Source organism: Melospiza melodia, chromosome 4 (assembly GCF_035770615.1).
Source record: "Melospiza melodia melodia isolate bMelMel2 chromosome 4, bMelMel2.pri, whole genome shotgun sequence".
Classification (NCBI taxonomy): Eukaryota; Metazoa; Chordata; class Aves; order Passeriformes; family Passerellidae; genus Melospiza; species Melospiza melodia.
Genome location: NC_086197.1, coordinates 55,636,949 through 55,689,901, shown reverse-complemented (window position 1 = coordinate 55,689,901; position 52,953 = coordinate 55,636,949). Strand labels below are relative to the sequence as shown.

The 52,953-nt window shown below is 51.6% G+C and overlaps 4 protein-coding genes across 6 annotated transcripts; 2 read left to right on the top strand and 2 right to left on the bottom strand.

Annotated features, from left to right (window-relative positions):
* Nucleotides 1-1,475: 1,475 nt before the first annotated feature.
* SEPTIN3 (septin 3) lies at nucleotides 1,476-14,271 on the bottom strand. Of its 3 annotated transcripts, none has more exons than XM_063154647.1 (10): nucleotides 14,251-14,271; nucleotides 7,467-7,658; nucleotides 7,086-7,214; nucleotides 6,277-6,358; nucleotides 5,759-5,896; nucleotides 5,288-5,405; nucleotides 4,749-4,844; nucleotides 3,810-3,906; nucleotides 3,295-3,346; nucleotides 1,476-2,084 (listed from the first exon to the last, which is right to left on the bottom strand). In XM_063154647.1, the coding sequence occupies exons 2-10, from the start codon at nucleotides 7,627-7,629 to the stop codon at nucleotides 1,949-1,951; spliced, it is 1,011 nt and encodes a 336-aa protein (XP_063010717.1). In that variant the 5' UTR covers nucleotides 7,630-7,658; nucleotides 14,251-14,271; the 3' UTR covers nucleotides 1,476-1,948. The 3 variants fall into 3 exon arrangements, with proteins under 3 accessions (XP_063010717.1, XP_063010718.1, XP_063010719.1); XM_063154648.1 differs by lacking the exon at nucleotides 14,251-14,271 and adding an exon at nucleotides 12,667-12,922 and having other exon boundaries at nucleotides 3,810-3,909; XM_063154649.1 differs by lacking the exon at nucleotides 14,251-14,271 and adding an exon at nucleotides 12,789-12,918 and having other exon boundaries at nucleotides 3,810-3,909.
* A 3,586-nt stretch (nucleotides 14,272-17,857) lies between these two features.
* On the bottom strand, nucleotides 17,858-22,219 carry SMIM45 (small integral membrane protein 45). Its single transcript, XM_063154645.1, has 3 exons — nucleotides 21,847-22,219; nucleotides 19,301-19,373; nucleotides 17,858-18,744 (listed from the first exon to the last, which is right to left on the bottom strand). The coding sequence occupies exon 3, from the start codon at nucleotides 18,740-18,742 to the stop codon at nucleotides 18,536-18,538; it is 207 nt and encodes a 68-aa protein (XP_063010715.1). The 5' UTR covers nucleotides 18,743-18,744; nucleotides 19,301-19,373; nucleotides 21,847-22,219; the 3' UTR covers nucleotides 17,858-18,535.
* A 6,188-nt stretch (nucleotides 22,220-28,407) lies between these two features.
* Nucleotides 28,408-36,617, top strand: CENPM (centromere protein M). Its single transcript, XM_063155903.1, has 6 exons — nucleotides 28,408-28,487; nucleotides 28,654-28,733; nucleotides 31,301-31,399; nucleotides 32,432-32,511; nucleotides 33,521-33,612; nucleotides 34,354-36,617. Exons 1-6 carry the CDS (start codon nucleotides 28,431-28,433, stop codon nucleotides 34,477-34,479), a joined length of 534 nt encoding a protein of 177 aa, XP_063011973.1. The 5' UTR covers nucleotides 28,408-28,430; the 3' UTR covers nucleotides 34,480-36,617.
* Nucleotides 36,618-47,253: 10,636 nt separating this feature from the next.
* LOC134418055 (tumor necrosis factor receptor superfamily member 13C-like) lies at nucleotides 47,254-52,414 on the top strand. The gene is made up of 3 exons (XM_063155902.1): nucleotides 47,254-47,432; nucleotides 47,845-48,006; nucleotides 49,588-52,414. Exons 1-3 carry the CDS (start codon nucleotides 47,288-47,290, stop codon nucleotides 49,899-49,901), a joined length of 621 nt encoding a protein of 206 aa, XP_063011972.1. The 5' UTR covers nucleotides 47,254-47,287; the 3' UTR covers nucleotides 49,902-52,414.
* The last annotated feature ends 539 nt before the right edge of the window (nucleotides 52,415-52,953 follow it).

Genomic DNA, 52,953 nt, shown 5'->3' with positions numbered 1-52,953 from the left:
ACCAGGAGCTGTGAACGTGGGTGGGGAAAGGACGTGGAAGTGCTGGAATGGCCCTCACGTCCCAGTGCTGCTGAGAATGGCTGATTGGTGTGGACAGGTGGGAGTGAGAGTGAAGAGAACCTTTGCTTTGCAGTGGCAGCACCAGCGAAAGCCACACGATGGACACGTGCTCCTGACAGTTTTGCTAAGGCTTGGAGAACCCCATTGCCAGCCCCGGCCCCCACACAGCTCCATCAACCAACATCAAGTTTGACTTGAGTCTTCCTCTGCTGCTCATTTGCTGTTTTCTTCCTCCTCCCTCCAGTGCCAGCCTTTCCAACCCCCATCCCAAGCCCTGCTCTTCCCCTTGCTGGGTGCCAGGCCATGGCATTCCAAGTTGGCTGGCAACTCTCCTGGAGGGGACAGTCCCTGCCAGCCATGTGACATGCAGAGACAGGCAGACACTGCCAGCCTCAGGACATCTCTGGTCTTTTCCCCTCCTTCCTTCTGCCCAGACAGCCCTGACACTTTTGACCTCGCTCAGGGACACCCAGACTGTGCCTCTTTCTGCTCACAGGTCTTTACCTTCCCTCCCCATCCCCTCCAGGGAAAGGTAAAACAAAAGCTTCTCAACAGGACGCAAAAGCACATTGTTAAGAAGATGTGAGAGCTTGGGAGAGGGAGAAAACAGCCTGAAGAAGAGAAATATTCAAGTACTTGGAGAAATGAAGGAGAGACTTAAAGGATAAAAAACAGAAAAGAAAAGAAGGAAGAAAGCTATGGAGGGCTAAAAGGGAATGAGGACAAAAGCACAGGAGTGGAGGAGGACATGGCACAGTAGGAGAGCAGAGGAGCAGCACTGCTACAGTAGCAAATGCAGCCATTTCAATGAGGAGAATGGGGAAGAGGTGTCTCTTGTGCCCCACCCTGGCCCAGTGCTGTTTGCACTCTTCCAAGATCCCCAAGGTGCTATGCTGAGTGGAGCTGTCCCTGGGGGAGGTCCCAGCAGGGACGCCCTGTGGCACTGTCCTCCCTGTGCTCATACAGCAGAGGGGCCATCTGTGGGGAAGGGTGTGGCCAGGACCTGCTCGGTGCTGCTGGAGAAAGACCACTGCAGCAGGGGCATGGGGTGACCCCAGCACAGCTTGGTCTGATCTGCACAGAGTCCAATGCCTGTGACACAAGCATGGCTTTTGACCTTCTTGCTGGGCAGGGCAAATGCACCCTCTGCAGCAGGAACACGTTCTTTCCCCCTGGGTTTTGCGTCTTTTGGAAAATATATCCATTTTCCCCAAGTACTTTGATGCTTCTCAAACAGATGCTACAGGCCAAGAACTAATTCTGTCTCCTCCCACCAGTCACTTGCTCTGAACCACAAAACAGTGCCAGTCTTCTCTCATCTACCCTGTTCCAAGCTGCCATTTCCCCTTGGGAAGCCACAGCAAGAAAAGGGGATTAATTGCCAGGCCACCATGCCCTCAGACCAACCAGCTGCCTTTACACCCATGGAAGATCCAAGAGAAATCTCTGCTGACATTTCTTGAAACATGCATGCATTGACTCCACCATCTCTCCCAGAGTCTCTCCTTGCCTTGTGTCCAAGTGATAAAAACAGGACTACAGCATGCCCCACACCTCCCCCCTCCAAAATCCACACCCCTAGAAATCCTTCCCCCCCCCACCACTATTTCCCCCAGACAAGATACACAGCTGAGACACAGGAAGGAGAGCAGGGAAGCTGGGGGACAGTGCACTGTGCACAAACAGACCAAGGATGGGAACGCTCTGGGAGGGCCGGGGGGATGCCCTGTCCCTATCTGGCACACAGGGAGGCACACGCACGCCGCACGCTCACACTCGCACCCTCTCACTCCCACGTGCTGCAGAGACAGGCCCGTGGCTGAGTCAGGGGTAGCAGGGGTGGGTTGTCTGGCCAGAGTCACCAGTGACCATGGAGGGGGAGGCTCTTTCACAGGTTACTTTCGTGGTTTTCCTCTGTCTCCACAGTCATGGGGGGCAGCCCTCCGTTGTCATTCAGCCGTTTGGCCCTGTAGGTCTCATAGTGGATGTTGTGGGTCACTTCTTTTAGGTCCTGAAGGTGGGTCCTGCAGGGGACAAAGTGGGTTGGGAAAGAGGATATGATAGCCAATATCAGAACAGTAAGTATTATTCTTCTGATGATAATTTTATTCCCCAAATAGATGGCAGATTTTTTCAGTCAGTCAGTTTAGCTAATTATTGTTACCCCTCTTTCTGCATGGATAGCATGGGTGTCATCATACACAACTGAGAGCTAGAGCATCAGCATTTGAGAACACACAGGCAGGATGCAGGACATGGGCTGAAGTTCCTGGCTGTGCTTGCCAGTGCTCTGCCCTTCTCTCACCCGTGCAACTGGCCCAGCCACTGGCCCTCCTGGTGTCAGAGCAGACTGGGGCTTATCTGAAGCAGTGGTGAGGCAAGGAAGCAACAGGAGGTGTATCAGGTTCACTGCAGATCATAAGCTGCAGAACACTGCTGTGAGCATCATCCCTGACCTCCACTCACAGCCTGGGGGCTTGGATTGTTACAGGCTTTGTGATGATCATTTGGGTAGGATGTTTTTACTGAAAGACTTTGGAAAAGCAGCTCTGCTGCAGAAGGTATTACAAAACAAAAAGAGGAAAGTAGGGTGATGTCAAAGCATTGTACCTGGCCAAATGTCTCAATTGCACCATACACACAAGTGGAATTAGCCACAGGGCTTTGATTTTGAACTGTGTTTCTCTTTTTATAGGGAAGAGAGGTCACCCTGAATCTACAGCTTTCCTGCAGAATTTGTGCTGAGGCAGCTTCATGAAACAGACTAGAAATAAGACAGGACAATGAAAGCTATTGAAATATGAAGATTTTCACTTCCAGCTCAGATGTTCCAGCACATCCTTCAACCTGGAAGGAAACACAGTCTAGGATGTGGTAATGACCTCTTTATTACTGACCTGTTTGTCAGCAGCAAATAAAAGTTTTTGCAACCAGAAGGGATTTTGTTTTAACTCCCTTAATGGGAGTTTTTGCAACCTTGAGAGGGGTAGTAGTATCCTGCTTTTTTCCAAGCATCCAGCTCATACATGAAAACTAGCACCTACCTGACACAGTGTCACTAAGAGAGGCACTAGAATATCTACCCCTTAACTCAATCCAACCCTATACCACATAAGCTTTCACTGCCTGAAATTTACTTTATTTCCCTTTTAGTAGGGGCTATTTAATTCTGACTGGATCTCAGGAAGACTCCCAGCTCGTCAAGAGCAAACTGGTGCGTGACCATGACCTTACCTGATGACAAAATCTCGAAGTAGGGCAAATTCACAGTGATTGAGGTTTTCCACTGAAAAGAAAGCAAGCAATTGTTAAATTTGATTTTTTCAACAGCCCCTTTGTGGACACAGAGTCACTTCCATGGGGACAGGTTCCAAGTGGGTAGAGCTTGCATACTTCAGAAAGGACAGACAGTTGTCTGAACGCCACACTGTCGAGCATTGGGGAGACACACTAAGAGCAGTCACACATGAATTTTCATTTGAAAACCAAGACAACCTCAGGAGCTTAGCTTCACACATCATGGTGTTCAGAGTGGCTCCAGCTTCTGCCAGGTGGTGACAGTGGCACCATATTGACCATGGCAGTTCCCTCCTGGCACAGGTATTTGAGAATTCCCCTTTTGGCTGGTTTCAAGCAGTTTGTCACAAATGGGATGGGAAGGTAGCCACAAGACATGCTATCTGGCCCCTTGTCTATTACTGTGATCTGCAGACAGTACTTTCAGCTCCCATAAGCAAGAGGTTTTTTACCTTCAATGATTCCCCAAGGTGTTTTCCTGCCCAGGACTCTTTTGCCATTCACTTGGTACTCCTTGTCACTGCCCACTACTGCAAAGGGCATGCTTTCCTGCTGGGGAGAGACACGTGGAAAGATCCATTGAACCCATTCCAGAGACCAGTACCACCATGGCTCCCCATCCACCTTTCCACCTCTCAGCTCAACAAACACAAGGCCTTCTCCAAGGGAAGAGATTCTCCAGAGCAAAACTTCACTGGCTGTCCTTTTCACCACTCAGTGCTATCCCTAGAATTCTGGACTCTTGCTTTCCAGGTGTTCTTGCACCCCAACAAGCTGTGTGGATAGCTTGGAGCAGTGCCAAGGGCTCCGGAGTTGGGGCAGAGCTTTTCTGCACCTATCTCCAGCATTTCTGAGGAGGGGGATGACCAGAGAAGTACCTTGGCATAACCAACAGGGGGTCTGTCAGCCCAGAGATGCTCATATGGATAGTTCAAGGTAAGTATTTCTTGACAGATTTGTAGTTCTTTACAATAGAAAGATGGGACTCAAATAATCCTTCCCCATAAGCCCCATGAACATTCATCAAGTTTAATGGCTGAAATATACCGAGGAAAGCCAGAAATGGAGTAAGTATACAGCTTTCCAGGGAAGTAGGACAGTAGGTGAAGCTATTGGGGACCCAGATATCTCTAAGCGCAGGGAGAAATTATCTGTTTCCAGAGCACAGAATGCAGGAGACTCTGCAATCCATTGGGTTGTGCAGCTGTTCACTGCTGCTTTACTCTGCTTTACATTACAGATATCCCTGCAAAGAGACTGCAATTACCACAGAAATGGAGATTAAAAAGCTGTTTATTTCTTATGTGTGAGGGCAATAATGCTGAAGTGCAGAACAAAATGTGGTGCCCTCCTCATCCACCCTTCCCCTCCCACAATAAAATGTTTCCTACCCTGATTTTGTCGTTCTCTGTTTTATCCTCCAAGTCCTCATCAAATTCTTTCTGGGGATAAAACTCGATCCCATTTACTTCTAGTTCCTTGCGCACCTAATCAGAAAGACATTTTGGAGCACAAAGCAGCACAAACCTGAAGGGAAGGCAGTTGGCAAGGCCAGGCAAACACATCTGGAACATCCTTCCAGGGGGCAGAAGCTGGAGGGATTGTCCCAAGGAAGTGCACAGTAAAGCGAGAACACAAGGCAGCAATGATGAGTCTGTTTCCCAACCTCAGTTACTTGTCTGGCTGTCCAGTTCCCATGACAGAACATATCACAAGACATCACAAGGATACACACATTTCTTCCTTCTCTAACAGATGCCCTCAGAGATATAAACAGCAGCATCTTTAGGACTTAACCCAGCAACCCAGCGCTGGACTCTGTGCACACTCTGGGGACTGCACTGCAATCCCAGGAAGAAGGATACCACTCATTTCTCCCACCTCCAAGCCAGGGCAGGGAAGAATCCTATCCAGAAGAGGAGATACTCACTCTTTGTTTGAATTCAGTCTTCTCCTCCAAGGTCATGGTGTCAGCCTTAGCAATAACTGGGATGATGTTCACTACCTTGCTGAGATGTTTCATGAACTCCAGGTCCAAAGGCCGCAAGCTGCAGCCCAAGAAGGAACAAGATGGAAGGGGTCACTTTTTACCCTCCAAGCCTTTCATCCTAATGACTGTCCAAGCACCAGGGCACAAGTGAACCCTCCCTTGTACATACCCTGCTTGCTGCCACCATGTTCTCATCTCCTTCTTCCCATCCATTCTGCCCTCTCCCAAAAACCACAGTGGCATTTCTCCTGCTCTTGTAAGCTTAGACCCTTTCAAGCCCCACAGCTCCCAAAGTTAGGCTAAACAGTGCCCAGTCCTGCTGGATCCATGTCTGAGGTGCAGCAGTGTAGGGTGTATATCTGCCACAGAGGTACCAAGGGCTGGAGGAAGGACAAGGGGCAGTGTACGTACGAGTGCCCTGTAGGGGAGATGAAGTAGAGGCAGCAGTGCACACGCGTGTCTGGAATTCGTTTCTTTCTTGCAATATTCACCTCCTCTTTCAAAAACTTTTCATATTGCTCGTTGATGTATTTCTCAATAGGCTCCCAGCTGTTAAAGTGGGAAAGAGAGATGAATAGACTGGTACAAATCTCCTCGCGTTCCTGCCCACAGTGTTCCCACCTCTGACAGCAGCAAAGCAGTCTCAGGCATTAAAAAAAAAAAAATCCACCTGAAGCATCTCACCATCAGCACAGATGATTAAGAGTTTCTGTAACTGGCCACAGAAATAAGCACTCACCATGTAATATGTGCATACCCCCAGTCACACACACAGACCCATGGTTTCACAGTTCCACAGCCCTATTATTAGTCCCCAAGTGCAATAGGTGCCCAGATGCTTTCAAGGGCCAAGCACATAACAGTCACTCATATATCATCTTAACTTCAGCCCTTTCTGGGACACAAGGCCTTGACCTTGTAAAACTCACCAGTTCTCATTGTTGATCTGGTCTCCAAATCCTGGTGTGTCAATCACTGTCAGCTTCATTTTGACACCACCTTCTTCAATGACTGGGGGAAAAATTGCAAACAATCATACTCCTCCCTGGGGACCTGCTCTGTCATGAAACATGTCTTTGTGTCCCACAAGGGAACAAGAGAGCTGTGTCCTCGTCCCTGCCCAGTAAGCATATCCAGACCAGCTTGTGTCATGCCTCAACAGTTGTGACCCTCATTTCCATGTCTGACCCCAAATTTTGGTAATATCTACACAAAAGCCACCTTACACCACTCTGTCACAAGAAAATGGATTTGTGCTCAGTCTGTGGCCCAAAGGTAGTACCTGCCCTAACACAACTTCTCCCCTCTAATGCATCATCCTGAATCTGAGATGATGCTCATTACCCTGCACCACCACAGGAGTTGTGCTGATGCTTTGTGAGGAGCTGTGCACTACCAGGCTTGGGATGGGACCCGACAATGCAACTTGTGTAGCTTATCAAATGTTACTGCAGGTGAACATGACTTACAGCAAGGCTTAATCCACAACTGCAGACTAATGTCTTAGGTGATGAAGTCTCTCTATTTGTCTACCCCTCACTTTTGGCTGTGGCATCAGGGGCTTTTCAGTTTAAGAAAAGCCTTTTCTGTCTCTGAGGCCATCTAAAACTGTCCTTTAGCTTCCTATGGAGAAAGAGCTGCCTAATACCAAAGAACTCTTTGCATAGACTGCTGGGATCTTCTGCAAGACTATGCTGAGGCATCAGTATTGCTTCCACCCCAGCAGCCTGGCTCTTACCGTGCCCAATGGCTTTGATCTCCACTGTCTTGGGGATCTTCTCCTCCCGGTTCCAGCCTGAAGATTTGCGGCTCACCTGGGATTTGAAGAGGGTGTTTACCAGCGTTGACTTTCCCAGTCCACTCTGACCTGAGGATTGCAGAGAGGAAGCTTGTGACATTTGCCACAGCATGGTGATGACAGCAGGCCCAAGGAACCCAGCCAGGCTGGCAGGGGAAAGGGCTGGAGGTCTCCTTGTCTTGTGCAGGCTCTGTTTTCCCTCAGAGCAACTTCTGCCTGCTCCCTCATGCCCTCCCAGCAGGGCTTGCTCTCCCACCTGGCCTCAGTCCCTGGGACAGTCCCTGGCCATGGTTCCCAGCTCCTCAGCTGGTCTCTGCCTACCTACAACCATGATGTTGAAGTCGAAACCTGTCTTCATGGTTTTCTTGCGCATCTGCTCAATGATGGTGTCGATACCGATGTAGCCCAGCAAGCTGGTGTTGATGCCCATGGGCTTCATTGGTACGACTGGTTTTTGTCGTGGCTCTGGCACCAGCTCAGACATGGCTGCTTCGTTTTTGCTGTCCACTGGTCCTACATGGGGACAAAGATTGAAAAATCATCATGGAGGTGTAACAACAGCCTCCTTGCTGACCTGTCACAGGGGCTGAGGGCAGCACTGAGCAGCCTTTTCAAGGGCTACTGAGGATAACTGAATGTCAAGATTTTAGTGGTAAGGCTCATCATGGAGAAACATCTACTTGAGTTTCCAGCACACTCTTCTGTGTCCCACTCCAGATGAGGAGGTGAAGGGGGTTTCACTGAGAATGTAGTGTATTGATGGCTCCCTTCAAACAGCAAGAGCAGGGGCAGCAAGGATGGCTGGGCTGATAATCAGGTGCTCAAAGTTCCAGGTGTGTCTCCTTATTTTTGTCTCCTGGTTCTCAACAGGATCATCAGTGTTTTGGCCCTCCAAGTTCACCATAAAATTTGTGATGGAACAGACTTAAAAAAATTATGTGTGAAGTCTTGGCATTGAAACAGAGTTTGTTTGGGATGTGCCATGAGGACTTGCATGCTTGGCCCTTGCCAGGGGTGGCCGCATTACTGGTTGTGGTGCACGGGCTGAATTCCTCAGAGGAAGACAGTGGTGGAAGTGAAAGCCTGGCCATAATCTCTGTGCTTGCCTCCCATCCATCAACCAATAGTTTTTGTCATACTCAAGAAACTAATCATCATGATCAGAAAATTAATTATCCTCATCTCTGCTTCCTCCATGTAAAACAATCGGGTGAAAAGAAAACCCTGAGGGCTTTCCAGCCTCCCTGACCCTTTTTTGGGTGATGGCACACATTGCTAGGGGCAGGCCTCACCCATTTATCTCTGTCTCATTAATGAGTAGCTCCCACCCGCTGGGAGGAAGCGGAGGTTGGGAGAGGACAGGGCATGGAAAAAAAGCTCTAATTGGTGGGGAAGGCAGGCGTGAGGGATGAATCTGGAAAGGAAGATGAAGGGGATAGGAATCAAATACCTTTCATATACAAGCCAGCTGCAAACTAGAGGTTCTCCCACTCTAATTACTTGACTCCCCCATGCTTTGTCTCATTAGAGGGTTATTTTTCCAGGATAGAGACAGAATGCATTTTTGCTTGGTAAGTACTTCATTTGTTTTGGATGCCACTTCAGTTCAAGTATCTCACACTAAATTATCCCCTTCCATCATGTTGGCAGAGGTTTTTTTCTCCACTTATCAGAATCCACTGGCAGCAGAAAAAAACATGAGCGGCTAGGCAGGCAACTGCCATTTGGTGGTGACACATGCCCCTCTTCACAAGGAAAATGACTCAGAAGTCACTGGACTGGTGAAAGTGATGGCACCAATCTGGGGTTCCTGTCACAGCTTAGTCAAGCCAGGCAGAGACAGACTGAGAAGAGGTCAGAGAGATTTTGTTCAAGGACAGGGTTAGGCTGGAGCAGGCTCCATGGCTGAATGGGGACCCTGCCTGGCACTCCCACATAAAAGCTCCAGTGCTGACACAAGGGCTGCTCTACACAGTGAAGATTTTACATTTTTATAAGCTGTAATATTCCACTGTCCCATGCTAAGGAAAGACACTGTGGAAGGGTCACCCTTGACAGGGGGAAGGGTGCCTCCACCCAGCTCCTTTTCACCGCTTGGGAAGTCTTTTATATTAAACTGGGAGAAGGAGTTTTCCCCTGTGTGAGATGATGGTAGCACAGCCACTCATGTACAGCACTGTGGGTAACATCTGAAGGCTCTTGTGCCACCTCTGTTCCACCTTGCTCACAGGAGAGGTCAGTGGCAGGATGGCAGGCCCTCCTGCTTTTCCCTACCGAGTGAAGGCATCCTGAACTATCATCAGCCTCTCCTGAAGCAGCGAGCAGCACCCTGGGGCAACCAGAGCACAAGATGGACCATTGGCTTGAGTCAGACTGGCAATTTGGAGCACCTCACGCTGCCAGGCAGCTGCTGGAGGAGGCAGCCTGCCACACCAAGTGCTTCTCAGCTGCAATCCTCTCTCACACCCATCACAACTAGTATGTGCCTTTTCTGCTGACGAAGCATCCCTTGAGGCTCCCTTTGTCTTTTTTCAGACTTATCAAAGCTGATGTGAGCCAGGAAAGCCCATCTCTCAGGTACAGCACAGGGGGCCAGGCCAGCCAGTTCTCCTGCACCCTACCCTTTACTCTCTCTCTGCCAGGCTGCCCACATCACCTACATCCTGTATCATGGTTGTGTGGCTGTGCTGTGTCCCTTTTGCTGCTGCAGCATTCTCCACATACACCCCACACAGCCCTGCTGGGCTCCTACCTAGCCCTAAGAGTGGGAGAAGAGAGAGAAACAGAACAATGAGGGAATTAGGGACAGGGGGCTGTGGCCCCAGTGAGGCACTTGGCTACTGGTAGAAATGGGGGTACTCCAAAGGTAGAAGGGAACAGGTCAAGATGGGAAGAAAGCCCAGCTGAGCAGCTGCATGGGATGGGTGCAGAACAGGGGCCATGTGGGCTGTGACCCTTTCATTGCCTGGGTGGTATCTTGTCCTCAGGGAATCTGATGCCTTCTCCTTTATTCCTTCAACCCTTGTTCTTAGACAGGGAAGTGGAAGGAGGGAATTTGCTGTCAGCTTCAAGGCTCACTAAGAGGTTCATAATTCATCCCTCAATCTCACCAAGGAAAGCCTTGCCCAGAGCCAGGAGATGTTGCTAACTGCTGTGGACATCATAATACAAGCTTCAGTGTTGGAGGCAGGAGCTTGCAGTGACTAGGGCAGATATTTCAGATTCAGGTTCTTGGGCAGCTATAGAAAACCCTGAGACCAGGAGAAAGCCACCTACTCTTCTCCTCTAGGTCACTTGCCTTCTTCTCTGTGTGGAGTTCCTTCCCATACAGCCTCAGGCAGGGAAGCCCCCATTTTGCAGAAATTTGCCCAGGGTTCATCTTTCTGCACATGACTTTTCACCTTTTGCCTCCCACGGATGAATTCAAGGAGCCAGCTGAGGAACAGCCTGCTGGGCTGTGCAAAACCAGGACCAGAGCTGTCCCTGAGACATGAAACATGCCTGCCTGCTCTCCTGGGAGTGGCTCTGTTTTATGTGCACTAAAGCTAATGGTTCTAGCCCCCTGAGCACACTGAGTGGCTGATCAAGGGGTGGCATTCCGTGTCCTGGGCTCATCCCGTAGCCCTTGCAGCTGTCCCCTGTAATGACTCAGTGAGAGGGCACTACAGTCAGTACAGCTGATAATGAATAGAGGGCTAGCCAAGGTTAACCACTTACATATGCTGTTTACAAGGCTCCCTTTTTCCCTGCTGCTTTGTTCTGTGTGCTAAGAGAAGCTCATTTAAGAGGGCTGTAGCTGGTGATGCCCCCCTGCTGCCCAAATCCGGTAGGAGGTGGCCCTGGGCTGGGCTGTTAGGGAATATTATCTGGCTCACAGGAGATGCTCCATGTGACTGGATCAAGGGATGGCACAGCTTTTGAGGCAGGGACAGGCAGAACCACAATGAGTGCCCAGAGAGGTCCCCATGGTCCCAGCTAGCTCCTGCTTCTGATACCCACTGATCCACCGCAGAACCTCCTCCTGGAAGGCCAGCATATGTGGCCAGCAGCAGACACCACCACTGATCTACCACCCTTCGTGCTCTGAGGTTCACAGGACCTGTGTGGGGACAGAGGTGGCCCTGCAGATCCCTTGGGGGCTCAGGTAGTGGGGACCAACATCTATTATGTCCTGATAACCCAGATACAGTCGCATCCCCTCCCCCTGCCTTCCCATCCTTTGTCTGGCAAGAGGGAGGGAGAGCTGCAAACAGTGCTCACCACAAACCAGCTTCCAGCAAGGAAAAGCTATTTAACCCCCACGTAACACATGGATGGCCTCGCTGCAGCTTTCCTCTGGTGCAGCACAAGGTTGTCCCTCTGCAGCTGGAGGCAGCGGTCCTCACTCACATCTCACCCCAGCCCCTTCCACCCATTTGGTTCTGGACGTCCTCCCTGTTCCATGTAGACAAGGAACAGGGAGGAGGAATGGGTTCAAAACCTGAAGGTGGCTGGCAGAAGCAGGCCCTCAAATGGTGATGCCAGGTTCCTAGGAAAGAAAGCAAGCAGCTGCTTCAGCAGTACAGCCTCCCTGGAGCTCATGGCCATCAGGACCTGCTCCTTGCTTTGCTTCAGTTCCGCAGAGGTGCTGCACTGAGCATCTCTCCACTGGAAAAATACCTTTCCCTCCTCAGTTCCTATGATGACCCCAGGGCATTTCTTTCAGCTGTGCAGTGCAATGGCTGAGCCCTGCCGGATGTACTGGCTGACCTCAGAGTATAGAACAGAACCATTCTCCTTACCAGATCTTTTTGCCTGGCTTGAAGATCACCCCAATCCTCTGGGCTGCTGCAGCCTTCCTGACAGCAGCCTTTCTTCCTCTCAGCACTCTGCAAAGGGCTTGGGCAAGAGCCCGGCTGCAGTGAAATCTAGGGCAGAGTGTGCTGAAGCCTCTCTGGAGATGCAGAAGCTGGAGGTGAAGGAGCTGGGCACAGCCCAGCCCAGCCACCACAGCCCCAGCCATGCCCTTGGTGCCGCTCTCCAGCCGTACAATCCTTGTCCCATGTCCCAGCTCACCCCCTGGGTGGCACAGCTGTATCACACGGCGAGAGGATGCTGAGCACCCCCGGACCATGGCAGCCACACCACCACAGCTGCCTGTGCCCCTGCCTGCAAGCCTGCTGGCTCCTGTGCAGATGCTCAGGGAGAGGCACAGCACATCCCCACTGCCTGTCACTGGCAAGGGACAAGCCAGGTGCCTGTGGCACTCCCCAGCTGGATTATCCCTTCCTTTCAAAGCAGTGCCTGGCACTACCTATTCCCCATCAGCACCACGACCAGCCCTGCTCCTTCTCCTTCATACAAGGAGAACAAACAGAGGAAAGACAAAGCCGAGACCGATTTCCCCCACTGCCCTCCGGGGTTATCCCTCCCCCATGCCCAGAGCTGGGCAGCGTGGGGGCACACAGAGGATGCCTGCGCAAAAAGCCCCAGCGGTGTCCCTCTGGCGTTGCCCAGCCCTGCCAAGCCCGGAGCATCCTACCTTTGAACATGAAGCTTCCTTTGTCTCCGACTCCTCTCCCAAGGGGGTGGGTCTCCCCCCACTTTTCTAGCCTGACGCTGATGAAGCAGCACGGTGGGCTACAAAGCTCCACTTGCTTTTACCTTTGTCTTTCTTCCCTGTGTCCTCTTCTCCCCCCTCTCTCCTTCCCTTCCTTCTCCAGTGGCTATTTCAGCAGAGCGGGGATGCTGGTGCTGCTCCTGCTGCCATCGTCATGTGACCTGAATATTAAACATCTCCGCAAAATCTCCCCCCGCGCACCCTCCCCCGGCTCCATCCCAGGCCCCCGGCAGCCTCCCTGACTTGCGGGGGGGGGCATGGCCTCGGGCACGGAGGGGCCGCTGCCGATGGGGCCCCCGTGTCCTGGAGGGGCCCTCACTGCACACCCACACCCCCCAGGCCTTTTCTTGCCCTTTTCCCTCCCAATTCCCCAGTCTTTTCAGCATCTCTGCTTGTTTAGGGAGGGGCATATTTAACCCTTCACAGCTTAGTTCCGGCGGGGCTGAGAAAAGGCGCTCTTTGCCCTAGGTATTTCGTAGGATCAGGGGATTGCAAAATCTCCTTCTGCTTTCCCAGAGGGAGGAAATTGAGAATATTTTGGTTCATCGAAAGCGATTTGCCCTTCAGCTTTGCTGTGAAGGTGAGAGAAACCTTTTCTCCTCCAGCACCGTGATTGCTGGCTGTCAGCCCAAGGCGCAGAGGCAGAGCCAGCGCTGCCCCCTCTGCGTGCGTGTGTGTGCAAACCTGTGTGTGCCTGTGTGCGGTGAGCAGGGACAGGTCCTCCCACTTGGACCATGTTGCGGTACACAGGTCACATCCCCCTGTGCTCTGGCAGGCACCTCCATGCGCCTCCTGTGGATGTGCCTGTGCCTGGAGAGCCGTGTGGCTGCCTCTGGCTGCTGGTATCTTTGGAGGGGGATGCCCTTTCCCTGCTTTGCATGTCCTCCTACATCTGTGAGCCCTGGCCCCGACAGGCCCTGTGTACCTGTCATGCTGTGCTGGGGCACCGATATCTGGGAATGCTGTGACCCTCCAGTCAGTGGGATGACAGGAGCACCACGTGTTCCTCCACCACAAATCAACCCCCCTGGGTGGGGGCCAGGCTGTGGGATGCCTGGCAGACTTGGCAAGGGTTTGGGGTTCCTCTTTTTGCAGTGCTCTGGGACAAAAAGAAAACTGCACCCACTTCAGGTTTTGGGAACATTTAGAATTGTCAGCAGTTACCCCGAGCTAGGCTGAGCAGTGGACAGACTGGCTTTGGACAGACAGACAGACAGACAGACAGACAGGCAGGCATTCCAGCACCCAGAAAATCTGACACAGTGACCATCGTGTTGGCTATCTTCCTGCTGGGTGCCAGGCTCACAAGCACACGGGCTGTCCCCGCACCAACTGCTGCCCACCCCTGATTCCTGCGTGGGTCAAGAGGAAATCACTCCAAAGGGGAGGAAGCCCCGTCCTCCCTCTCATCACCCTGAAGGGTCCTGCCCCATGCTGGGCTCATGTCATCGCCAAGGGACCGCTTGGTGCCTCCCTCCCTCCCTCTGCCCGTCAGCGGAGACCCACCGGAGCGTGGTGGGGCGTAGGACAGCCCCATCTTCGCCACCGAGGTGGCCTCGGTCCCGTCAGAACTGCGGTGTGGCTGGGGCCCCTCGGTCGCCACGGGCCGGGGCCGCGGGGGGATCGCGGTGACCGGGGCCGGGCCCCGCAGCCGCTCCCAGGGCAGCCCCCCGGGCCCGGCCGCCCGGCGCAGCGTGACCGAGAGGCAGCTCCGCTTCGTGGGGGCGGCCACGGCCAGGGGCCCGTCCCGCCGCCGTGAGGGGCCCGGGATGCGGCTGGGGCCGCTGGGGCTGCCGGGGGCGGACAGGCAGCTGCGAGGGAGGGCGATCTCCTCCTCCATGGTCGGCTGCGGGCTGGAAGCGGAGGTGCGAGGGCTGGGCCCAGGCCGTCCCTGCTGTCAGGGCTGTGGTGTCTCGGGGTGCAGAGCTCCCTGGGGCTGCTGTCACCCACATGCTTGAGCCCCCACCTCCAGCCCTGTCCGGCCAGCCCGCCTCCAGCCGGACAATGGGGCTCTTGTGGCCGGCATGGCTCGCTCCCACGCTGGGCGCCATGGCCACTCCTGCCCCTGCCCAGCACCTTCCTGACCTCCGCCTCCAGCAGCCCCACAGCGCGGGCAGCTCCACAACACGAACCCCCCGCCCTGCTCCCGTGGCAGGAGGTGCAGGAGTGATGCAGAGGTCAGATCAGGCCTGTGCTGTCTGCTTCCAAGGACACTGGGTGTGATTAAAAAAAAAATTAAAAATATTTGAATTTTTGAAATGTCTTCTTCTCTTAGTTTTTCCCCCTCAAATGGCATATTCCAGTGCAACAATTTATATCCCACTGCACAAGTTCAGTGGTCACTTTTTGGATGTTTGTCCAAGTTGTTGCTTCATTCTCTTACTCTGATTTTCTTTTGCTCCTTCATTATCATAATTATTATGAATGTTTCTTAATTTTGCCAGCTTTGTGGCATTTTCAGGGTCAAGAGGGATTCAGCTTGCTACTTTACACCTTCCTTACTGTAAGAGGCTTTGAAGGGCAACACAATAAACAAGGAGGAAAGGAGAAAGGTGTTTTGATGGGATGGGATGAGAATATGAATGGTTTGGTGGGCAAGGGGGAGCAAAAAAAAAGGAGAGACAGGCACCCACAGCACCTACAGTGTGGCAGGGACAATGATTGCATGATCTTGGGTGACCAAGGCTGAGGAAGTAGAAGAGGAACACCATCCAATGACCCACATCAAGTAATTCGGAATGCTGGTGGAAGGCAGAGCTCAGGACAGTGTGAGTTCTCTGCTTCTTTAAGGGCAAAGAGACAGAAAACATGAAAAAAACTAACCTGATACTGTGTAGTATTTCCAGCAATAAGTATCTTCTCCGATTCTTTATGCAGTTTAATTCAGTATCTGTGACTATTTCTTTCTCCCTGAGGCCTTTCTGGCTGCACAGATCCACAGAGGAAAAACAATCTCAGTTTTCAGGCAGCATTTGCTTTTAATTATTCCAGGATAGCCCGGCAGTGTAGCTGGCACAGGAGCCAGGTGGATGGAGACCTACCCTGTTGTAAAGGAAACCTCACTGCAGACTGCTCCTTGCTGCCTGCCCAGAGCTGGAGGGGGGCAGCTCCCAGGGGGAACAACAGGAAAACAAAGCATCAACCAAGCAGTTTGTCACACACTTCCACTGCGGAAGCCTTTGACACTGCTGACAAAATAGTCCTTCATAGCCATGGAAAATACCTGGCTTAATGCTGATTGTGTCAGGGCTAAACAGCACAAGAAGTAAGCCAGAGGAGATGAACAATTAGTTTTTCTCTAATCCAGCCCTCACCCAGTTGCTGTCTTCTTTTGCTCAGTTTCTGCATTGAGTCATGGGCAGTGGAGCTCAACACAATTACAGCAGCATGCAGAGGAGAACACAGAGCAGGGGAGAGCTCTGGGACCCCTGTGAGTGCAGGCTCCCCTTCCTCCAGTTTGACTTCTTCCTGACTGCTCCAAGCCCCTCAGCTCCAGCGGAGAGGTTTTTATGCTACCCCACAGCTCAGTTGTGTTTGTTTACAGAGCAATCCCACCCATCAGGGAGTTGAGGAGAGGAAGCAGGTTTCCAAGCTGGTGTTTGGAGATATGGCTGTGATGTGCCAGAGGGCAGGGAATGTGAGCCATGCAGCTGAGGGTGGCACATCATGCCATGCAACCCAGCCCCTTGTCATTTCCATTTACAGTCCCAAGTCATGAAAATGTATCTGTTTCAGACTACACCTGCTCTTTTGAGTCTTTGCTTGCCAGGGCAAGTACAACTTTGGGCACAGCAGTAATCCTATTCACTGCATTTCCCTGCTGAGTGAGACTCCCCCGTTAGGGTACTTGCATCACAGTCTCTGTCACTTGGCTGATCCAAAGGACTCTTGACTTGTCCTCTGTCTGAAACAGAGCCAGAAAGCTCCTGCCAATGTGCCTAGTTTTGGTGTAGAAAAGAATGGTAATGCAATTGCAGTCTGGCAGATGAAATGTCCCAGGAATACCCAGGACATTTGCAGGATGTCCTGATCCATTCCTTAGAACTAAAAATTAACTTGGATCCCCAGAGAATTACCAACTTTCAGGCTGCACCTGTGCTTTGAGCTTTTCCTTGCCAGGGCAAGTAAAACTTTGGTCACAGGGGTAATCCCACTCACTGCATTTCCCTGCATAAACCACTCACAGCAGCCCAGTGAACTCTCCTTCTTTCTTTGGGGATGGAGGAGAAAACTTCCTGCTCCCAGGTTCACAGGTGAGGCTGAGTGACACAAGCCAGGAGCTGTGGCAGATTTTCACAGCTGGCCTGAGGAGCCCTGCTGCTGAAAGGAGCCATTGGGGACTGGAGCACAGAGCCATAACAATGGAAGGACACTGGAGATGTGTTTGCCAATATCCTGGCTGGCCCAGGTGATGGCACAGGATGCACAGACATGTGCACATAGGATGGTGGCACCAGCTAACATACCTGGGAAATGCAGGAGAGGGGCACACAGGATCCCTCTGTGTCCAGAGCATTCACAGGTTGCACCATTGCACCTACATGCATGCAAAGGGTGGATGTTGGGGTGGGAGGAGAGGAGACACAACCTCCTGCCACAGGCTCCTTGCTCTCTCAGGCCTTCCTGTACACACTGGGCATTGCACTGGGCTGTTAGGGAGAGAGAGGATGGGGATATCCCTCTCAGCCCAGTGTCACAGCTTCATACAGCACTTCGATGGCTGGTCATCCCCATGACAGTGCAGGAAGCCTATAAACATGGGATTTTGTGCCAGACCCACATTATACGGCTTGGGTCCAGAAAGCAAGGGTGGTACAATGGGCCCATTTATCTGGCAGGCTCAATGTTCCTTCTCAGAGACATGCAGGGGGGAAAAGGGCTGAGGGATACTTCACAGCTCTCATTGGGAAACAGTTGAGAAAAAGAGCCTGTCCAAGGGCTCTGCAGTGCAGTGAACAAGTGCAAGTAGCTTCACAGACTATCCCATCTCCCTCCATGACAGAGGAGCAGGAGATCAGGCAGATCAGGAGTGGCTGATGTGGTAAGTCTGGCAGCACCCCTGCATGCAGAGCTGCAGAATGTTCTAGCTTGACACAGGACTTAAACCAACCTCTTTAATAAAGACCTTTAATTTCAGTGTGGTGCATCTGGAATGGATGTAGGGATGGATGTTCTCCATCTCCCAAACAGACACAGAAGGGGTGTGCATTTAGCAACGATAAAGACGTTCAGTCTCTGAGGCTCACTGAGCCCTAGGTCCCTCTGCACAGAGCTTCAGCAAGCTCACCTCTTAGCATCAAGAGTGGGTGCTGGGAAGAGCTCAGCTGAAGCAACTATTTGTATGGAAACCCCATTTATTTTTCCCAAAAACCCCCTTGGACTTAGACAGACTGTGTTAGATTTAACCTAGGGAACGGGAGTACAAGGTTCTGTATCCCTTTGCAAAACCTGGTACCTTTCCTACTGAAGATCCTGTCAAGGCGCCAGGCAGCTCAAACTCAAGTGATTAACAAGGGGTATTTCATTTGAGTGGTTAGTCAGTCTTGGCCACAGGAAGGAGCAAAGTCCTTGGCTGGCTGAAGAGCTGTGAGCACATGGGAAGCCCAGCCAAACAAATCTTGACTAAGAAGCAAAGGGGCAGAATGGTGAGTGAGGAGTACGAGACCCAGATCAGCAGAGAGCAAAGTGAAGACCAGCCCCACTTTTACCAGGGCAGGACTGCCATCCCTAGTGAGGCTTGTGGTCTGCTGCCCACCCAGGAGAGATTCCTCTGGCTGCAATGGGCAGCTTGTCAGACCTCAGGCACCCCAAAGGCCAGGTTGTCCCGAATCATCAGCGTCTTCCGAAGGTCTCGCTCCATGATTGGCCTCTGTGTTCGCCACTTATGGGCTTCCTGGAGTCCTGGTTCAAAGTAGTAAATGCAAGCTCCAAAGCCCACCAGGATGAGAATGGAGATCATCAGATACACGGGCACAAACCAATCCAAGAAGTGGGGCATGGCTGCCAGAGAAAAGGAGAGAAAGCTCATGCAGTGGGAGCACCTAAAACACACCTTCACCACCAAAAACCACCTCCTCCACCAAGACTGATCATAAGACATCTGCCTCATCAGCAGTGCCCAGTCCCTCCTCACAGCCCTGCTGCACCTGGCTTATGCTTGGTTGCACATGAAGACACCTCATCCACTGGGAGAGGTCAATGCTTTTGGGGTCATTGCTGGGAGCCCTCCACAGAGTGTCAATCCCACTCCCTCCCCACAGAGAGGGTTGAGCTTGCTTGCCCCCAGCCCGGCTGCCAGTGATTAAAAGTAGGCGGTGGGTAAATACAGCTGCTTCTCACCTCTTGCTTGAGGGAAAAAATCTGCTTCCCCTGACACCCCATCACCCTTTTGAGTTCCCAGTCTGAGCTGGTCTGGCTCAGGATTAAGCCCTCCCTTACTGCACCTCTATTTCAGGTCCTGCTTTGCCAGGGCTCAGGGTCCTTGGTTCAGCACCAGTCTGTGAGCAGGCCTGAGATCCCTCCAGCACATCAGCCACTGTGCAGTGGGGGCACTCACCGAGAGCAGCCGATCTGCCTTGCCAAGAGCCCGTGGCCAGCCGGGTGCGAGGTGTGTCCGGAGCAGCGTTGCCCTGGGGAGCACAAAACAACACCACACTGTGTGATTGCTGCTGGGCCAGCACTGAACATGGGAGAGCAGGAAGGAGCAATCATCTCCTTGTCCAGAGGTCAGGTCTGAATGTTTCTGGAGGGGTGAACAAACAGGGTCTCAGCCCCATAACCTGCTGGTGCCCTGGCACATTCTCTGCCCACCATTACAGCCCTGCTGATGCCATGCTTAGGGCAAGCACCCTAACTTAGGGCCATTTAAATCTGTAATGGCATCATATTTGATCCCATCCCTTATCCCCATCCTTTGGGAGGGAGACAGCCACCCACATTGCAACCTGCAAAAGTACTCAGCTTGTTCAGCTCTGCTGCTTGCTCTGCACCAAAATGACAGGCAAGGTGCGGATCATACAGGGACAGAAAAGGGGATCAAAAAGCATCCCACACAAAAAGCACAGCTACAACTTCACCAGGAACCAGATCTTCTGGGTTTTCACTGCGAATGTGTTGCTTGTTAAAGGCTTTGGTGGATTAAACCTGGCACCCTCACGCTTGGGAGAGCACAGTGATGCCAGACTCAGGCACAAAAATGCAGTTCTGAAAGGGGGCTTTCTGTAACCCTCACCCCTTGGTGGGAATGATTAAATGCCCATTGACTTCTGTGGGGACACACTGAAGTGCACCCACATCAAACTCCTGGTTTTCCAGACAGATGAAAGCTGTCATGTCTGACCATGGCCCAAGTCATCCCTCTGCAGTAACAAACTATCCCCCTATCCCCAAATTCTTTGCACAGGGCTGCTTAAAAGGAGGCTGGAGAGAACTCTGAGCATTTCCATCCTCTTCCCTGCTCCTGGCCTATAAGGTTGGTGCCTTTTTTCACACCAGGGGCTGGGCTTTTTTTTTTTTTTTTTTTTTTTTTTTTTTTTTTTAATAACACAGCCATCAGTTGTTTCCAATGTGCCCAGCAGCATTTATCTTCTGGACACCTCTTGTCCCAGGAGGACCTGTAACAGTAACTTTTTTGTCAAAGGGTAAAATCTGAAACAAGCTGCAGTTCTTATTACCACAAAAAGAAACTGCAGAAAATGCCTGATTTCCTCCCACTTATTGGCATGGATCTGATCTGGGCACTGCTGCTGCCTCTTCATGGCTGCCTGTGCCTTCCTAAGGTGAACAACTGCTGAGGAAAGCTCCCACCATAACTTCCAACAACATCACAGAGGGGTTGTGAGGAGCTAAGGGGCCTCCCTTAAAGCACCTAAGGGGACCATGTAAGGAATTAGGCACAAACTCCTTCCACAAACCCCTCCCCTCAGCAGCTGAGACTGAACTCTGGGCCAGAAACCCCTCAGCACAGCTTTCTTACACGCTCTGCAAAAGTAGCTCATTTGCACCCCCTGCACCCCCCAGTTGCATCTGCAGACATCCTGGAGATCTCAGGCTGCTGCTGCATCCCCCTTTTTCAGGTGTCTCAGCAGCTGCTATCTGTCCCTGGCTGGCAACAGCAATGGGCAGGATTAGGGACACTGTGAAGGTGAGTTCAGCTTGGATCTCCTGGGCTGATGGGAGGAAAGCCAATAACCTCATTCGCTTCCCTGATCATCCACTTTCCAAATGTGTGAGTGAAGCTGCCATCCAAAAAAGCACTGCAATAAAAAGCAGCCCTACACACTTCCCAATTCATCCTTCCTCCATCACTAGTAGAGCCAGCATTTCCTAGCTCCTCGCCAGCCACCTATTCTTCATCCTACTTGCTATGCAGCCCTGTCCTGCTGTGTCCTCACGCTGCTCACCATCCCCACCCCCTCAATGAAGGGTCCTCATCATGGCCATGCCAAGTGCTGGATGAGGTGTCAGAGCCGGCTTTTGTCAGGCAGGTGAGCAGATTTTGGCTGCAAATACTGAAAAGAGGGAGTTTCATTTAAAGATGTCAGCTTTCCGGAGCAGTTCTGCGGATATTAAATGTGCCTTAACCTTGCCAGAGCACTTGATCTTCAGCACCTCATTTTGCAGTGGGACATCCATGTTCCCCCAAAGACACAAAAGAGTCCTTGGTCCTCCATCCAAAACCATGTCTTATATAGACAAGCTGTCTGACCCTTTTAAACCTGCGCTACACCTCACTCCCGCTTCTTGCCTTCAATGTCACCCGTGGATCCCCTATGCCGCCTCCCACCGCCCCCGAGGTGCTGTGGGCACACTGTGACAGGAGCCCCGGGGGCCACGTTGTTGGTGGCAGGGCACAAAGTGCCTGGGGGAGGCTGGGAGCAACCCGCAGGAGAATTTGGGTACAGAACCCTCCCGTGGGCATGGCTGGGAGCGCAACTCATTTTGCAGCATTACAAGCCGTGGGCTCACCTCGACCGCAGGAGATTCCCCCAGACCTGGCACCCCGGGGCACAGCTGCCGATGGCTGGGACCCAGACATGACCTCGCTGCCACGCACCGCATCCCCAGCACGCACCGCTCCGTGCCCTGACACCTGTCACCTACCTTCCTCCACGGGTGCAGGGCGGCGGGATGGGACTGCTCCCTCCGGCATCTGCCGGGTGCCAGCCGGGATGAGTCAGGCTCCTTTCCCGGCCAGGCAGTGCCAGGGAAAAGGCACCCCGCGCCGGGAGAGCTGGGCGACAGCGGGAGGCGACAGGCGCGGCTGGGCGGGAGGCAGGCAGGGAGGGAGGGATGGCGGGAGCAGCCGCGGCGGGCGGGGGAAGGACAGGCAGCCAGCAGCGTGGCCTCATTGCCCAGCGGGACTCCCGGGGGCTTCCCCCACCGCCTCCCCGGCGGTGTCAGCCCCGCTCCAGCCTCCCCGGGGCACCCCCCAAGCACGCAAGAACGGCTGCGGCGGGCTGCATCCCGGCGCGGGGAGGGGGGAGCGTTTTAGCAGAGGTCGCTATGGCAACGAGCATCCCCAGCTCCCCCGCACATGGTACCCGGGTCAGAGCCACGAGGGAGCTGCCCGCGGGATGCTCTCCCTCCTCCCGCATCATCCGCAGCCCGGCTGCAGCCCCGGAGGAGGAGGAATGCTGGGGCACACGTGTGTGAGCTAGAGCTGATGGAGATGGACAGAGTGCTCAGGCTCCACAGATTTACCAGCGTGTGCAGCCCAAGGACTGGGGACTGGTGGTTTTTCATTAGTGGATGGGAGGCAGAGAGAGAGAGGGAGGTTAGAGGCAAATGGGGGTTAGTACTCCCTTCAGGGCTTTTATGTAAAATTAAACCAATCAACACTTTGACCAAAAGAATCTTCCATCAGGAAACAGAAAAACAATGCTGTCTGAAGTACTGTTCTTGCTTTCAGTGAAATACCGTTTTCCTGAATCCATACCTAGTTCTGTCATTGCTGCTGCTGACAAGAGATGTTTTGTTAAAACATTTTCAGCTTTTCAGCAGCACAAAAATAGGAACATGCAAATGGGTTTGGTTTTTTCATATTGAGGTAATTTTGTTGTTTGGTTTGTTTTTTGTTTACAAAGAGATTTTTTCACCATGACCCAGAAATTGTTTAACACAAAAGAGTTTTAGCAAAATCAATCAAACAACTGGCTGCAGCCCGAAGAACTGCCTGCTCTCCTGCCTGTGCTGTCCAGCTCCACCCACTTAGTTTTTGACACTTACAGTCCTGCAGATGTGCCACAGTGGGTTACTGTAAAGGTTTTCAGGATTAATAGTACCCACTGAAATGTATGAGGCCCGAATTTGTGTCTGCTACACTCCAGGAGCTGTGAGATTTGAGGTCTCAGTTTCCAGTAGGTTGTGTTTCAGGCACAAAGGAGTCCATCCTCTCTCCAAGCCAAGCTGTGGATGGTGACAGAGCCCATGCACACCTGCCAGCTCCAAGGGTAATGCATGACAAGGTTCTGTCACCTGGTCTGTGCCAGGGTTTCATCCACCAGTGCAGAGACAAGGCTGTGAGGGAGCCGTGGGAGCTGACTGGTATGCTCTGTGATTTCCTCTTCATCCTCTTTACGTCCTCCTGAGCCTCACTTCTTCTTGATGTAACTGCCAGGCCAGGTATATTCATGCCACAACGTGTGAGGTCCTCCCATTTTCCCTGGCCAACTGTCCCGAGTCTCTGCTCTAGGTCACCTCAGAGGCACATCAGAGCCAGTGTGTATCTGCCAGTCTTCAACTCATTCCCAGATTTAAGCTCAGGCTTGATGCCAGCATGCTGCTCATGCAGCCAAAACCCCAGAACAGCAATAGTTTTGACTCACGAGGTCATTTTTTCCTCTGGCTCACTTCCCTGCCACGCAAACACTGGGAGGATGTGACAAGGAATGGTGATCACGTCATTCTGCAGCCACCACCACAGCAGTGGGCAAGGTAACAATGTGGCAGCCTCTCTTGCTTCAAGCAGGAATCCCCCCAGATGAGTCTGACCCTTGGACACAGCAAGAAAAAACCACAGGGCTTTGTGCTGCTGGAGCTGGGACACGCTTGAAGACCCCGTGCCTCTGATGCAGCTGCTTGCTGCCTGTGACTGGGCTCTCAGGTGCTGTCACAGCCTTTGGTTTCCAACAAGAGCTAAAGCTGCAAGACAGCTCCAGGCATTGATGTGCCAGTGCAGCTCAATCTGCATGGAAACACTTCAGCTGCAGTTCAGCTTCCACCTCAGAGGAGGCTGCTCTGTGCCACTCAGGCCTTCCAGGCATAAGCTTGTGCATATCATTCTGCTTGCTGCCTTGGGGCCTTCCAGCCCCCTTCACCTGGCTAGCAGGAAGCCTCTGAGTGTCTGTGCACACACTGAGCCCCTCAAAGCCATTCATCCCAGGACACCTGCCTATCACCAAGCCTCTGACTCCCTCCATGTCTCTGGGCAACCACAAATTCACCTGTGGGATAAAGGTAACATGGGGTCAGGTTTGATGTGAGAGGGCCACCCTGCCAGAGCAGAAATCATGAAACCCTTCTCAAAACCAAGACAAAAACCTTGGCTAGAAAAAAAGGAGATGGTCAGGCAACCTCAGGCACGTGCTTCCTGCTTGTAGCACATCCATAAATCACAGCACAAACAATGTACTGAGCTCAACTTAATCCCAGGCCAGGTTAAGTGTTATTGCAGTCTTTCTTAACAAGTTTTTCCACTGTTCTTTAGTGTCTTTTATCCCTTTATCAGCATCTTCTGAGATGACCAGACCCAGGTCGATGCCAGTCTTTAGAGCAACACCCACCTCCCAGTATTGCTCTCCCAATGTGGGTAGAAGCATGGGAGAAGATGGAGTTTATCAATCTTGCCCTCCCCAAGGTCTGCAGAGGACAAAACTTCAGCAAGGGTCACAGAAATGCTTCCCTGCTCAGCTGCAGGAGGTGAGGGAGCTGCTGCAGGATGCAGAAGGCACACAGGATGCATGGCAGGGCATCAGTTGGGGATACTCTGGTGGGAAAGCAGACTAACCCAACTTCTGGATGCTCCTTCAACTGGGTGCAACGTCAAAAAAAACCCCAACCCATTACAGAAGCTTTGCTGAGCTGATCAAAAATGAAGGAAATGTGTATAGTGAGTTAAATTAAAGAGCAGAACAAAAAAAGCTGACTTACTTTGGGTCTAAATATAGCTGTGAAGAGCCTTTGCCAAAGGAAGCAGAAGTTGCCAGCAACATATGTGAAAATGTCATTAATTTCTCTAATAATCTGCACTTGCTGCAAATGATATAATTTTTGTCTATTAGTGAGAGAACAAGTGCAATCAAATACACACGAGCTCTATTTTGCAGGCTTCCCAGGAGGGACAGTGAGAAGTCAGCCTGGAGCCAGTAATGCATGAGAGGGTGACATCTCATGGAGCTCCTCCTGAATGGGCTGTCAGGAGCTGGGAGCTGTCACTGAGACAGCTGGGACCATGCTGGGGTCAGTGCTCCTCTCTAGACCATCTCCAAAGCCTGCCTCCTTTGCTCCTCTGGCTGCTCAGAGAGAGCCAAGGGAGAAATCAGAGAGAAAATATCTCAAGATGCAGCCACTGCATGAATCATACAGCAAATTGGCCATGGATGCGTGAGGACGAGGTGTGCTTTTTAACATTTTTTGTACTGGCTGGTGCAGTCCTGCTGCAGGAGCAGCTGCCCCCTTCCAAGGGAGCACTCATGATGGCCAGGCTAAGTCTTGCTGATGTTAATTGTGTTTTTTGGGCAGCGTCAGAACATCTTCATGTTGACTGCAATACACTTCTACCCATTTGTGGAATGGTTTGTGCTACCAGAGCAATGTACAATGGCCCACTGAGTAAAATCAGGAGCCCTCTCCTTCCATATCATGCCCTGCTCTTGTCCCTTCTGCTTATACTCTGGGCCAGTGTACTGACACCCATCTGTGCTCTCCTGCACCACTCAGAAGCAAAGATCAACTCATTACTCCCACTTTGCAACTGGAAATGGGGCAGCAAGAGGTGAAACAACCTGACACAATTACTCAGGGACATGCAAAATACACCCTGGTTTCCAACACCAACCATATCTCATCCCTCTCCCCTCTTCTCCTTGCCAACTTACAGATCTTAGGCAAGAGCTGCAGGCACAGTGCCTGACCAGTCTCCACTTCCTTACCATGTCCTCTACCACAAAAAATAATTTTCTAACTGTGGGTGAGTGGTAGCTTATCTGGATCTGCTGAATATCAACAGACACCAGCATGGTGAGAAGACGGAAGCCTGCAGCAGCAGGGCACAGCAAGCATGTCCCTGACCAGACCCTAAAGCCACCCAGGTCCTTCTGTGGGGCCAGAGAATAGGTAACGGGGCAGAAAGACAACAAACGCCTTTGAGGTGGGTGCCAGAGCTTTTACCATATTTCCACACCTTCAGCAGCCCAAAAGGAACATTGTTCTATTTGCTCCCTACATCCCCCCAGCCTGGGAGCTGGCTCTTGTTATTTATTTCATCTGCTTGTCTCCCATCTTTAGGACACGTCTGCCCTGAATTCATCGTCCCTTCCCCCCACTAAACTCAAAAACAGCCAGAAATATCTTGTAATCTCTTCTGCTTCACCTGTAATTTGTCTCATGCTGGCAATGAGGGAAACCGTCTGCCTTTGTCAAGATCAAAAACGCCACAGTGGCCATGTGATGTCAGCTTTCTTTAACCCTGTCTCGCTCCCCTTTGCCTCCCCTCTCCAGACTGTGGCAGAGTGGCAGATGTGTTTTCATTCTCCTGCAGGCTTCTTTCTCCCCTGGCACATCTCCTGCCTTTTGGAGGTATCCTGGTTGAAAGGGCAGGGGGAGCCAGCACCAGCAGGCAGCAGAATGGGTTCGGGACCCCCTTCCACACCAAGGTGGAGCCAAACCCAGGGCTGAGGCAAAGATCAGGAGATGCAGCAAGGTGGAACCCAGGCCACTGAGGTACACTAGACTCTGAGGTTTTGCATAACTGCATGTCATCCTTCTACTTTGACCTCAGAATGAGAAAAACTGAGTCTATCTCCGTTACTGCAGTGCTTCTGCCCAGGCCCCCTCCTGCCTGTATCACAGACAGGGGAGCACTGGGCTGGGGAGAGGCTGACCAGACTGGGGGGTGATGGGGAAGGCACCCAGGAAGGGGCAGGATGGAGGTCAAGCCTGCTGGAGCTGCTGCAAAACCTCACACAGAATAATTCATTGTGCAAAGCCAGTTGCTACTGCCACACAGTGTTAGGGAAATTCCCTTCCCTAGCTATGTTATCAAGCAGTCTTTACGGTATGGAAGTGTATTAACTATGTTAACATTTTTCCCTCATACTTGCTACTGGTGAAGCCACAGCTCAAATCTTGTGTTGTTTTGGGGCCCTCACTACAAGAAAGACATTGGGGTGCTGGAGCATGTCCAGAGAAGGGCAGAGAAGGAGCTGATGAAGTGTACAGAGCACAAGTGTTATGAGGAGCAGCTGAGGGAGCTGGGGTTGTTCAGCCTGGAAGAAACGAGGCTCAGGGGAAGCCTTATTGCCCTCTACAGCTCCCTGAAGGGAGGCTGTAGCCAGGTGGGGGTTGGTCTCTGTTCCCAGGTAACAAGCGGTAGGATAAGTTGCTCCAGGGGTGGTTTCCACTGGATTTTAGGAAACATTACTGCACTGTTGGTGGTCAGGAAGTGGAACAAGATGCCCAAGTGTGTGTTGGAGTTACCATCCCTGAAGTGTTTGAAAAGCTGTGGCAGGTGGGGACATGGCTGTTTTGAACATTACAGGGTTGGGTTAATGGTTGGACTTGATGATCTTAGAAGTCTTCTCAATCTAATGATTCTACGATTCCATGTATTAGTTCACATTATAAATTGGAATGTAAGGAGGCCTTTTTTTTTTTGTCTTTTTTCAGTCTTGAGTAAACAAAGGGGCAACAGCTCATGGCAAGGGCCATGGAGCAGCGCAGCCCTGGAAATAAGGGCTCTGCTTCTCAGAAGCTAAAGGCTGTTCATGATCCCCCCGCACCGCCAAGGCAAGGCCAGTGTCCTCCCCTCAGCATCCCTCCAGTACTGCCTGTGGGTGCCTCAGGCCCAGCTGATCCCTGGGATATCTGGATGCCACAGGAACAGTGCTGCTTCGCAGGGTTTAATGGTGGTCTGTCAGACCTTGTGGTGCTCAGAGGGGCCCCAGGCTGTACCCGTGCATCACTGCAGTCCACAACCTCCTCGTGAGGGAGAGTGCATGTGCAGGCGCTGGGCTCTCTGGCAACCAATGCAAAGACCCAGGACAATGGCCTGAAGCAGTGTCAGGGGAGATTTAGGTTGGATATTAGAAAAAGTTTCTTCACCCCGACGGTGGTCGTCCACAGCAACAGGCTCCCAGGGAAGTGGTCCCAGCATCCAGCCTGACAGAGCTCAAGAAGCGTTCGGACGACGCTGTCAGGCACATGCTGTGACCGCTGGGGCTCCTGGGGCCCGTGTTGTGACCCCTGTGCAGGGCCAGGGGGTGGACGCGACGGTCCCCGCCTGCCCCTCCCGAGCCGGGCCAGCCCGTGAGGCGATCGCCGCCAGCCCCGCAGCGCCCCCTGCCGCCCGCCGGGAACGGCGCCCGCCCCGCCCCGCAGGCCCCGCCGCCCACGTCGGCGCAAGGCGGAGCGCGGCCGCCGCCGTTTGAATTCCGGCGGGCGGGCAGGAGGCGCCGTCTCCCGCGCCGATGGCGGTGCTGCGGCCCTTCGACAAACTCCCGCAGCTCAACTCCGGCGTCCTCCTGGTAGGTCCGGCGGTGGCCCCGCCGTCCCTTGCCCTTCCCTCTTCCCGGCGCGGCCCCGCCGTGGGCCCGCCCGCCCCGTGCCCCCGCCGTGTCGGGCCCGGCCCGACCCCGCGCGGGGTTTGCCTGTCCGGGGCCGGTGTGCAGTGTGCTCTCGCTGTGCCCGCAGCTCGTGGGCTCGGACGAGGCGCTGCAGCGGCAGCTGGCGGAGGCGATCCTGCAGGAGAAGAAGGACTTCAACATCAGCATGTGAGTGCTGGCGAGCGGGACGCGCCGGCTGCGGCTCCGGGCCCGTACGGGACCCGCTGGCACCTGGTCCAAGAGGCGCAAACCAGCGGCTGTGACGCGAATTCACGGAAAGCTTCCGCTTCAGATTCCCGATGCACCGAAATTGGTTAAAAGCGCGGGTTCCGTCCGCGTGGCAGGAGTCGGAGCGGTAGAGCGCACGGTTCAGAGAGCGACTTCGCTCTTGCGAACGCTAGAGAGCACCAGTGCCCAGATGTGAGCGCATCTGCGGCGGGCAAACCCCTCTGTCCTCAGGGCAGGCACTTTGGGCATGCTTGGGAACGGAACGGGGGGCGGGGGGAAGCATTTCCCACGTTCATGTTCACGGTGCACATACCCTTGCCTTTTGCATGTTGCACAAATATTTCATTACTAAATTGGAAAGGTGTGAGAGCAGCACATTTTTTCCCCCGCCTGAGAGACAGAAATTAAACATCCTGGGACAAAATGGGACAGGTACAATGCTTGCAAGTACTTGCAGGAGAGCAAGTGTTTCTGAAAGATGTCCATTGCTTTGAATGCTCCTTGTAGCTGTTTTCTGGTTTGTATGCACACATGTGCGTTTCCTTCTCAAGCTATAAAGATGCACTTGAAATTTCAGCTTTAGCCGCATGACATGTCCTGTCTTAAAAGCTTGATTAACTAACTTTTTACAATAAAATGTCCTTGACAGCTCTTTTACCAAGACCAAATGAGTTTAGTCAGCTCTTCAGAAGGTGTTTGTGTTATTTCTCTGCTATAATCCATGGCTATGCAGTAAAAGCAATCCAGGCTAATGTTCTGCTGGCTAATTAGAGTGACTGTAGTGCTCTGATTGTGGCATCTTGGATCTCTGTGCTAACTAATAGTAAATGAATTACCCCATTTTCTTTGTGAAACCTGCAGCCTCTGCTGAGCTGTGGAGTGCCATAACTAGATGGCTGCTGGGTAACTGCCCAAAGGCACAGAATCGTGTGCTCGTGCTACAGAGCAAGGTACAGCCTTTGTAAATATTGCTAGGAAAGCAAAGCCAGTGGAGTTCTTTCCCCCACTGAGTTGCTTTGGGATTGTGCACATTACAAACAAATACAGTATCTAATCTGACAGCTCTACCTGTCAGGTACAGCTGTTGGGTGAAGAGTTACAGGGCTTGGGTTCTTTGTGTCTCTTATTGCTGGGTATGGGGGAAAAGGCTTCTGCAGTGCATATCTGGAGACTGCTGTCATCATCTAGTCATGTTGGTTTAAATATAACAGAATTCCAAACAATGCAGTGCTTTTTCTCGGTCACTTTTATCTTCTCCCCCAAGGAGATCTGATACTTTCATCGAAGAGTCTCCCTAAATTTTACCTTAAATTAATAAGCTGCTTTTTGTTTCAATTAATAAGCAGTGTGTCTTTCAAGCTCACTTTGCTCATCTCTTGTGTTAGTTTCAGAGTATTTTTGTTAAATCATATCTCCCATAAATAGAAGAAACAAAACACCTTTATTTGGAGACTAGCAAACAAAACTACAAACTAGGTAGGATTAATAGAAAGGAATGTGTGCCATGGTCTGTGGCCGCTGGAGAAAACTGTTAAGTCCTTGAGACTGAATTGCTAGAAGTAATATTCCCAAAGAAGACCAGAATCAATGTTTCTCTGGCTTCCAGAGAGGAAATGGGTTGTGAGAGTGACTGAACTTATGGGTTGCTTGTTTGCCCAGTTTAAATAAAGGCGATCTTCCAAAAATGCAGTGCTGATAATGTTCTTCTCTGTGGAAGATCCAGTTATGTACTGCTGAAACCTTTTTTGGTAGAGTTTTTGGTTGGTTGGTATGCTTGTTTGTTTTTTGTTGTTGTTAGTTGTTTGTGGGTTTTTGGCTTTTTTAGTGGGCAGAGATGCAAAAATCCCCACCCTTGTTAGCTCTAATTAGCAGTTGTAGTACTGTGTAGAAGGATGCCTGAACTAACCTAGTAGCTTCTGACATAGCAAAAGGGTTAAAAGGGAGGGTAATGATATAATAGAAGCTCTTTTTGAGTTATAACTTCATCTATAAAGCTGCTCTAGTGACAAATTTGTGGTTTAAGGTTCTTCTGTACCTGGAAACGCTGCCTCTCCTGTGTGAGCATATGAGCAGTATCTCTGGAATGTGACAGAAAAACATTGATGCATTTGAAACAACTGAAACCTGGCAGGAAAATATTCCAATAAAGAATTGGGGTTTGCTTTGTTAGAAAGGATTCTTTGTAACAATTAAATGAAATGACTTGCCATAGAGATCTGCATGGAGAAAATGTTTCTGTGAGTCTTGTTATGCTCTAATAAGCGTCCCATTATAACCAGCCTTGTCTAGCAATTACCATTGTGCCTGTCAGCAACTGTGAGTGGGCCCAAGATATGAGAGTACCACTTAAACAATCACAGTGCCTCTTCAGTGCCCACGGATTCAGTAATTAGCAGGCTTCTTGCTAACTTGCTACAGGGTGAACTGCAGAGGTTGTGTGATTATGGGTGAGTGGGTACTGTCTTGCCAAGCTAGTTGGTTAAACTGGCAAATTTGTTATCTTGCAGTCACCTTGCTACATCCCTCCCCTTACCTTCAGAGAGGGATCATCTTCGACCCAGGATAGATCTGGTTGTGTTTATGATCGACATCAAGAGCAAGTACAGGTAAGCGAAGGGCAAAAAGGTGAGAGGGGGGACTAATATTCTTTCTTGGTTTGATGGCTAAATCTGCATTTTTACTGTATTGGAGTTGCTGAATAGTGGGTTTCAAACCCAAGATTTGCTGTGGTGGAAGAACTCAGTAATGTATACAGTGGCTTTTTGGCCTCCAGCAGTGGATTAGAACTGAACTGCTCTGTCCAATAACATGCCTGTTGTGCACTAAGTTGCCATAGCAGAGAAGGCAGAATTTATTTCTGGATCTGGATGTGTGACAATACAAACTGAGCTTTGGAAAGATGCTGTCTGTAGAATTAGATGGAAGTGCTGGTGGTGCTGTGAAGTTCTATAACATGCAGAAGTCTGATGTGCACTGGGCAGTGCTGCCCAACAACCAGCTGTGTCTGTGTCCTCAGTTCACTGACACTCCTGGTCAAGTGGGATCAGCACTATGGATATCTCTAGGCAAAAGAGAAAGGTCTGCAGGGATTGATCCCTTTTCTATCATCTTGTTCTCAACTTTGTAGAAATGATACTCGTTTCCCCAGGCCACAAGTAAAGACTTGCTAAGGCACAGAAGTCAGCATTTTATTGCTTACTTAACTTGTGACTGATGATCCTGGGCTCTCATTTACCAAAAATGACAGGCCCAGCTGCATACTTAGAGCACAGATGGTGCTGCAGAAATGTGTGGGCAAGCGCTTCCTGAAAGAGCCGAAGTGGTGCTGAAGTTTCATTGGATATTAATGAATTCAGATGCTTAGTGTCTGTAAATCATGGAGGACACTGTTCAAACTAACTCTAACTGTTGAGTCTTGAGTAGAAAGGATATGTTATGGGTTATTAAACAGCTGTGGGTATTACAGAGGTCTCTGATGTCATGCTTTTAGCATAAAGCAGAACTTTGCGAGCTCACAAATCAGCAGATGTTAACATCATTGTTTTTCTAATTGTTCTTCTGAAAAATATTCCTGTTATCCTTATGCTGCACTGATTTAACCTCCCTGTCCAACTGGATTGCCTGTACTTTTCTGACAGCTTGAAGAATGTTGAAACTTCCCTGGCTTATGTGGATGCCCGCTTCTTCCTGGGGAAAGTGTGCTTTCTTGTCACTGGGGGTAGGTATGGCACCTCTTCCTCCTCTTCAAGCAGCACAGCTCTCTTGGTTTGCTTAAAACAGGGCTCTGACTTAACTTGAAACAAACTAAAGGAATCCAGTGGCTTTGTTGCAACTTTGTTTAAATTATTTCTGAACTCCTCTGCCTTTTTTATTATTTTCCTAGGTACAACATGGTTCTCTCATGCTCACTTGCTCTCTCCTTTTTGTTTTTGTCAGTCAGATCTCTCTTCTCTGTTCCTAATCCCTGAATATGATTTGTGTTACTGGGTTTTTTTGTGTGTGTGTGTGTGGCACTCCAGAAGTCTGTTCTATCTGCTCTTGCAGATCTGTCTTAATGATAGTCCTAATGAGCAGTGAGAAGCATATGATACTGTGGTAATAAAGTCAATCTAAATGGATGAGCTACAAAACTATCAAGTATAGTCTCAATATAGTATCCCTGCTGTGTACTGAGGCCATGTTGTGCCTCTAATCTTTCTGTCTCTCAGTGCTTTCCTGTGTACCCTCCCTGCTTCAGCTCTGAGGAACTGGAGGGGCCAGACTGTACTGCTCAGTGTTGGAATATAGATGCTGTGTCCCTGGAGTTTGGGGGTCAGGAGGCCTAATTCTGAAGTAGAGCAGTCTTAGCATTGTCTTGTGTTATGGCTCTCTTGATGAAGTGAATTCCTTGGAGACCAGACCACTCTGATACCAAATGAGTCGGGAGGACTTTTTTGTGAGTGAGTGGAAGCTGATGGTGTGCTGATCCCTTATGCAGTGTTAATGTTACATGAAGAATGATGTGGTACTATTCCTGCTGTTAGTATTATGAAAGACTTCTGTGCTAATTCCATTTCAAATCTTGTACCATTCTGTTTGCACTGCTCACTGTTGCCTTACCTTCTATTATGCTCTCAAAATTAGCTCAATCCAATCCTCAGCTCTGGCTTGTTCTGTGGATGTGGAATTTCCTAAAACTTTTCTTTGCTGATTATGAGTCTTGTAATGTGGGAAAATGTTTTTTTTAGTTGGCAGGGTGAATGCTTGCAGCATTGAGACGAATGCTGTCTGTAAATTAGGAGAAACCTACTGCAGCCCTGTGCTATTCTGTGAGCTGGAGGTAAGGTGCTTATTTGACATCTCAAGGGATTTCTGAATTCCACTGCTCTGTGATTGTTAGAAACATTATATTAGCAATAAATACATGTAACAATAAATACATGTGCTGCTGGCCTTCATAAGTGTCAGAGACCAGACTCTGTCTACAAGAACAGCAGAGGTTCAGGAGTCTGCCTGTCCTTGAAATGAGTCTTCTAGTAATTTGGTCCTTCCTGTACAACTTCAAAACTTCACAAAGCCAAGCCTAAGCTAACAAAAACCATCTCTGATATGCAAAGCATTGGTACACTTGTTCCTTGCTGCATTTTCTCTTCCTGGGAGCTCCTCAGCTGTTATTTGCCGTGTGACCCCTTTGCCCATGTAATGTTTTGTGTCAGCCAAACTTTGTGGCTTCTCTGACGATTTTGCCATCTGATATCCCACTCTTTCCAATTACCTGCATGGTCTAAAAAGCTGGAGGGAGAGTTGGCATTCAGCAGCAGCACAGTTCACTTTTCTGTGTACTTGTCCCTGCATGCTCACAGTTTCCCTACCAGCAGGTAGAATCTGTGCCTTTGGCAAGCCCTTCAGCATTCTACCTGGCAACACTGTACCTTCCTTAACGTTAGGGAAGTAAATGGGCCTGTTTGGGGTTTTCTGCAGCTAGCCACTTGATGCCTGCTCTGGTTCATTCTTTTGTCAAAGCTTACCGTTGCTTTTCTTCTTTTGTATTGATTAAATAATATCTCCATTTTGTTTCCAGTTGGAAGGCGTTCGAGCTGCTACTGCTCAACGACTTGTGCGGATGTTAAGGATCTGTGCTGGTCTCGTACCGGGAGTTTCTGCCTTGTCCTTTGTCTCGCTGATGAGGAAGTCTGATGATGATTAGCTTCTCATTGTGATACTTCACACACATTCATCAGGTTTTTTTTCACGTCAGGCATTCAAGCTGCTGCAGTTGGAATCACATTGGGAAGCTTTTTTTGAGTGACTTGTCATGACCACTCATCCAGAACTGTTCCTAGTTGCTCACCTCTCAATAAAAGTTTGATTCCTATTCCGTGGATAACAGATAGGGAGGGCAGTTTGAATTGGGGATTCTGATCCATTATTACATCTGAATCCCATTTCATGATCAAGTTTGAGTTTTTTCCACTTGGCCAGTGGCTACATGTTCTTCTGAGAGAATATTAGAAGAACAGGCTGCTGTCTCCAAAGTAGCAGAGAAGAGGCTGCAGGTTCCTTCTTTCAATTGAAATGCAGCACCTTAGTCTAATGTGAAATCTTGCTGCCAGGTTTTGTCTGTCCACCAAGAGAAGAATGGGGAAGGAAGGCTGGCCTGCAGCTTCTAGATAGACTGCACTTGCCAGTTAATGATCCAGCTGTGTGAGCATCTGCCCAGCAAAGGACTCACTATTTCCATGTCTGGTTCCTAATTGGGAAGGAAGGGACTAAAGATAAACAGCCTAGCACTTTAGCTTTCTTTTAGATCCTCAAAGAAAAAGACTCCACCTGTCAAGCCCAAAGAGAGCCCCAGTAGTGCAGCCTCTGGGGCTGACCAGAGGTGAAACCCAGCAGCCAGGGCCACAGCAGCACACAGAAAACAGGTTGTCTCAGCTGGTTTGGCATATGCTGTGTATAATTCCTTTACTACAGGTTCTGACCAGCTGTAAGTTGTGCCTTGTGCTTACTGCAAGTCACTGAGGTTTGAGAGTTCTAATTTAATAAAGCAAGTGATATGTAATAGTTGTATGCTCTTTATTAGCCATGTGGCATGGGCTCTAAACCCTGCAAATGCTTGCCCTGTCAGGCTGGTCCTTTCTGATAACTCCAACTCCCATTTAGTTGTCTTGCTGCCCTCATGGTTTCAACCATGTGGTGGTGGCAAAAGCTTTTCAAATAGAGCCCTTTCTGTTCATTGAGTTGAGCCACCTGCCAGAATACAGTGCTTTTGGAAACGCTGGGATGTTTCTTACCCAGAAATGAAGTCTAGAGAGAATGTGTTAAGCTCCCCTCTGCTTTAATTTATTTAATCCCTAATAGTCTGCTTTAATGTTCCTAGGTGCAGAGCTCTAGCTGTGTGCACTGTTTCGGTTAGCTTGTTTCTGACATCTGTCTGTGAGCAGGAAAAGCAGAAAGCAGCACTGCAGGCTTAATCAGCTGTGAGTGTTGGCAGTCTTTGCAAAGACAGCTCAGCAAGGCACAAAGCCTGTATCCTTGCTCAGAGGACACACAAATCCCAGCTCCAGTTGTATTGTTGCTCATGGGGGAGGGCTAGGGTGTTTGTCAGCTGAAACAAAAGGAGCTAAACCATTCAGCTGTGTTATGATGCCCAAAAGGGCTGGACTCTGGCTAAAACCCAAAGGAGAAAGACATGTGCAAACTGTCGTAGCTGTGTAAGAAGGATTGGAAGCTTAATGGGCATGCCCTACTTTCAGCTAGCTTTGCCATCCTGAAGGTACTAACCAGGACTTGGCCACCAGAGAGGGGAAAATCATGCTGAGAAACAAGTTTCTGTGTTGGTTATGCTGTCTCAGCCCTGCTCTTGCTTTGAGTCCCTCAAAATAAAGGAGACCATGGCTTAGAATAGGCTGGTTTCGATTTGCTCTCGATGTGCAGGTGCAGTCTGTGGGAGGAAAGGAAGGGAAGTGGCATAAAATGAGCCACTCTTTTGTGTCCTCTGCAACTCCTATAAGGCAAGGAGACTTTTCCATATCCTAGGTTGCTCTCCAATTCAGTCTAATAACAGATGGACTCAGGTTAAATCCCTTTGGCCTCAAGAGTAATTTCACTGTGCTTTTTTTAACTAGTGAAAATGAAACCTTTTTTGGTCCACCCAGAATGCTTTGGAGTAATGCACATGTGCTACTGTCCACTCCTGCACCTTCAACAGGGTTTTTTTTCCATTGTTGTGTTTCAGATGTGGTATTTCTTTCCTTCTACTACTTTCAAAGAAGAAAGATGCTGGTTTTGCTTCCTACAGGTGGCTGAATCTCAACTGGTACAAAATAAAATCTAGTTCCTTAAGAGCAGCATCTTGCTTCACCTTGGGGCAAATATTTTTCTTACTCTTAGGAGAAAGTATTTACTAGAACTGGCAGGGGAAGCGGAGCGTATCTAAGAATATGACACTGTGTCTCAAGTCCATCATGTTTTACAACCCAAAGTAGTTGGGACACATCTAAAGCTACATCTTCAACTAAGTAAATACCTCTAGGAGCTGTCAGCTATTAGTTTAGACAGGCCATAACACTGCCCTTACTACCAGAGGAGACAAGGCAACTGAGGATATCTTTCATCTGCATGGAGTAGCCAGGGCTAATGTTTGATAAAGGTCTTGTGAAAACTGGGATCAGAGGCGTGGAAGGCCTGAAGCTGAGTTAAGGCTAGTTACTCAGGTTCTGTTGTGTTCAAACCTCCTGAAAGAGCTTGCCAAGCTGACTGAAATCTAAACTAACAGAAACATTTTGAAGTTACTTGCTTTCTCTTCTCTCTTGCTTCAGTTCCCTATCCCTGTGGAGATTTTCAAAGAGGAATCCCCCTCTCTGTGGTGAAAGTGCCTGTAAGCTTTGTTGGTTTGACTGTTTCAGTTTGTGGATGTGTCTCTGTCAGTTAAGTCATCAAAATCAGAATAAAAGCAGTTTAATTGGTATAGAAGAGCTCATACCAGTTGCACTGGTGTAAGCTTTGGCTTCACAGTGCTTTTTTGGGGGGGATGGAACTAAATGAGGTGGTAATATGGTCTCCTCTGCTATGGCAAGTTAAACCCACAGGACTTCATTTTCAATCCAGTCCCTTGAAGGAGATTTTGCATCCTCAGCCTGCTAGCTGAACAGTTCACAGAGGTGATCTGAGAGAGATTTTGGCACAAATCAGTTTGCTTGGCATTACCTGGTGGGATTACAGCTCTCTGCTGTGCCAGGTTTTCTAAGACTAACTCTGCTGCACCAGCAGTTAAACACGATAAAACATGATATGTTCAGTCTATACCAATGGGAGAGAAAGCCTGCACACTGAAATAGCACCTGTAGTAAAAGATCTCTGTATTCCTGGAATAAAGATCAGAGATAAATCCAACCCAGGGGATGTATCTGTCCCTTCCAAACCTTGAAACTGGTGCTAGAGTTTTAGATTCAAGGCCACCTCTGATATTTGCTTTTGGAACTCGTTAGAACTGGATGTCCTGCTTGCCAAGACCTGTAGTTTGAAGGGAGTGGCTGGCTTAGGTCAGCAGTGGTGCTTAGCAGCTGTGCTCGAGCTGCAAGAGCTCCTTGGTTGCTCTCATCATGACCACTGTTCACAGCAGCGGTGCACAAGAGGGGACTCCTGCTCTGCTGCCTGGAGCTGACTGCCAGAGCTGTGGCAGAGGTGAGCTCTGCTCCGCTGCCAAAAGCAAAGAAGAGGCTTTTTCATGTGGGGTTTTTAACTTGTCTTGATTTTGCAGGAGCCCTGACTGGTTTCCAGCTGCTCTGTTTCCATTCAGCTGGCCCAGATCCCCTGGCAGTCCCCTCTGCACTCTGAGTGTTCTCCACTCCCCATCCTAAGCCGGTGTGCAGTGTTGCTGTGGGCTGCTGAACCACGGCCACTTTCCATTCAGTGGCCAGCTGTCCTTCCCTGGTGGGGAAAAGTGATTTATATGCAAGAGAAGGCAAGAGCTGGTACAGCCCAGAGGCAGGAGCCAAAACCACTGGATTTGTTTCACTTCTGTGGCTGATTTCTTGCATTCCCCTGGGCACGTGAGTGAAAACTCACTGTGCCTTGAGTGAAAATTTACTGTGCCTCACTTGCTCTGCTTCTACAGCAGGATCTGCCTCCACTGGGGGTGTGTAAGGAGGCCAAATTGACATTACTCTGGAGTTGCAAATCTGGCATTGAGTGGAAACCGGAAAAAAAGGTGGAATTCCGAAAAAACCCTATTTTTTTCTTCTTTAGCAGGGTTTGACTTTTACCCAAGTTCTCTGAGGGAGGGTTTGGTGGGGCCTGCTGGTTGGGCACCTCCTGAGATCAGCTGGTTTTGTGCTGCCTACATGCCTGACTCCATTGCAGGGAGGCTACCTGAAACTGGCTGCAATCCTTCTCAGAGGGCATTACAGCATGGTTAGGTTTTGGTGTGAACTGGAACGAAACCACCCTCTGAAATGCTGAAATTCCCTGCACAGTTCAAGTATCCTTGAATTGGCCAGCGGGGAAATCAAAGTCTCTGGATCTGTTCCTCGCTGTTAAATATTAATACGGCACGGCGATGCCAGGCAGAAGGGCATCCCCTCGGGTCAGCTCCGTGCAGGAGGGGCTGTCTTGGCTGTGAAGAGCCGAGAGGTCGGGCACGGGGGACTCTGGAGTGACGCGCCTCGCTCAGACTCCCTGGCAGCTGAGCAGCGCGGGCTCCCAGCCCGTGCTGGGCCACGTTTCCTTTGCCACGGGCTCTTCCGCAGGAGCCGCCACGTGCTGCCGTGTCGCATCCCTCGTTCCCCGGAGCTCGCCGTGTGCCGGGCGCTTTGAGAGGAGCCGGGCAAGGCACGGCGCCCCTGTGCCCCGCCCCGCCGCCTCCTGTGCCGGGGGAGGCAGCGGTGTGTGACAGCGAGCCCGTGCTGTACATCCGTGCAGGCAGCCTCCCCGCCGGCCCAGGTGCGGCTGCGGGCTGGGTACCACAGCCCCGTGGGCTCTGCGTGTCACGGGAGGGAGCACCGAGCTGGGGCAAGGACAAAAACAACGAGAGAGAACACCTCCCCTTGGGAAACACGGCCCTGGTGTGCCGGTCTGCTCTAGCCTCCGGATCCCAACACCCTCTTGGCACTAGGACAAGCTGTGCCAGGGCCAGCTGAAGCACCTGTGCTCAGGCATGCTGGAAAAAACTAAAAGCCCAGCCAGCATAAAAAAAGCTGCTAAGGAGGCTTTTCCCATTTTATGTCAGTAAGGAGTATTGCTTTTCTGTTTTCCCATGAAAGCTCTCTGGTCCTGCTATGTGGTCACCGTGCAGTGACAGGGTGACAGTGCCATGTTGTGACTGGGCTTGCCTTGCTCCTGCCCTGTGCTCGGACTGTTGGAACACCTTGGGTGTTTGTTGAGGGATGGCAGTCCTTGGGGGACTATTGTCTGCACTGGTCAGCTCAAAGCTCTCCTGAACCTCTGTGCTGGCCACTCTCCTCGTTTTGACAGCAGCATTGGCATTGCCCCCGTGTGAATATTCAGCTTTTTCCCCCCACTCCTGTTTCTTTTGCTTGCTCTTCCAGAGATCACAGACATGAAGCCAGGGCTGCATTTGCCTCAGCTGAGTAACAACCTGTGGCTCGTGTAGTGGTGGAGTATCTCTCTTTAAAGAGGGGTGCCAGAATCAACTAATTAATCCTCATTCCCCTGTGGGACTGAGGGGTGACTCAGTGCCTCGTGCTGTTGTGCTGAACAGCAGAGGATCAAAGGCATTGGAGCTGGGGAAGGCCTGGGATAGCAGTGTCACAGGCACCTGTGAAGGCTCAATCTTGTGCACTTATCTCCAGGACTTTTTTTAGCCCTGCAGGGAATTGAAAACTCTGCAGCCTTAGAGACAAGGCTGGAGCTGCCCTCACCTTGCTCCAGAGGAAGTGTTTTCACTACCTCAGGTTGCCTTTTTACCTTTTCATTGCAGCCCCACTTGGCCACCCTGAGCAATTCTCCCTCCTGACCTACAGGTCCCTCACTGCTCACACTGTATCTGTCTGGGTGAAGGGGAGGCTTAGGCACTGCTGACATCGAGCTGTGGTGGTGATGCACGTCCCTCTTGGGCATTGTGACCCCCAGCACGCTGCACGCCAGGCTGTGCCAGCATGGCTTGGCAGCCCTGAAGAAGTGCAAACAAACCCCTACACCTGGCCTTGGGCTGCCCTGGCACCCATCATGCTGCTGTGTGAGCTGCTCGCAGGGAAGGCAAGGGGAGCTGCTTGCACGCAGATGTTGTGTAATACAGACCTAGTTCAAACACAAGTTTGCAGGTTGGGAAGCCTTTGCCCAGTCTAGGGGGAAGAGGAGGACCCTCTGGGACAAGGGCTGCTGCACTGCATCTTCTGCTCTGTGTTATAAAGAGATGAAACATGAAGCGTGTGCTTTCTTCCAAACCTGGGTCTTACCCAGGCTGCATGTGGAGCATCACCTGTGAGAGTCCCCCTGAGTGTGCATCAGCTGTGGTTTGCCTGAGCTCAGCCACTGCATGGGACTAATACATAGTGATGGTGTCCTATAAATTATATAGTTGGCATGTTCACCATCTGCTCTGCACTGAAAGCTGACTGTGATTGAGATCTTCCCCACTTCCCAGAGCCTGACTCTTGCCAAGCTTGAAATGTGTGTGTGTATCTCCTGTAAGTGGTTCTGATTGAATCAGGTAAAGAGGGAATTTTTTAAGCAGGCTGCAATGTTCCCTGCGCCCAAAGTGAGAGCTGAAGCAGCGGCCAACATCCCATTATAAGGCTATGAGTAAAACTGAGTCTGATTTCATGTTAATTAGGTTCTAAAGGGACTGAATCTTGATTGCAGTGGTCATATCAAAGATTTAAAATAGTAATGCAAAAAGCAAAGGAAACCCCACAGTGATTCATATAAGAAGGGGAAATAAAGACAGTCATGGAGGAAGAAGGAGTTTGAGGGGGCCTGAATTGCTCTGCTGCCCAAAAGCAGGAGGGGATTTGAATCAGATTATCCTCATTAGATGTCTCTTTAAAGCATCATCAAACTGATGAATGGTCTGGGGGAGAGCTTGCAGGCATGGTGGCTGTGATTATCACCAGGGATTTGCAGTCCTAGTTATCTAGCTTAGAGACAAGATTATTAGGGGGTATAAAGCTGTTCCTGCCCTCAGCCTCTAATGTGCATTTTCAGGCTGGGTGATGGGAAACGCTGAGTTGCTGCACAGCCCCTCGGAAGCCTGCCTGCATCCTCTGGTGGTCTAGCCCTCTGCAGGGCTGGCCAGGAGATCTTCCAAACAGCCTTCCCTGGGCACTGTGGCAAAGGGCACCAGCTCCCTTACAGGTGCTTACACTGTGAATGAAGTGTGGAAGGGATCTTGGGAGGGGGGATTTTATTCGTCTGCCTTGGCAGAACCGTTTGCTCCCCACAGCATCTCCCTTCTTGTGACAGCCTGTGCCAAAGCAACTCATCCTTCCTCCAGCTAAAGCCTTGAAGCCACAAAGGCTCAGAAGCTGGTGTGGCTGATATAGAGGGAATGCCTGTGAGCTGTGAGGAGGGCTCTCCCCTTGAAAGGGAATCAATGGAGATTGCCCACAGGTTCCTTGGAGTTCATCCTCAGGGGTGGTGGATATGGCACAGGGCTGCTGGCAGTCACTCTCCACCTCCTCAGCCCTGCAGCTGCAGCAGCTTTTCATCCTCCCCTTTATCTCCTTCCCTACTCTGCGTGTTGCACTCCTGTTTCTTCTCTGACTTTGGCAGGATGGCCAAGGCATTGTGCCCAGGTGCCAGCCAGGAGAGGAGGTGCACAGCCAAATCCACCTGTCAGTTCTCTTGTAACATTGCATCCATAATACACGTGTGGAAATTCATAGCATTACTCTGCACTCAAGCCTGTACAAATAAAATCACTCTGGCCTTTTTACAGCAGGCTGAACCTAAAGGTCTGTGGGAAGCTGGAGGATATTGTAGAGGTGCTGGGGCAAGTGTGGCTTTGGTTTTTGGCTCTGGGGTCATCTGCTGGAGGTTCATGCCTTGAGAGTAAGTGCTGGGGCTTCCCACTATGAGTACTGGGGAGATTTCTGCTTCAGCATAAAGGATGCCTGACCTGGCTGAACCCACCTGTGGTTTTTCCTGTGAAAAACCTGAGGTTTTGTTCTGTGGCAGCACATCACCCTCAGCCACTGGTTTCTGTTTTGGTGCTGGAGGTGCTGCCTGGCCTTGTCAAGGCACGTGAACGCTCCCTATGAACAGCCACAGGACAAACTTGGGGGCCACTTGTCCCCCGTTCCCAGTTGCCCAAGGGAGACAGAGCAAGATGCCACTTCTCCTCAGGATGGGAGTGGGGGCAGCATCCCTGCTGCAAGGCAGAGTGGGCAGGGAGTTTGAGTACTGTTTGTTCACATTCAGGCAGAAGAGCCAGGCTCAGCTAATGCTGTGTTGCTCATGGTGAGGGACGGGGGAGGGCTTGCAAGAGCCAGGGCAGTGCCAGGGACCCAAACCTCACTGAGTCCCCCCCACACTCTGCAGAGCAGCAAAAGCAGCCAGTACAGCAGCTGGAAACACCCCTCACTCCTCCCCACCAGGGGACATCAAGGGCTCAGCCCCTCCAGGGCTGGATCAGACAAGGGAGGTTTTTCCCATTTCCTCTGTGCTGCTGTGTCCCTCTTGGGCTCTATGGATCAGGGAGGGGGAATGGGCAGAGGGAGTTTGAGCTCAGGAAGGAATGACGCACCCTTCTGTAACCCCAGAGGATTCTTCAACAGGCAGCCCACTGAGAAGGCTAATTTGGGTGTTCAGCATTATCAAGGTCCCTTTGCAGAGAGGGGCAAGGACACCTTTTTTTTTCAGCCTTGCAGACAAGCAGAGCTCCAGGGACATATAAATAAGGAGCAGGGAGACAAATTCCACTCAACAGGATGGGGCACTGCCCCACACCAAACACCCCGTGCAGGTGGCTGAGCAGTGTCACAAATGCCCTTGACAGGAAGCACCTACAGAGGAATCTGAGATTTAGAGTTACTGTGAATCTCTTGAAAGCTTTGGTTTCCCATATTATTCCTAAAATCTTCCCAGATTTTGTCCCTAAGCCCATCTGGCTTCAGGAAGGATCCCAGTGGATCCCGAGGAGAAGGTTTATGCTAGAGCTGTGAGAAATCTGCTCCTAATAGCCATAGTGGTACTTTTTGGGAAGGGATGTTTCCCACCAGCCAGCAAAGGAGTGTTGGGAAAGGGTGCTGGGATGAGGTGCTGAATGGGCTTTGGGGATTGGCTCCAGCCAAGGCATTCTACTGGACCATCTGAACGGGGTGCAGGTGTCAGGCTGTGCCAAGATGTTCCCGGAGCGCTGGGTGCATCCTGTCAGAGGTTTGTCCTGAGGTAACTGGGTCTGCTCAGTAAACACCTCACAGCTTCTCTGATCGACAAGCCTTTGGGTTTCCGGTGTGCACAAGCACAAGGTGAACTTTCGGGGGATATTTTCTGCTGCACGCGGTTTTGCAAGTGCGTGCGTGAGTCACTTCACCTCCCCCTGACACCAGAGGAACTGCTCACACGAGTCCAGTCACTCATGTGTGCATGAACCCTCACAGGCCACTGCCAGCCCTCCATGCTCCTGGAGCACCAGCCCTGCCCTGTCCCCCACCTGTCCCAGGGATCTCAGCTGACCTTAGCCAAAGGCAGCCCTCCAGGTGTGGGATGGGAGCAAACGGCACTGGAAATCAAACTGTCTGACTCTGAGATGAAGACGTAATCCTTGAATCGCTCATTTGATATCTTTTCTGGTTTATTTGTTTAATAAAAGGACTTAGCCAGAGACCCAGGCTCCCGGGGTTTACATTTCTCTGCAGAGGAGATAAGAAAAGCGCATTTCCTTATCCAGTGAGTCATTTTTTCTGCTCTTTAATTATGCATTTGTGCGATTATCAAGCGTATTCAGCTCTGAGATGCAAACAGCTCAAACTACTCACCAAGCTTTAACTTTTGCTATTCCAAAAGCGATCAACCACAGTTACGAAGGGTAGGGGAGGCAAAGATGGGGGAGACGAAAAGGGGGACAACTGATGCCCAGAACCCGGGCCGTGCTTGTGAACAGGCCCACCTGTGAGTGCTGCTGGGGCACTCAGCACTGGTTTTCTCCTTGAGTAAGCATTATCATGTGTAATTTCAAACATATCTTCTTGGCCCAGGAGGAGGTGGACAAGCCAGGACGAGGGCAGGGCAGGGAAGACCTGTAGAGCCTGATAAAGAGGGATGAGAAAATGGGGGGGAATAGGGTAATGTCAGTGGCAGCAACGAGGCTGCAACCTCCTTCCATGTAACAGGACCTGGGAGCGCTTCATTCTCAGGAGGTCATGACAGCTGCCATCCCTGGGCTCCTCACCATCAGTTTGAAACTTCAAGTTTTCTTTCCATGTCCTGAAATGGGATCTGTCGGCCCCTGAGCTTTGATGTAAATCTTGCCCTCCATGTTGAAAGCACTGTGTAGGTTACTTGGTTTGGGCTTTCCCCAGTGTGCATGTTTGACTGGGCTCACAGAGTTAATCTGTAAGTGTGGTACAGCAGATGCTGGGAACCACTTCTCACCCCGCACTTTAAGCCAAGCAGGGAGGAGAGACAGGAGGAAGGGGGACACGGTGACAGTCCTGTGGTGGGACCCACAGAAATAGGGGCTGAGGGTCCCTGAGAGATGATTGACATGGGGGAAGTACAGTGGGGGCATTTGAGAGGTGAGGAAAACTGGGATGATGGAGAAGCATACCTCTGGGAAAAGGAGACTAGCTGATGGAAACACCCCAGGGCAAGAGGAACAGCAAAGCCTTTGGAGCAGGGAGGTGGTTTGGGGATAGGTATCCTGACAGAGCACCAGAAGTTTTGTGGGGATCCTCTGCCTACATGCATGTCCTCAGCCCCACCAGCCCACAAGGCAAGGTATTTTCTTTGCCCTGGACCCTAACTTGCACTTCTGAGAGCTGCCTACTGGGGACAGTGAAGATTCCAGGTGCCCTCTCCTTGCCAGGTCTCTCCTCTGTGGAGCTCAGATGTGTACTGGAGTGAGCCTTGGCTTTTATTTATCCCCCCTGCTGTGGGTCATGGCTCTGCATCACAGCTTTCCATCCCTTCCCACTGCTGGACACTTGACTCTCCAACTCCCTGCAGCCCAGTCCTGGTCCTCACCTGGGGTGTGTGGGAGGCAGAGGGTCAGCTGCAGTGGGAAATGGAGAGATGTGCTGCTGCTTGACCCAGCTCCCCCAGGAGGTACAAGCCAGGCAGAGCCTGCTCATGGCAAGCATCGAGGCAGAGGCTGCTGAGCTCTCTGTGCCCTTTGTGCCTCAGGGCTGTGCCGGGAGAGGGAAGTGCTTGGCATGCCCCCACTCGACTGGGGAGTTTTATTTTGACTAAGGCGGAGTGGGAATAACTGAGCCACAGGCACAAGAATGGCCAGCCTCTCACAGCTCCTCTGGCAGCCATTGCTGCTGGCATGGCACAGGGGTGAGGAATCAAGCGCCTGGACACACTGGCTGGAAGGGGAATCATGGCAGGTTTGGAGCTGGTGGGCAGTGACCAGTTTTTTTTGGGGGGACTTTGGCTTGCCTGGAGCCTTACAGTGCCCATGGTGGGGCTGAGACTGTGTTGGGGCTGCTTTGACATTGCTATGATGCAAACTATCCCCTGGAAATGCCAGTGGCAGGGAGGGAGATGTGCTGTAGGGCAGCTCCTCCCCTGCAGGGCATGGGGTGCCAAAGAACTGCACTTGGGCTGAGATGTAGCATGGGGAGCTGGTGACTGCATCCTGCTCAGAACTTCAGGAGGTGGGATGTGGAGCCTGTGGGCTCAGCTTGTCCAACAGTCACCTTGAGCCAGAGCACCCTTTAGATTTTTCCTTCTCCCCTCCCAGCCTTGATCAGTGGGCAGTAAAGGCCTTACTAGAAGGAGTCCAGATGCTGTAGCTGCTGGAAGGACATGACTCCAGCAGCAAAACCCTATTAGGGATCTCCTGGGTAAGGCAGGTCACCAGTGTTGCTTCCCTCAGCTGAGAGCCAGCAAAAAACTCTGGCTGGCCTCTTTCTTTCCTATGGAGTGAAGAAAAAGAGTATGTGACTTTTGTTCAGTAGGAAAGGAAGAGATCCACCTACAGCACTTAAATCCATCTCTTTGGGTCTCAAGCATCAGGCTTTGATGTGTGGGTGTTGGTGGCAGAACAGTTCACCTGCTCCTGATCAGGAGTACCCGAGATTATTAAAGGGTTTTTTTAGTCCCTTCTAATGGTTTGAGGACCAGGCTTGCTTGGTGTGACCTGCTTTGCCCATGCCCTGCACATTTACTGAGCAGAACCAGATTTGAACCCTAAAGAATGAGAATGGCTGAGGAGCCACAGGTCTAGGTCTGCGTCGGAGAGGATGGGGAGAGCAAGGTGATGGACAGCACAGTCAGTAGGGGTGGAGAACACACAACAGCTGGCCTGATTGCAGAGCAGTCACTGGCAGGATGTGTCCTCGGGGCAGTGGGAGCTTTTAAAAGGGGAAACATCAGTGCCCTTTCACTCTTTTCTCCTCTGGTCCTTTGCATTTTCAATCCAAGCCAGATCTGTGCCCCTGGGATGGAGTCTTGTAAATATCTGTGCAAAGGAAAGTCTCCTGTAGACACTGGAGGGGGCTTTTCAGTGTAAGCAAGGGAGGGGGCAGGCTGGGGGACATGCCTGGGCTGGGGGCAGCACGCAGGTGGGCAGGGGAGGAGGGAGGATCAAGGAGGTCAGGCTGGGACACAATACCCCTGGGTACGAGGCTCAGGCACACAGGGGGCAGCGGGGATTTCGGCAGCATATTTTGGAGGAGAGGGGTAGTTTGAGGGCACATTGCAAAGGCAGGCAGGGGTAGGGCTTGGTTGCTTGCTCTCCTCCTCCCTGGTGAAGATCCGCCCCAGGCCAAGCACAGCGATTGCGAGCCCCAAGGGAGACGACGCGGCTTGACAGACTGTATCTCCCTCTGCCACGGGGCCTGGGGCGCTGCGATTTCACACTCCGGCGGCCCTATCGCTGCTACGCCATGCAAGAGCTGGGCTCTCGCTCCCACTCTGCCATGTCCTCATCAGGAAAAGCTGCCATTGCCCCCTCCTGCCTCTCCTCCGAGTGCTTCGACTCCCTGACCAAGTCGTGCATCAAGTGCTCCGACCTGTTCCAGGACAACACAAGTAAGAGGACAAGGGCAGCTGCAGTCTGAGCTCCCCAGGGCGGGGTGGTGGTGGGCCAAGGAGGCTGGGGGCACCCCAGGGGTGGGCAGGTGTCAGGCACCTTCTCCTGAGGATGGCCATGGAGGTGGCAATGCAGAATGGAGCCCCACCTTCACCAAAAGCAGAGGGGAAGAGGGCAGCCAGTTCCAGTGAGAGGAACATGGTGTAGGGAGAAGTTGGATGATCCACGCTAGCGATCTCATCAAGCAGGGGGATATTTTGTTGCTGGTGGCAGGTGGGTCACACAGTTAAGTGCCACACCTCTTCCCTGCGACCGCAGCTGGCAGGCCAGCCAGCCAGGTGAAAAATGCTGCTGCCCTCCTTCCTCCTTCAGCTTTGCCCCTCCTGACACTGCCGGCATCTCACCCCACAGCAGAGCCTACCCTGGCACCCACCCTGAGCAGCACCTTCCTGATCTTCGGGGTCCCGGTGCTGGTGGGGCTCATCCTGGTTGTGGCTGCCGTCTGTGTCTTCCTGGCCTGTAAGGAGGGAAAGCAGAGGAGAAAGAGGAAGGCAGCAGATGAAGAGGACAAAGGTAGGAGACCTGTTCATCTTCCTCTCCCTCTCACAACACCCTGAGGACCCTGGGGTAGGTGGGATCACTTACTGCTGGCTCCACTGAGGCACAGCCCAGGCTAGCTCCTCCACCTCAATATCAGCTCCACAGGCATCCCATGGCATTTTGGGGCATCTGAATCATTGCCTGAGTGACAGTGTCCCGCATTCCCTGGGAACCTATGCATGTACCTGACTGCCAGTGCAACCCTGCTGAGCCACCCCTCCCTTTGCTGGATCTCCCTGTGCCTTTGTTTGCTTAAAGCATGCCCTGGCACCATGCCCTCTCCACAGGGAACACCTATGGGGCACTGGTAAGTAGGAGCTTTGTGAGCTCACTGGTGAGAGCCCTCTCCCCCACTAGCCAGAGGAACATGGATGGAGTGGGAGTAGTGGGGGCAGTGGTGGACACCTGGGGATGGCTCCAGAGGCAGCCTCTCCCTGTGGCACTGCAGTGGGGCTCCCATGTGGACCACCCAGCTTCCTTCTTGTGCTTGAGATGCCCAGCATCCTCCAACATGCATCCCAAAGACCCCAGTGGGATGTCAAGGCCAGCCCCGTTGACAGTACACTGCAGCACTGCACAGGGTTATCTGGTGCATCAAAATTAGGGCTGGCTTTCAAGGAATGGGGCTGAGCCTTTCCTAGCAGGGTACTTCCAGGAGAGTAAGGCCACAGTGCTCCATGACGGCCCATTTTGTTGGGGTGGCTCTTTCCTCCGTTGGCGGCCCCTGCACTGGCACTGATTCAGCCTTGAACAATCTTCTCCAAAGTGGTCTTGCCTGGCTTCACCCCTCCCCATTCCCAAGGAGGGGGTATGGCTGCCCAGGACCCCCAAGAGGGGCTGCCACATAGGGATGCTGGCATTCACCACTGCCCTACAGCCTGGGGTGTGTCCGCAGTGGGGCAGCTGGTCCTTGTGCCCGGGCTTGCCTGCACCCTTCTGGCACTGCCGGATGGTGACTCAGAGCAGGGGGACATTACCCGGGGCCTTTGTGCTCTGCGACAGCCCGTGACGCACATGCCTAGGAAAAATACCAAAAGCGAAAGAGAAGGGAGAAATCCAGCAGTGAGAGAGATCTGGCCACTGTGGAGAGTGTTGGAGGCACTACTCAGTCTCCTGTTGCCTATCCTGGTCCACATCCCCCATGTCCCCCAAGGCTGCACCACAGCAGGCCCAGCACTGCGGCACTGGATGTGTGGGAAGTGGCAGGAGGCTTGGGGCTGGAGGCACACGCCTGCGTTCAAAGTGTGTAAACAAGTCTATTTTTAAGTGGGAGGCAGTCGGGGAGGGCGAGCTGCCATGGGCTGGGCTCCTCTGCTGCCAGCAGGGTTGAGAGAGAGGACTCGAAGTGGAAGTGCAAGTTTCGGCCCTTCCCTCTTGCATTTTAGGGGGGGGAAAGCCCATAAGCAGGAGAAATTCTGCAGCAAGAGATGTGGGAACCTTGCAGACTCCTCCTGTTCCAGATCCATCTTCTCCCCTAGGGGCAGCACCATCTGCCTGGGACCTGCCTGACCCCACTCCATGAGCCCAGTAACCCCTTTTCTTGTCCCTTCCCAGAAAACATAGAGACCGCCAGCCCCCTGCCCAGCCAGGACTCTGCCATGCCAGAGGGAGATGGAGCCCTGAACCCAGCCCCATGCCTGCATCTTGCTGGGAGCCTGAAGATGCTGGGGCCACCCAGGAAAGCCAGGGCAAAGCAGGGGCCGTGCTGCCAGGGCGATGCTGATGGTGACATCGTTCTGCTCTCGGCCGTGTACCCCCGGCCTGAGGAATGCAGCCACAGCTTCCCGCTGCCCGCCACTGAGCTGGGAGCCACAGCGCTGGTCACCACCAAAACCACCCAGAACTGTGCCAGAGAGGAGACAGTCTGAGGGCAAGGGCAATGCAGCTGGAGTGCTCTGGCCAATCCCTGTGGACACTGACTGTCTGTTCCCGGGACAAGTGAAGCCTTCCATGCCTTTGAGCTCTGTGAGGACTAAGATCAGCCTTTTAAGATGACTGTCATTTTTGTGCTGAGTCCCAAGTTACACCTGTAAATGCTGGCAGAAGCCAAAGTGGATCATGCTGAGATACAATGAACTGTTGACAGCTGCCATGGCTGAGCCATTGGAAGGTGGCAGAGACACAACCTGTGAGGATGGAGTGTGGCAGGGACTACTGTGCCATTTCCAAGACAGCCATTGTGCCTGGACAGGTCTCCTGCTGGATGGGTAATTGCTGGGAACATGGGGCTGGAACACCAGAAACTGCAGGGGAAATGGAAGCAGGGAGTTACTTTAGGACCAAATTCCACACAGCAGTAGCTCAATTTTTGCTGACCTCAATAAAAGGACACCTCAGGCCATACGAAGCAAGACACACTCGGCATCTACTCCATTCACAGTGCTGCCACCCTCTCTTCTGCACTCTGTGATACTCAGGTCTTCCCACCCTCTGGGCTCTCTCACATGGTGGCAGGCATCCACTGGCAGTCATGGGAACCCCTCCACAACCCTGGGGTTAGGAAAAAAGTTCATCTTCCCAAGCAGTGAAGAGGGGAAAAAATCTGTCCTTGCTCTGACCTGTAGTCCCTGAAGTTAGGGAGGACCAGGGGCAGGCAGTGGTGACAGCTAGTCCAGAGGAGCTCCCTGAATGTGTCATTACAGCCCCAGACAACCGTCACTCCAGCTCACTGTCGCCGCAGAAATACCGTGTGTCACTTGGGATGGATGCTTCCACACTGCACAAAAGCAGTCAGGGAGTGATGTGAGCGTAGGCAGGATGGCTTAATGTATGACAGTGTCCTTGAGGCTTTGCCTGTGCGCCAGAGCTGGCCGGCGCTGCTGATCCCAGGCATTTCCCCGTAGGTGGGTTTCTTCACCCGCCTGTAAGTGGCTTTATGGCACGGGAAGGGCTCTGTTTGGGAAATGAACTCGTTAGTGTGGGATTGCTGATTCTGAGTAATTACAGCAGCTGATGCCCACTGGCTGAACAGAGACTCTGGTTGGGTGAGGAGCCCCTGGAGAAGGTGATTAGTCACTTAGAAGTGCTTTGAGGGTTTTTTTACATGAAGCACCATCTCTGGGTCTGCTCTTCCTTAGATGAGGTGGCTTCCTCGTCCGGGAGGTTTTGGACGCTGAACAGAGCTGGACAAGCAAGGTGTGGGGGCACTGACACCAGGCACGAATGGGCCACCAAGTGCCATATTCCCAGTAGGGTCAGCTGGAGGCACTGTGTGGAGGGGATATCCCTCTGATGATGGGAAGGTGACTCCCTGCCCAAGCCTGAGTTCTCTCTGGGGCTGCAGGACAGATGCTACTGTTGAAGGGGGACCACTTCTGTTCTCCCCTTTCTGCACTACTGCCAGACTCACGGCATCTGTCCCATACGGGCAACCACAGGCACTGCCACAGGTGCCAAGGCCAAAATTACTCACCACAATTCCTCTCCCAGATCTTAACAGACTGGCAGAGGTGAACCCTCATCTGACCGAGGCTCTGCATGATCCAGGGTGGGATGGATCCCCATCTCAGCCTTGGGGCTGAGGATGGCGGATGAGGTGGTCCACGTGCCCAGTGACTCTCTCCTGGGGCTCCAGACACCTGTGGCAGAAACTGGGGGCTCAAAGGCTGGTGTCCCAGCTACCCACACCAGCCATGCTGCCCTTTGCAGAGGAGCTACTGCCACGGCATGGATCAGACATCTCCTCATCCTCATCCTCATCTCCTCATCCATGCTCCGCACCCAACCGTGTGAAGTAACTTCAAACAACCTTTGTGTATCTGGAGCAGGGAAAAGAGCCGAAGCCAGCTTGGGAGATGTTTCGTCACTAGAAGGACTAGATTGGTCACTAGAGGACTGCTTCTGGGAGACAGAGCAACCTGTTTCAGGGGAGATGGGGGTGATACAGAAATGGAGCAGAACTGTCAGGAGCCACCTCCACTTCCTTCCCAGTGTCAGCAGCAGCCCAGCCCTGTGGATGCACTGCCCACCCCAGATGATCTGGGAATTTGAAAAAGAAACACCTATATAAATCCTATTGAAAAAGCTCCTCTTTCTACTCAGGTAAGGACTTCTGTTCTCATTTCTGCTGGAGCTTAAGCCCTATGGACATCTCCCTGTCTGGGATCCCCATGGCATTTGCAGCACACAGAGTGGCAATTGGATCCACACTGTATTCCTCAACCAGTGAGTGCCCCTTGGATCTCCTCTCTGTTATGGCATGTGAGGATTCCCTGCATCATGTCTGCCCCACTGCCAGCTGTGGTGGGGCAGGGGTCCCCTTCTGCCCAGTCTGCCCAGGAGGGATCTGTAACCTGCTCTGTGCGCTTCTCCATCCTTACATACAGGGCAGAGGGTTGTCCATTTTGTCTGCATGGAAAGCCAAGGGAATAGAGATTAACAATATGGCAGTGAAAATTAAAGAATAAAGTGAATACATTGTCAATGCATGCTCAGAGGTCTGATTGGGGTCCCCATTTTCCTGGCTTTAGGGGTCTCCAGCATGAGAGGTCCTTGGGGTACAGCAGGGATTTGAGTTGAAGAGGCTTCCCTGGCAGTGGCTTTATCAACACATTCCCTATCCATGGCCACCTGCATGGCCAGGAACCAGCCAAACCTGGCCACTTGCCTTTCCTCACAGCCATGCCAGGAGCTGGCCATTAGGACAAGGACTGGGGAAAGTCTTTTATTTGGGGGGTGGGGTGGGGATGTTGCCTATCTTTGACTTTCCAGAGCAATTTCTCACTTCCCTCTGTGAGGCAGGAGCTGTGCTTCCTCCTCAGCCTGGCACTCACCCCAGTGCCCGCACAACTGCCTTGAAAGGCTGGTGAAGCTGGGCTTCAGCTGGCTGCACACAGGGGCATGGGGCTTCAGAGGGAGCCAGGGGAAAGTCTGAGGAAACCCCTGGGCAAGAGAAAGTAATTGAGGCTAAAACCCTCCTCA

Excerpts from the sequence above, each read along its gene's own strand:
- SEPTIN3 (XM_063154648.1), bottom strand. Across the intron at positions 4,845-5,287 it reads AGACTGAATTCAAACAAAGA|GTGCGCAAGGAACTAGAAGT; the intron begins GTGAGTATCTCC and ends CTTTCTGATTAG. Across the intron at positions 3,910-4,748 it reads CAGAGAACGACAAAATCAGG|CAGGAAAGCATGCCCTTTGC; the intron begins GTAGGAAACATT and ends GTCTCTCCCCAG.
- SMIM45 (XM_063154645.1), bottom strand. The coding sequence starts at position 18,742 with ATGCCCCACTTCTTGGATTGGTTTGTGCCCGTGTATCTGATGATCTCC.
- CENPM (XM_063155903.1), top strand. The coding sequence starts at position 28,431 with ATGGCGGTGCTGCGGCCCTTCGACAAACTCCCGCAGCTCAACTCCGGC. Across the intron at positions 28,488-28,653 it reads TCAACTCCGGCGTCCTCCTG|CTCGTGGGCTCGGACGAGGC; the intron begins GTAGGTCCGGCG and ends CTGTGCCCGCAG. Across the intron at positions 33,613-34,353 it reads TGCTATTCTGTGAGCTGGAG|TTGGAAGGCGTTCGAGCTGC; the intron begins GTAAGGTGCTTA and ends TTTTGTTTCCAG.
- LOC134418055 (XM_063155902.1), top strand. The coding sequence starts at position 47,288 with ATGCAAGAGCTGGGCTCTCGCTCCCACTCTGCCATGTCCTCATCAGGA. Across the intron at positions 47,433-47,844 it reads CCTGTTCCAGGACAACACAA|CAGAGCCTACCCTGGCACCC; the intron begins GTAAGAGGACAA and ends CTCACCCCACAG. Across the intron at positions 48,007-49,587 it reads AGCAGATGAAGAGGACAAAG|AAAACATAGAGACCGCCAGC; the intron begins GTAGGAGACCTG and ends GTCCCTTCCCAG.